The sequence below is a fragment of the Castor canadensis genome, chromosome X, assembly GCF_047511655.1.
Source record: "Castor canadensis chromosome X, mCasCan1.hap1v2, whole genome shotgun sequence".
In the NCBI taxonomy this organism is placed as follows: Eukaryota; Metazoa; Chordata; class Mammalia; order Rodentia; family Castoridae; genus Castor; species Castor canadensis.
In genome coordinates, this window is record NC_133405.1 from 91,082,579 (window position 1) to 91,154,667 (window position 72,089).

Genomic DNA, 72,089 nt, shown 5'->3' on the forward strand with positions numbered 1-72,089 from the left:
CTTTTTTCACTTAACATGATGATCCAATATTTATTGTGATGTTTTTAATTTCCAGAAATACTAATGCTTCTTGCATAGATGCAATGAGAAGGACATTGTTTACAAATGTTTCCCAAGTGTTAGATTAAAATAAAATCATTACATAAAATTATTAACTAAAGAATAGTAAAACAAATTGCCCTACTCTTTATAACCTTGGTACCTGTGGATAGGACACTGGGATCTTTTGTAATCTATCTCTACTTTAGTCTTAGGGAAATGTTGAGATGATTAAGAATCAAAGACACATTACTGTTTTCCCGTTTCAGCATTCTAATTTGTGGTTATCTACTTACTTTTTTGTTAGAAGATTTTATCATCATGGTCTTTCCCAGATCCCAGGGCCCACTTAAAAGACAAATATTGATCTGTGTGTATGTGTGTGTGTGTGTCCATCTGTATGTCTGTGTCTAAGATTTTAGCCATGAATGAATGCCTTATAAATTAGTCAGATTTTGTTTAAATGAAAACTCAATATCTGCTAAACTTCTACTCACTTATTATCCCCCTAATGCTCAATACATTCTTTTATACCTTTTAAAATTTATTCTATTTGCATAATATTTTCTACTTTTAAAACATTAGCATTTTAATATACATTAATTCTTTAGAATAGGCTCAATTATTTCTTGGTGCTGAAGATTAAACCCAGGACCCAGAAGATGCTATGTGAGTGCTCTACTATTGAGCTACATCGCTAGCCCATAGGCCCTATTTTTGTCACTATTACAAATTTTAGACAGTAAGTGAACTCAATAGTTTATACTTTGTGTATGGCAATGTTATATAGACAAATATGATATGTACACACATATCAAAGAACAAACATTAAAAGCCAAATTTTATGTTTACTTTGTCCTATTAACAGAAAGTAGCTCTAGGCTGTAATGATACTGTGACATTTTTGATGATATCTGTATGCAGTTTTTCTGTAATTCTAAACAGTTTTTACCAGCTCAGCTTTCTTGCAACAATGAGTTATTGGATTTCATGGACTTTGTTTTGCCACTCCAGTGTCATTTATGTAAGTTCAGGTTCTCCACAAACTCCTTGAACTTAGCATAGGTAAAATGAATATATTTTTATCCCATTGAATGTTATATTCATTATGACTCTCAGTGGACCAAAATGTGGACATCGCATTGGCAGACTCTCACTTCATTTACCCTCAGTTATTTATCACCATGTTCTATCACTTAAATATAACCATCACTGAACTGTGTCCATGCTTCCCCATGCTTAATGATGCATTCTTGAGTCAGTGTAACTATTTTCATTTAACTGGTTCCCTATAATACATTCCTAACCTGTGTCACTGATACCTAACTCCTTTCAATCTTCCCCCACCCCACAAAACAGAATGACCTTTCTGAAACATGTCTTATTTTTTACTCGTTAATCCAAACCCTTTCAATTTCTTCATTAGTCTTGGAATAAAGTCCAAATTTCTTATGGTTTCAGCTTCCTCTCCCCTGCCCTATGAATCAAATCCTGCTATACTGAACTTTAAAAAATATTCTAGGAATGAAATCTGTTCACTTCTGGGCCACAGACTCATTACTTCCTCTACCTCAAATATTCCTTAGTCACCTCCCACTCAGTGTTTACATCTCAGTTAGGAATTACCATATTCCAGGGAAAGCTTTTACTGGCCTCAGCAAGTCTATATTTGTTGTTTCTGCCATTGGTAGTTAATTTATTTTGTGAATTTGTAGGGTGTTTTTGGATGAGATTGATTTATTTTTCTAATAGGGTTTTGTGCTTTTTACCCAGGAAGGCCTTGGACTGTGATCCTCCTAGCTTCACCTCCAATATAGCTGGAGTTAAAGACAAGAGCCAACATGCCCAGTTTGTTTGTTGAGATGGGGGTCTCACTAATTTTTAGTCCAGGCTGGCCTTAGACCATGATCTTCCTGATCTCTACCTTCTGAGAGGCTGGGGTTATAGGTGTCTACCACCACACTCTGTCTGGATGAGATTAATTTTTAAATTGGTGACTTTTAAGTGAACAGTTGCCTTCCATAATGGATGAAGGCCTCATCTAATAAGGTGAAGGTCTGAACAGAACAAAAAAATCCACCTTCCCCAAGGAAGAGAAAATTTTCCAAGAGATTGCCTTTGGATTTCATCTGTATTATTGGCTGTCCTGCGTCTCTGCCTCTGGCCTTAACACTAGAAGTGCACCATTGGGTCTCTTGAGTCTTGAGCTTGCTGGCCCACACTGTCAATTTTGTTCTCTCCAGCCTCCATAACTGCATGAGACAATTTCTTATAACAAATCTCTTTCTTTCTCTCCATGTCTCTGTCACACTATTTTCTGTCTCTGTCAGTTTCTCTCTTTCTTTCCACCCTCCATCCACAATTGCTTCTGTTTTTCCAGAAAGCCTTGAGTAATACACCATTTTACAATAGCTCTTATCATACTTTATCACATAATTATCTGTCTTTCTCACTAAAACACAAGGTCTCTGAGAGGAAGGATTATGCTAATCTTCTTGACAGCTATAAACTCAGTGTCTCTGACAATTCCTATTATGGATGCTGAATGTTACCTTCAAGTAGCATATCAGTATTCTAATACCCCCTTCATAACTAGACTAATCTTTGGAAAACAGACATGGTTAATTATCCTAAATTAAAACTATCTTTATGTAAAACTGTAGGATTTCCTTTATAAAAATGTTCTATGAACACTGAAAGTTCTGTAACATTTTAAAAAAATATGTCAAATAGAAATAAATGTGTTTTTTTTAAAAGAAAAGGTAAATTTTAGTCAGATTTTGATGTTTATCAGAATGTAGAACTATATCAAATTTACAATGGTCCAATGTCATTTATCCTACATAATTCTTTCCAAAAACTTTGGCACTTCACTTTTATGAAAGGATTAAGACAGTAAGAATTATAGTAAGAAATTCCATGTGTGTGCACATGTACACATGTGTGTTTATGTGTGTGTGTGTATGAATGAATGATTTTGGCAGTACCTAGAATAAAAGAGCCAACTTTGGAAGACCTTGTACTGGAAATACTGAGGAAAAGACATGAAGTACTAATATCAGAAGTGGTTCTATTTCATTTATTTCAAAGTTGAATGCATGCATGTATTTAGGTTAAGTATTTAATGATTGTTTATGTTCCACCAGAATTTAGTAAACCTAGTAAACTTAAAAGAAAACATTAGACTTCATGTTTTAGTTCTAATATGCAAGGAGATTGGAAATCATTGCCCCATCCTTATGACAAGGAAATATGTACAAAGTAAATATCAATTAGTTGTCTTGGACCTATTGTTAACTGCAATGATGTAGTCTCTGATCAGAAGATTTACAAATTCTTTGTGTCTCATATGGAAGAATTGAAGCAGGACACATGGGTGTAATGGAGTTTATTAAGTTAGGTGAGTGAATTACAAAAGGAGCTTGGTGAGACTAAATGAAAGCTGGAAGCAGTCTTTCTCTTTTCCTGGTGCTTTTAAAATTTACACTAACCTCTGGGAAGGAAAGAATCTGGTGAATCCTAACCACCAATAATTGATGAGTGGGGAGGGGCATGGGTGATCCTTGGGCCAAATGGGGGTGGTTTGAGTTGTCCCTAAACCAGGGTGTGAATAACCTACACACATTTGCAATTGAAAAGAAGGCTCATGGAAAGAGAAGAATGTTCACCTAAAATACAATATCAAGTCATATATTGTCTAAGAGTCCTGAACTTTCCCTAATTCCAGACTGTCTCACCATCAGAAGGTTGGTTCATGGGACAAACTGCCTCCTTGAAATGTGTGCAAACGGGCTAATGGAGAAAATCAGAGCCAAGATCAGCTTTCCTAGAATAAAATCTGTCGGAACAAACAATTGGTAGAAAGACTAAAGTTATAATGTTGGAGGTAGAGAGCAGATTAGTTTAAAAATGAGAGATTTCTGGGCATTACAGTCCTAGGGGGGGGTCCCTGGCATTTTTGTCAGTTTTGCCTCTAGGAATCCCAGAAGTTTTTACAGTGAGGAACCAAGAAAATTCCCCTCATGCTATGTCAGAAAAAGGAAAGGAGTAACCATTTTGAAATATTCACAGGATGTTTTCCATAACAAAGGCCTACTCTACAAGAGAAAAGATATTACTAGAGACTTAGGCAAAGCATTAACTAGCTGAAGTGCCCAAATAGGCTTTCTGATTTACCTACTGGTGAGGGATTCTAAGAAACACTTAAAAGGTCACAGCCTGGTTGGTACACAGTCCTACTAGAACATTGATATTTAATGCTAAGATTATGGAAAATTTCCCCTTCCTCATGTTACATGCTGGTGTTGAAGTGTTGCAGGAAGTGTTGAGGGTCCTTGCCTTCACAGGCCAGAGAACTGGCTTGTGAGGCAGCTGAATGATGAGCCAAAGCCAGTATGTAAAGTAGGATTTATTAGAGAGAAAGGAAAGGCTACAGCTAGAGCACTGCAGAGGAGACCAGAAGCCGGTAACTCTCTGCTCAAGTGAAGGCTGGGGCTTTTTAAGGACGCTTTAACTCTGGGTTAGGGTATCAGTTTGGTGGGTTTTTCCTATTGGCCATGTACTTGCATGGGGGCACCCTTAGATGAGCCTGTTATTGGGGGGGAAAACAACACTGAGAGCATTTTGTTTATCAGTCCTGTGGCAGATTTGTGGGACCCTGTATCTCTTCCTGGCAAATTTGTGAGGCCCTGTATCTCTTCCTCAGGGTACAGGAATGCAGGTTTATAACTCCTTCTCAGGATGTAGATTTATAACTTATAAATTTTTATAAATGTAGATTTATAACTTCTTCTCAGGGTGCAGGGCTCATGGGGATCTCCATGGGGCATGTTAGGGTACCTTTGAGGCTTGCAGCCCACTCAGCCTGAAACCGGCCATGGCTAACATGACCCAAGCCACCACTTGCTGGAACTAAGGGAGGTGGGACGGTTTCTGGGAACAGGGACTGTTTCTGGTTAATCTTGCTAAACGGTATGTGAGTCAATGAGTTAAGACACCTGGTGTTTATCAAGTTCCTGATAAATAATCTTCAAGTAATCTTGCCCCACCACCAGGATGTGGGTGATATCAGAAATATGTGACCCCAGGGGCCATAAAAATTGCTGTGTGACCATGACTAATGTTTAAAAAATATATAAAAGCAGCCTGAACTTTACATTTGGGGTCCTCGTTGAAACCCGCTGCGTCGGGCGTATACCCAGACCCCAGCTGGCTGGAAATAAACCTCGCTTTGTGGCTTACATTATCATGAATGTCTTTTGTTCCTCTGAGGGGTGGTCGACCTCAGACCCCAACATCATCTCACATTAAAGCCTTTTCTCCAGTTTCTTTTTTGGTGTTTTTTTCTTCCAGTTTTATGAAGGTAAAATTGACAAATAAAATTAGTATTCAATGTATGCAGTGTGATTATTATATATATATATACACACACACCAATGATTACCATGATTAAATTAACACATCCAACCATTGTGTGTGTGTATATATATACATATATATGTATGTTTATGAGACAGAGAGATGAGTTCACAAAATGAATATTTGAACACAAAATCTCAGGTGTAACATGCAGTAATATTAATTACTATCCTCTTGCTATCCCCCAAAACTGTTCATCTTATAACTGAAAGTTTGTAACTTTTGACCACCATGTCACCATTCCCCAAAGTCCCAACTCCTAGAAATCATTGCTTTACTCTCTTCTTCTATGCCTTTGACTTTTTTTATTAATACATTCGATTGTATAAAATAATGGGTTTTATTGGGACATTTTCATACATACGTATAATGTACTTTGATTATATTATCTCCCCAACATACTCAATACATTCATTTTCTTCTTTCCTCATAGTCTTCCTTCTAATTTCATGTCATTCTTTTTTTTTCTAGATTCCACCACATATGAGAGAAAAAGTGCTGTATTTGTCTGCAGTCTGGCTTATTTTACTGAACAAAGATTTCCAGTTCTATTCATTTTCCTACAAATGACATGATTGATTTCATTCTTTTTTATGGCTGAATAATACTCCATTGTCAATATATAACACATATTTTTTATCCATTCATCCATTGACAGGCACCTAGATGGATTCTATAATTTGGATCTTGAGAGGCATGCTATGATAAACATGGTGTGCAGGAATCTCTATTGTATGCTGACTTTGATTATTTTGGGTATATACCCAGGAGTGGTATAGCTGGATTCTGTGCTGCTTCTACTTTTAGTTTTATGAGTAATCTCTATGCTGATTTCCATAGTTGTGGCACTGATATACATCCACATCAACAGTGTGTAAGGGATTTTCCCCTGTCCCTGGTACTCACGAGCATTTGTTTTCTTGATGATATCCATTTTGACTGGGGTGAAATGGAATCATAATGTAGTTTTGGTTTGTGTTTCCCTGATGGTTAATGATGTTGAATATTTTTTCATATACTTATTGGCTATTTGTATTCTTTTCAGAAGTGTCTGTTCATTTGCCCATTTATCAATTGATTCCCTGTTTTTTGGTGTTAATTTTTTTGAGATATTTATATATTCTGGATATTAATCTCTTGTCAGATGAATAGCTGGTAAATATATTCTCTCTGTTATTTGTTTGCTTTGCTGAGCAGATGCTTTTTAATAGGATGTAATACCATTTGTTTATTTGTTTAATGTCATTTTGCTTTTCAACTGTTTTTCTTTTGGGTGGGAATGGGGTTTGAACTGAGGGCTTCACACTTGCCAAGTAGGAACTCTACTGCTTCAGCCACACCTCCAGTCCATTTTGCTCTAGTTATTTTTGGAGATGGTGTCTCATGAACTATTTGTCTGGACTGGCTTCAAACCACTATCCTTCTGAGCTCAGCCTTCCAAGTAACTAGGATTATAGGTGTGAGCCACTGGCACCTGGCTCATCTATTTGTATTGAATACTGTCTGTTTTTCTTTTTTTTGTCTTCCCTAGTCATCTTAGAATTTCGGTGGTTTATTCTAATAATAATGTTTGATTCTTTCCTAATTCTCATTTGTTCATCTACTCTTCTAGTGAGATGTATTCTTTCCTGTACTCTTATGACTGTGTTTATCTTTCTACTTCTTCTCTGTATAATATTTCTTTAAGTATGTTCTGAAATGCTGGCTTAGTGGTCATGAATTCCCTTAGTTTATGCTTTTCTTGGAAGATTTTTATTTCTCCTTCATTATTGAAGGATAACTTTGCTAGCTATAGTAATTTAGGTTGGCAGCTATTTTCTTTTAGAGCTTGAAATACATCATTTCATGTCCTCACAGTCTTTAGAGTTTTGGCTGAGAAATCTGCTGTTATTCTTATGGGACTTCTGTCAATGCTATTGCTTTGTTCTGTACTCTTAACAGTTTAACTATTATATGCTATGGAGAAGCTCTCTTCTGGTCATGTCTATTTGGGGTTTACCCTATACCTGGATATCCATATGTTTCCCAATATTTGAAAAGATTTCTGCTATTATTATCCCAAGCAGGTGTTACTCCATAATGCACATATACCACATTTATTTTGTCCATTCATATGCTGATGGACACTTAGGCTGATTCCAAATTGTCTTTGTAAATAGGGTGACAATAAAGATGGGTGTGGAAGTGTCTCTATTGTATCCTGATTCACATTCTTTGCTCAAGACTGCTATAGCAGAATCATATGGCAGTTCTATTTTTAGTTTTTTGAGAAACCTCCACACTAATTTCCATAGTGGCTACACTAATTTGCATTTCACCCACAGTGTGCAAGGGTTCCTTTTTTTCCACTTGCATTCTTGCCAATCTTTGTTTTCATGATGACAGACATTCTGATTGGGGTAAGATGGAATCTTAATTTTCCTTTGATTTATCTTTCTTTAATGGCTAAGTAAGTATGTTGAACATTTCTTCATGTATTCATTAGTCATTTGTACATCTTTTGAGAACCACCCATTTATTAATTGAGTCAATTCATACTCTTATTTCTTGACCAATTGGAATTCTCTTTCAGAATCTAATTACCTAAGCCTATATTTTGAATTTTATTAAAGGCATTTTTGCATCTATTGAGATGATCATGTGATTTTTGTCCCTGATTGTATTTATGTGGTGTATTATGTTTATTGATTTGTGTATGTTGAACCATCCTTTCATCCCTGGAATGAAACCAACTTGATCATAGTGTATGATGTTTTTAATGTGTTGTTGAATTCAGTTTGCAAGTGTTTCATTGAGATTTTTTTACATCTATGTTTATCATGGAATTGGTCTATAATTTTCTGATTTTCTTGTGCTCTTATCCAGTATGGCTTCCTAGAATGAGTTCAGCAGCATTCCTTCCTTCTATGTATTTCTTCTTTTTAAAATTTTTTGGATAGTACTTGAGTTGTAACTCAGGACTTCATGCTTGCTAAGCTGGTGTTCTACCACTTGAACCATACCTCTAGCTTTTTCCAGTTTTATTTTATGGAATAGTTTCAAAAGTATTGGTGTTAGTTCTTTTTTAAAGGTCTGGTAGAACACATCAGTGAATATGTCTGGTCCTGGGCTTTCTTTGTTAGGAGTTCTTTATTACTAGTTCAGTTTCATTGCTTGTTGTTGATTTGTTTAATCATTTATATCCTCTTTGTTCAATTTTGTTAGGTTACATGTGTCTAAAAATTTATCTATTTCTTCTAGATTTTCCAGTTCATTAGAATGTAATTTTTTTGCCATATTCTCTAGGGATCTTTTGAATGTCCTTGGTACCTGTGATATCTGCTTTTCATCTCTAATTTTATTAATTTGTGTCTTTTTTCTTTCTTTTAGTTTGGCTAAGGATTTATAAATATTATCTTTTCAAAGAACCAACTTTTAGTTCTTTCTGTCTCCATTTAATTAATTTCTGCCTTCATATTTATCATTTCTTTCCTTCTAGAGATTTTAGGTTTCACTTGTTCTTGTTTTCCTAAGAGCTTGAGTTATATCAGTAGGTTTTTTATTTGATCTCTCTGATTTTTAAATATAGGTACACCAAAGCTATAAACTTTCCTTATAGCATTGCCTTTACTGTGTCCCAAAAGTTCTGGTAGTTGTGTCTTTATTTTCATTTGATTCTAGGATTTTTAAAATTTCTTCCTGTATTTATTTGATGGCCTACTATCAGTCAAGAGTGTATTTTTCATTGTCCATGTGTTTGACTTTCTATAATTTGTAGTTTATTCCATTGCGATATAAAAATATAGGAAATTGTTTCAATTTTCTTAGATTTGTTAATACTTGTTTTATGTCCTAAAATATGTTCTATTTTGGATAATGGGCAACTGAGAAGAAAGCATATTCTTCAGCTGTTGGGTGGAATATTCTATAGATGTCTGTAAGTACATTTGATCTATAGTGTCATTTAAATCTGAAGTTTCTTTGTTGATTTTTTTCCCTAGATAATATAATTATTGGTCACCTTGGAACATTAAATTCACCATTCTGTTGGGTTATAGGTGTGCTTTTATGTCTAGCTGTGTTTACTTTAGGAAATTGGGTGCACCAATGCATTCTAAATGTTCAGGCAGGACAGGGTAGTGGCAAGGTTGAGTTGCAATTTCTCACCACTGGACTGGGGCTATAGCTCTGTAGACACAAACTTGCTCATGTGCTCAGAGAGAAGAAAATTAGCTGGGGTCTCTTATAGTTTCTACTGCTCAGGCTGGAGATGTTTGTGGGCTGAGGGCCAGTTGTCTGCTTCTGGTATGCTTTCAGCTTAGAAATTTTCCTTCTTTGGGAACTACTGCTGGCCACAAGGTGCTTTGTAGCCTGTTGGCCATGCAGGTTCTCACTCAACAAGCACCCAAGTTTGTGCTTCCAGGCACAGCAAATGTCCAAACCTAGGGGTGTCCCTTGAATGCATTGGAGAGTAGAGGGAGCAAACAGAGCACTAAATTTTGTACTTGCAGTGGAAAACTGAGGAACTCAGGCACTATGACTAAAAGACTCAGTGCTTTTTGACCCCATCCAGCAGAGCACCATGCTGTAAGAGGAAGGAGCTTTGGGGAAATTGCATGATCCATGTGTCCTGGGCTCAGAGTTTTCAACCCCACCTGGCAGCAAACACACATAGCTGGGAGGCAGCCCCTGGAGGTCTTTGTGCTCTGTTTCCACTATAATCTTCAGGTAATGGGACTCACTTCTTTCCAGGGACAGCAGAGCCACCAACCACCATGCTCTTCATTGCCCAAACTCCCCAGTGCTTAAACTTCTCAACAGGTCCCCATTAGACTCTCTCTTTTTCTCCATGACCACCTGTCATGGCCCTTTCCCACCCAGACACTGTCACCATTTCCCATGACTCCTTGAGAGCTTGTTTGGAGGTTCTAGCAGGGGAGCGCAGCTACTTGTATACCCTTGACCAAAGAACAGTCCTCTATTGGGAATGATCATCCTCTTTGACCAAGCATGCAGCTTTGGGAGGGACACACATGAAGTGGTGAGGGGGGAATGGGACACCCACCTAGCCAGCCAGATCAGCCGAATCAACCGTGACAATCAATGGGGTGACAGATGTCGCAGCCAGATTGCCCTCACATCTCCCCATGACTCCTTGAGCTTTGATTGTTCCTTGGTTTCAAGCCCACAGTGAAGCTCGGACTCAAATCAAAGACCCTCTCTCAAGATGGCACCTTGCTGTAGCTCTCCAAGATAAGGGGAGGATCAAAATGTTTTTCTGAAGCTAGCCTGCCATGCACATGATGTCACACTAAATCCCTGAAGTGTGTTTTAGGCTTGCAGAAAGTGTGGGCTTATCTTGTGACTAGAATTGCCAGTCTGTCACCAGGCTTTCATTTGTGTTTGTGTCTTTGGCTTTCTCTACCTCTTGTGGAGCCAGGGTTGGAGCTGTAGACTTTTTCCTAGTTTTCTCTGTCACATTTCTGTTTCTCTGCTTTTCAGCTGTCATGTCCACTCTTTCATGTTTCAGATGCTCTTCTTTTCTTTCTGTCTTCAGAATATAGTTTCTTGTGATTGATGATGGAGGCAACAATGAATATCTACATATTTTGATCAGCATTTCTTTCTGTGACTTGGTTTAGGACAGAACTATTGGAAGTAGCTCTCACCTGCTTTGCTCACAAGTGCAAAGTGGCACAGAATGCAGTGTTACCATGTGTAGTTTACTTAGGATAGATTGGTTCAACACACTCCCTGTGCTGGGATGACACAAAGTTCTGCTGTACATTTGGTTTCAGGCATCCTTTATGAAGTTCAGTCAGTGGACATCACAACTGACTGCACTGGTGGAAGAGTACAGTGGACCCCCAGCAATTCACTGCTCATTTGGACTGCTAAGACTCAGCTCTCAAGTGTAATCATGCATGCCTGCTCAGTCACTTGAACTTCAGCTGGTCACCTATACTGCCAGTCTTAGGGAAAGTTAGTTCTATTGTCTTCTGCATTTCTAATTGGAATACTGTTGCATATATTTTTCAGTGGGTTTGTTTCAGTGGCATTTCACCACAGTCAAACTGGATTCAATATAGATGCTGGGTTAGATACCATGATGATATTTGCTGTGAGCTCTGGGAGAAAGGAAAATGTAGAAGCTTATGTTTCCCAAAGCAGCAAGCTCAGGTGTGACCTTCTCAAGATATCTACTCCTCTTTCAGAATAAAGATTATACACTAGGAAATACAGAACTCTTCTTCAGTGCCAGCCTGCTATACAGATACAAGATCATCTAAATTCAGATTGCCCTTCTGCTTGGCACCTGTTTCTGTGCTAATTGTTTCCAGATACAATATTCGTGTGCAATTTCAGTACTCTACTCTCATCAATAGATAGATCATCTAAAAAAAAAACAACAAGGAAACTTAGGAATTAATCCTAATTCTATAGAAACCTATAGAATCTTCCACTTAACAGTAGTGGAAACACATTCTACTAAGCAATTCATTGAACTTTCTCCAAAAGAGAACACATTTTAAGCCACAAAGTGTCTTTTAAAAAATTATTTATGTACATTATTGTTGTACTGGGGGTATATTGTGATATCTACAAAAGTTCTTACAGTATATCATAGTTAACTTATCAAATCATAACGGAATAAGATTACACATCAATAGTAGGAAAAACTACAGAAACCACACAAACATATGCATGTTCAACAATACACTTTTGAAAGATGAATGGGTCATTGAAGAAACCAGAAGAGAAATTTTAAAGTTTGTAGAAGAAAATGAAAATGAAAATACAATAGAACAGGACCTGTGGGATATGCCAAAGACAGTTCTAAGAAGGAAGTATATAGCTATGCATGCCTACATTAAAAAAAATCAGGGATCTCAAATAAATAATCCAATGATGCACCTCAAGCTCTTAGAGAAAGAAGAACAAGCTAAATCCCAAATTAGTAGATGGAAAGAAATATTAAAATTTGGGCAAAACTTGATGAAATGGAGACTAAAAAAACAATACAAAAAAATCAATGAAACAAAGAATTGGCCCTTTGAAAAGATAAACAAAATGGAAAAATCCTGAGCCAAATTCAACAAAAGTAAGAGTGAAGACTCAAATTAAATTAAAGATGAAAATGTGATATTACAACATATATCAATGAAATTCAGAGGATTATTGGGGAATATTTTGAAAACTTATATATCAATAAATTGGAAATTTTAAAAGAAATGGCTAAATTCCTAGACATATATGACCTACCAAGGTTGAACCAAGAGAATATAAAAACTGCAACAGATCTGTAATGAGCAATGAAATTGAAGAAGTAATAAAAAGGCTCCCAAAAGAGAAAAGTCTATGATTGGACAGATTCATGGTTGAATTCTTCCAGACGTTTAATGTAAAGCTAACACCAATGTTCTCCAAACTATTCCATAAAATAGAAAGGGAAGGACCACTATCAAACTCATTGCATGAATCCAGTATCACCTTGATACCTAAGCTGGATAAAGGCGCCACAAAAATAAAACTGTAGATTAAATTCACACTCTTCATCATTCTCCCTCTTCCAAACTTGCCCTTCTTAAAACAATTTCAGTGGGTTTCATTGTTCTATTTTCATACAAGTATACAAAGTAAATTGACCACATTTACCTTCCTTTACCCTCTCCATTCACCTTTTCCCCTCTCACTGGTACTCAAGCCCCAAACAGGATCTGTTTTACCTTCCTGTCCTTCATATATACATATAATAATTAAGCGTTTTGCTGTGGTATTTCATATACATATATATATGAAATATATATATGTATATGAAATACACACACACACACACACACACACATATATATATATATATAGTGCCTTAGTCAGATTAACCACATCCATTACTTGCTCTTTCTCTATCTTCCCTCTCTGCTATTATTCAACAGCTTTTGGTGCATTTTATTATGCCATCTTCATGCACAGATGCAACATATTTCAGTATTATTCACTATCATTCTCTTGTCCTCACCAGCCTCCTCCTAGATCCCTCAAACGGTCCCACTATTACAATCACGTTGTTTTTCTCTCTGATCTATCTATCATCTATCTACCTATCATCTATCTATGATCATGCATGTATTTATGTAGACATTTATCTTTTAGGTCTAGCTTCCACATATGAGGGAAAACATGTGACCTTTTCCCTTCTGAGCTTTGCTTACTTTTCTTAACATGATGATCTCCAATTCCATCCATTTACCTGCAAATGACATAATTCCATTCTTCTTTATGGCTAAATAATACTCCCTTACATATGTATATACCACATTTTCCTTATTCATTCATCATTTGTAGGGCATTTGAGCTGTTTCCAAGTTGACTGTTGTGGACAGTGCTATAATAAACATGGGTGTGCAAGTGTCTCTCTTGTATCCTGGCTTACATTCCTTTGGATATATGCCCAGGAATGGTATTGCTGGATTTTATGGTAGATCTATTTTGAGTTTTTTTTTTTTGAGGCACTTCCATACATTTATATTCCCACCAACAAAGGATAAGGGTTTCTTCCCCTCCACCCCCTGCAGGGGGCATCTTGGAATGCATGGGTGACACACTCCACCTGATTTGTGTTGCCCTCTGCTTCCAATTTCACTGCTTAGGCCTTTTGGTCACACAGAACACATATCTTGCACTTTTCACTCCCATAATTCAGTGTCTGTGAAGAATCTAGATCCCATCAGCATGCTGTGTCCATTCTGAGTCTCTGTCTCACCAGGCCTCTGTGCAGATTTAAGTCTTTAGTAGGTATTGACTTTTTAGCAGCTGGTAATGCTGGCTTGCCCCTGGAACCCCTTGTTTTACTTTATGCTCATGTTTTTAGCTCCCCTTTCTCATCTATGGGAGAGGGGAGCTGGTTGCTTTATCTGGTGTCCTGCCAAGTCTTTCATGGGTCCTAAAACTCATCCTTTGTCTTTTCTGAAAATAGTCTTTCCTTAGTTATTTGACTTTTCTTATTCACAGGGTCAAAATAGTGAGGGCTTCATACCTGCCATCTTACCTCTGAATCTACAATCAGTTTTTAGAACAAACCCATCTATGTAGAAAATCACGGGATGATTTGTAGGTAGAAGTGAAAAGTAAACGGAACCTGATGATAGCTGGTTATTGAGTCTACAAGCTTCAAATTTACCTAAAGAAATCTTAATTTTAATGTAAATTTAAATGTTAATCTAAACAGCTCTTTAGACAAAGGATACACCCTCATATAGAGTAAACTCACAAAATCCCCATATTTTGCTTAAAAGGAGCCATTGGTTAAGAAAGTGTTCAACAAAATAAAATACTTAATTTCATAGTTATATTTAAACTCTTAATCATTCAACTGAATTAATCTATTACTTTTGTGGAAGCAATACTGTTGATATTAGTAACAAGAAATATTTTCTCTTTGCATAAGTTTATATCAGAATGAGTTTGAACTGATAGCTAACAAGTAAATAGAATAAATCCCAAACCAATTATTTATTCAAATAACTGATAACCAAAAAGAGGAATGCAAATAGGAAAGAGTTAGAAAGTAAAAGGAATTTGGCAAACAAAAATCCACCTGTTTAACAAAAACATCACCTCTAGCATTTCTAGTAGAGGTACTGCCTGCCCAGTGTCATATGTTAAACAGCTGCAGTTTCTTGATTATTCAAAGGTAGCATAATCATTTGTTCCTTAAATAGGAACTTTCATGAATAGCTTATTGAGATTTTATCTGTCTCTTACTTTCAACCAGTCAAGTTGGCCTCCCCATAAGAGGCAAGGATATAAAAATAAGACAAGAAGACCCTATGGAACTTAAATTTATTAATCTCATAATATATACCTCTTAACACTAACACAAGGCATAACACCTTATTTCTGGATTTAAAAATTCAATTGGGGTGGCCTTGGAGCATAAAAAAAACCTTCCAAATGATTTAAACCTAGCCTACCAAGTCAAAGTAATATGATTTTTGATTGACTCTGAAAAATAGACCAAGTTACCCTAAGGATTAGAGTGCAACCTTATTGTAAAGTTCGTATAGACAGTAGGGTTTACAAATATACGGATATTCCAATGGTTTAACCGCTATTAATGGTTCATTTGTTGAATGATTAAATTCCTATGTGATCTGATTTCAGACTGGAGCAATCCATGTTAGTTTCTATCTATTTTTAATTTCTCCTGATAGGAAAGGACAAATGCATCAAGGCCAACTTCCTAAGGTGCCTGTAATTTAGCAGGTATCATAATAACCTAGTACATCTTACCCATGTCCTGCCCAAGAACAGGGCTTGTTAAGTTGTCAGAGCCTGGTAATTGCATGAGACCTAAAATTTTACTCTTCTTAACAAATATGTTTATAAGCAATCCCTTTTCACTAATTATTCCAGTCTTCCTTGCTATAGTATTCCTAACTAAGTAAATGAAAGATATTATGGTATATAGAACTTTGAATAGGCCCAAATATTACTGAGCCCTATGGTCTACTTCAATCCATTCTTATACAATAAAACTACTTATTAAAGAACCCATATACCAAATAACTGTCTATTCTCACATTCACTATTGCATCTACCTTGCATTAACTACATGAATTCCTCTACCTATACCCCAACCTTGAAGTAACATAAATGTAGGAATCATATTTATTATTGCTGCATCCAGTCTATCTGTTTACTCTATCCTCTGATCAGGTAAGCATCAAATTTAAAATATGCTTTCGTGAGAACACTCTAGGCTGTAGATAATCTCTTGTAAAGTTACCCTAGTTATCATTCTCCTCTCTGTTAATAAATGGATCCTTTATCTTCACAACATTTATTTACACTCAAGTATAAAAATATAACTAATTGCACCAACATTACCCTAGCAATAATATGATTTAACTCAACATTAGCAGAAACTAAATGATCCCCATTTGATCTTACACATGGTGAATCTGAACTTGTATCAGAATTTAATGTAGAATATGCTGCAAGCCCATTTGCACTGTTCTTCATACAATAATAAATGCCTTCAAATCCACTCTACTCCTAGAAGCATTTCATAAATTTTAAGCTATAGACATCTATGCATCTAAATTCATTATTAAAGATCTATGTTTAAGGGGGTGGGGTAGGTAAGGGAGGGGGCGGGGGGAAGGGGGCAGAAATGACCCAAACATTATATGCACATATGAATAAAAGAAAAAAAAGATCTATGTTTAACTACCTTAGTCTTACAAATCCAAGCATTATTCCTGAATCCAATATGGCAAACTTATACATTTATTCTGAAAAACTTTCTACTTCTTACTCTGACACTATGTATATGAAATATTTCTCTACCCATCATTACATCAAACATTGCCCCACAAATAAAGAAATATATCTGATAAAAGAATTACCCCCCAAAAGTTCACAGTACAGGGGTTTGAACTCAGGTCTTGAGCTTGCTAAGCAAATATTTTACCACTTGACTCAGACACCCAACTGTTTTTCCTTTAGTTTATTTTTCGGGTAGGATCTTGTTTTTGCACAGGTCTAGCCTCAGACTGTGATCCTCCTGCTTCTGCCTCCTGTGCAGATAGGAATGCACCACGACTTTTGGACTTAAATTTTCTTAATTGACTGTCTTTATTTATTTATTCATTTTGGCAGTACTGGGGTTTGAACTTAGGGCTTCGCACTTTTGAGACAGGTGCTCTACCACTTCAGCCATGCCTCCAGCCCTTTTTGCTCTAGTTATTTTGGAGATAAGGTTTCACTTTTTGCCCAAGCCAGCCTGGGCTGTGATGCTCCTATTTTAAGCTTCTTTCTGTCAGTGAGATGACAGGCATGTGCCACTATGCTTAGCTTCTTTTTTTTTTTCCTGTTCAGAAGAGGCCTTGCAATTTTTCTTTTTTTTGGCCTGGACTGGCCTCAAACCATGATCCTTCCTGTCTCAGCCTCCCAAGTAGCTAGGATTCTATCCATGAGCCAAAGTGTCTGGCTTTTAATTTTATTTTTATTGACATGTATTAATTGTATAAAGGGATTTCAATGTGATATTTCCACACATACATAATTACTTTGATCAAATTCACCTCTTCTTTTAGTGTCTTTCTTGTCCTCTCCTTTTTAAAATTCATTTATTCATACGTGCATACATTGTTCGGGGCATTTCTCCCCCTGCCAATCCCTCTCTAATGCCACCCCACCGCTTCCAGGCAGAACCTGTTCTGTTGTTTTCTCCAATTTTGTTGAAGAAAAGACAGAAGCAATAATAAGAAAAAGAGATTTTTGTAGTTGAGATAAGGATAGATATAAAGAGAAATTCCTAGTATTGCTTCCATGCACAAGTGTATTACAACCAGAATTGTTTCATCTCTACCTGACCTATTCACTAGTTCCTGATCACTTTCCCATATTGACCTCTGTCGTTTTAAGGTTACTGTATTATTTCCTCTGCAGCGGGGACATCAAACACTTTCATGTTTTGGGTTTCCTACCTATCCCCATACCACCCGTATCTCTCTCCCCTTAGCATGTAATCCAAGTCCAATAACATTGCTATATTTTCCCTAGATCTAAAGTCTGCAAATGAGGGAGAACATACAATTTTTGGTCTTCTGGGCCTGGCTAACCTCGTCAGAATAATGTTCTCCAGTTCCATCCATTTACTTGAGAATGATAAGATTTCATTCTTCTGCATGGCTGAGTAAAACTCCATTGTGTATAAGTACCACATTTTCTTAATCCATTGATCAGTAGTGGGGCATTTTGGTTGTTTCCATAACTTGGCTATTGTGAATAGTGCTGCAATAAATATAGTTGTACAGGTGCCTCTGGAGTAACCTATGTTGCATTCCTTTGGGTATATCCCCAGGAGTGGGATTACTGGATCATATGGCAGATCTATGTTTAGATTTTTAAGAAGCCTCCATATATTTTTCCAGAGTGGTTACACTAGCTTGCATTCCCACCAGCAGTGTATGAGGGTTCCTTTTTCTCCACATCCTCACCAACACCTGTTGTTGGTGTTAGTGTGGTTTTGATTTGCATTTCCTTCATGGCTAGAGATGGTGAGCATTTTTTCATGTGTTTTTTGGCCATTTTAATTTCTTCTTTTGAGAAAGTTCTGTTTAGTTCAGTTGTCCATTTCGTAATTGGCTCATTAATTTTGGGAGAGTTTAGTTTTCTGAGTTCCCTGTATATTCTGGTTATCAGTTTTTTGTTTGATGTATAGCTGGCAAATATTTTATCCCACTCTGGGTGGTCTCTTCAGTTTAGTGACCATTTGTTTTGTTGTGCAGAAGCTTTTTAATTTTATGAAGTCCCATTTGTCTATACTTTCTCTTAGTTGCTGAGCTGCTGGGGTTCTATTGAGGAAGTTCTTGCCATATCTATTAGTTCCAGAGTGTTTCCTGCTCTTTCTCGTATCAACATTCGAGTTCCGGGTCTGAAATTAAGGTCCTTGAATCATTTTGAGTTGATACTAGTACAGGGTTAGGCAGTGTTTCTTCCCTTGCTATTTCGTGGAAAAGTTTAAGGAGAGTTGGTATTAGTTCTTCTTTAAAGGTCTAATAGAATTCAGCACAGAATCCATCAGGTCCTGAACTTTTCTTTTTTGGGAGACTCTTTATTGCTGCTTCAATTTCATTTTGGGTTATAGATCTATTCAGGTGATTAATATCCTCTTGGTTCAATTTTGGATGGTCATAAGTATCTAGAAATCTGTCCATTTGTTCAGGATTTTCAAATTTATTAGAATATAGGTTCTCAAAGTTGTCTCTGATGATTTCCTGGATTTCCGTGGTGTTTGTTGTTATCTCCCCTTTTGCATTTCTTATTTTACTAATTTGGATTTTTTTCTCTTCTCATATTATTCAGGTTTGCCAGGGGACTGTCAATCTTGTTTATTTTTTCAAAGAATCAGCTTTTTGTTTCATTGATTCTTTGTATTTTTTTTTGTTTCTATTTCATTAATTTTGACCCTTATTTTTATTATTTCTCTCCTGCTTGTTTTGGGGTTTGCTTTTCTGGCTTTTCAAGTGGTTTGAGATGTAGCATTACGTCATTGATTTGATCTCTTTCTGTCCTTTTAATATATGCACTCATGGCTATAAACTTTCCCATTAGGACTGCCTTTGCTATGTCCCATAGGTGCTTTTAGGTCATATTTTCATTTTCATTAACTTCCATGAGCCATTTAATTTCCTTTTTTATTTCATCAATGACCCATTGATCAGCTTCCAATTGTTTGCATGTTTTCTACTGTTGTTTTTGTTGTTGAGTTCTAGTTTTAATGCATTGTGATCAGATAGAATGCATAGGATTATTTCTATTTTCTTATATTTGCTGAGCCTTGCTTTGTGATCTAAGATATGATCAATTTTGGAGAAGGCTCCATAGGTTGCTGAGAAGAATGTATATTGTGCAGAACTTGGATGAAATGTTCTGTAGATATCAGCTAGGTCCATTTGATCTATTGTGTGATTTAGTTCTAGAGTTTCTTTATTGATTTTTTGTATGGATGACCTATCTATTGGTGATAGTGGGGTATTAAAGTCTCCCACTACCAATGTATTAGGTCCTTCAGAGTATGTTTGATGAAACTGGGTGCACTGATGTTGCGTACATAATAGGTTGATTATTGTTATTTCCTTTGGGTGTATTTCACCTTTATTACTATGGAGTGTCCTTCTTTATCTCATTTGATTCATGTAAGTTTGAAGTCTTCTTTGTCCGAGATAAGTATTGTTACTCCTGCCTGTTTTCGGGGGTCACTGGCTTGATAAATCTTCTTCCAGCCTTTCACCCTAAGCCAGTGCTTGTTTCTGTTGATGAGATTGTTCTCCTGTAAACAACAGATTGTTGGATCTTCTTTTTAATCCAGTTTGCCAAACGGTGTGTTTGATGGGGAAGTTAAGTCCATTAACATTCAGTGTTAGTATTCGTAGATATGTGGTGATTCTTGTCATTTAGTTGTCTTTGTTGTTTAAGGGTTTGATTGTGTGCAGCTGAATCAGTGTTACTCTCTGATTCCTTGCCTTTTCTTCTGCTGTGGTTTGGTGTTTCTGTCCTCTCATGGTTTTGTTTGCTTTCATTTTCTGTGTGCAGAGTTACTTGAAGAATCTTTTGTAGTGGTGGCTTGGTGGTCATATATTGTTTTAGTTTCTGCTTGTCATGGAAGACTTTTATTGCTCCAACTATTTTGAATGATAGTTTTGCTGGGTAGAGTATCCTAGAGTTGAAGTTATTTTCATTCAGTGCCTTGAATATCTCACTCCATGCTGTTCTTTCTTAAGGTTTCTGTTGAGAAATCTGCTGTGATTTTGATGGGTTTACCTTTGTATGTTATTTGTTTTTTCTTTCTTGCAGCCTTCAATATTCTTTCTCTATTCTCTGTGCTAGTCGTTTTAATGATAATATGTCGTGGGGTAGTACTATTTTGGTCAAGTCTCTTTGGTGTTCTGGAAGCTTCCTGTACCTGAATAGGCATAGATTTCTCAAGATTTGGGAATTTTTCTGTTATTATTTTGTTGAATATATTACAAATCCCTTTTGCTTGTACCTCTTCCCCTTCTTTAATGCCCATGATTCTCAGGGTTGGTCTTTTGATGGAGTTGGTGAGTTCTTGCATATTCCTTTCACAGTTCTTGAGTTGTTTGACTAATAGCTCTTCAGTTTTTCCTTTAATTTCCATGTCATCTTCAAGTTCTGAGATTCTGTCTTCTGCTTGTTCTAGTCTGCTGGAGTGGCCTTCCATTGTGTTTTGTATTTCTGTTTTGTTCTTTTTTCTCTGTTTTACCATATCTTGGGTCACTTCCTCTTTAATATTGTCAATTTTCATTTTTAATTCATTTACCTTTCTATTTATAGTGTTCTCTATTTCACTTTGGTGTTTATTTAGGGCTCCTATGATTTCATTTATTCGTTTCTGTGTCTTCTTATATTCTTTATTTTTCGTGTCTTGGAATTTCTTGAGTGCCTCCTGTAGGTTTTGTTTGACCATGTCTAGTAACACCTCCGTGAAATTCTCATTGATTACCTGCAGGATTTCTTCTTCCAGAGTGTTCTTTTGGGCTTTGTTGGGTTCCTTGGCATTGTTTATCTTTGTTTTGTTGGAGTCTGGAACTGGGTATCCATTTTCTTCATTCCCCTCTAAATCCTGTATTAAATTATTTTGTGGTGGGAGAATGGTTTCCATTCCTTTTTCATGTTCCCATCATTCCACTTGGTACTATGTGACTATGTTCTTGATAGGCTATTTTTGGTTTCAGTCACCTGTTTTCTTTCCCTTGGTTTAATTTTGTTTTTTGGGTGTGTTGGGTTTTTAGATTAGTGTATGTGTGCTATTTCTGTCCCTGGTTTTTGTGTAATTTAGTATTAACTAACTCAAAATAGTAAAACTAGCCAAACCAAACAAAAACCAAATACAAAGAAAAAAACCAAAGAAATCAACAGGGAGAGATGGGCAAACACACACACACATAAACAAACAAGAAACAAAACAAACAAACACACACACACAACAATTCCAGCTTCAGGAACAATAGAATTTCAGTCTTAGTAGTTCTGGTGTTTGTCCTTCAGCATTCAGTCTTGGTGTTGATATTTAAGCAGAGGCTCTGTCTTAGTCTTGCCATGTGATTGGGGAGTCTTGCCAATTTTTTTTCTGTCAGCAGCAGCTGCTTAGTCAGCTCCTCTGTCAGGGATGTATGGCTTGTCCTCGGGTTCCGGAGATCAGCTCTGTAGCCCACCAGCTGTCCTGCTTTGGAGTTGGGTTTTTGTTGGGTTCGTTTACTTGGGGCTTGTTTCTTTGCCTTGCCCCCTTTCTGTGGGGCAAGTTCAGTGATCTGTCAGCCTGTCTGCTGCTGTCAGCATGTTGTGATGGTTTACTGATTGTTAGTCAATTTTGCAGTGTCATTTTACTTTGGATGTTGTTCACTGGCTCAGGAGATGAGCTCTATGGAACACTACCTGCCCTCTTTCAGGCAGCAGCTTATCACCTGCCTGCTCTCAGCCCTTCTGCCTTTCCAGCCTTTGTTTATTGAAAGTTCACACAGAGATTGGCTCCTTGCTCCTCCCTCTTCTCCAGTGCACTTACAGCACCCCACCCCCTCTGCTGCATGTTCATTATCAGTTCCTTGTTTATTGTTCAGTTTTTCTTCTTTTTGCGGGGCAGGGGTCAGTCTGTCTGGGGGGCTATGCTGGTTTATCCCAGGGGTGACTGTGGGAATACCATGTGACACTTGGTGCTCAGCTGTTCATCTGCTGGATGTCAATAGACATCCAAGCAGGTTTGGAGCCAGCTTCTGGTGGTATGGGAACCCTCTTGTTTCTTCAGTGTAACGTGCATGGAGAAGCTTTGTATGGACTGGAGGTTCAGGGTGTTGAAGTTTTGATTCTTGTTGTTGCTTTGTTTATGCCAATTGTGACTCCAGTGTCTCAGCAAGATTTTTGATTTACATAGCTCGTGCTGTCTGCCTCTGCACTCTAGTCACCATCTTGGATCCCTCCCCTTTTTTTTTGTTTTTAGTGGGTTTCATTATGCTATTTTTATGCATACATATAATGTACTTCAATCATGTTCACCTCATCACCCTCTCTTTTCCCCTCCCTTCCTACTTTTCCTCCCTCCCCAAATAATATCTCTTTTGCATTTATATTATACTTTTCAGGTTAAGAGTTCACATATGAGAAAACACATGCAATATTTTTCTTTCTGAGCATGGCTTATCTTGCTAAACATAATGATCTCTAGTTCCATCCCTTTTCCCACAACTGGCATAATTTCTTCTTTATGGCTGAATAGTACCCTATTGCATATATATATATATATACATATATATACACCATGTTTTATTTATTCATTCATCATTTGATGGGTACCTAGGCTGATAGTTTGACCATTGTTAATAGTGCCACAATAAACATGGGTTTGAAGAGTTACTTCAATATAGAGTGGAGTGAGCTTTTTTCTCACTCCTTTGTTGGAACAACCTTTCTCCCACTCCTGGTTATTGTCAAACCTAACTGGGGCTAACTGGGGGCAAGTGGAGATTCAGAAAAGATGCAGGATAGACAGACAGAAAGTGGAATCAGGTGTGTTGATCACTCAGGTGGAGACACACAACCCTTATTGTTTCTTTTATCTATTATTCTCATCATTTACTCTGCTTCTTTTCTCTCTTTATTTTTTAAGGCCTTACTCCTTTATAGTTCTTTAAAATCTTGCTTTTAAAGTCTTCTTTAATACTTGCTTAAAACCTCTTTCCTTAGACTTGCTATGTCCCATGTTTTCTCTTTAGCTTTCTTAAAGCCTCAGTGCTCAGTCTTGCAAACAACAGCAGCTGCACCTAAAAACTGCATATTCATAACTCTTAAAGTCCTGGTTCTTAGACTTGCACTGTCCCATATTCTCTTTAGCTTAGCTTTTCTAAAACTTATGTATAAAGTTCTCAGTTCAGACTTTCTATCAGCCACTCTTTAGCAAGTCCCCTTTAGTAATTTCCCTTCAGCAATTCTTTCCCTTCAAAAGCCTCCAACACCAAAAAACCAAAAGGCCCAGAAGCCCAAAAGCCTAAGGTCAAAAGCCTTCCCCATCAAAAAGCCAAAAAGCAAAAGCCTCAAAGCAAAGGCAAAACGCCCCAAGAGAAAAGCCTGGCATCCTCCTTCAGTGAGTCTTTTGTATCCAGTGGTAAACAGGGTGGAGCAGCAGTTCAGGGAGGGGTGGGACATTGTAACAGGTGAAACCTGCATTCCTGCTTCTCTGAATGTAAACAACTTAGAAGCAGCTGTTTTGCATTTCCTCTTCTGTGGCAATGGCTGTGCCTATCTCGGCCTACAGATAATCTTAAGAAAAATAGTTGAGTTGTATCCCACCTTGCTTATGTCCAGTTCTCATAGGCTTCTCATAATCTGCTCTCCACAAGAGGTTTCTTTTTTATTCCTAAAATTATAGGATTTGATTCTAGTCTCAAGAATTCAAAAATATTATGATAATTCACACACAAAATTTTATAGTAAGGTCAGCAAAATAAAATTTCAGGTCCATACACTGAAAAATGCTGTTTTCTACCCTTCCCATAGTAATTGGCCACTTTCCAATATTTATAATAATTTTCTGTACAACAGTATCAGGTACTATAATTGTTACACTTATTTCCCACAGACTATGTATATGAATTGACCTGGAAATAATTATATTATCTATCATTCCTCTCCTCACCAATGAAGCAAGCTCAGGATCCAGAGAAGCTGCCACTAAATATTTTCTAACACAAGCAACTGCATAGATGACATTATTAATAGCTATTATACTAAACACACTTAACTCAGGACAATGAATATTTACCTACAATCAAGACTTGTTAGTGTCATCTATAACGTTACTGGCACTACTCATCAAATTAGGCTTAGCCTCATTTCACTTCTGAGTATCCAACGTCATGTGAGGTATCCCAGTTATGTCTGGAATAATCTTGTTAACTTGACAAAATATTAACACCAATATCAATCCTGTATCAAATCTCTCCATCAATTTATCTCAACCTTATTTTCACTATAGCATTTATCTATTTTCATAGGCAGTGCAGAAGAACTTAACGAAACTCAACTACAAAAAAATCTGAGCCTACTCATCAATCACTCACATAAGATAAATAATAGCGATTATCATCTAGAACCCACCAGTAACACGCTTAAATTTACCACTTTACATCTTACTATTACAATATTTATAGTTAACCTTAATACAAATGCTAATACTCTATTATCATCTCATTTATAAAACAAACTTCCATTGATAACCCTTATTATCACCTTATTATCACTTGGTGACTTACCACCTCAACAGGATTTTTACCTAATTATTCATGAAATGACAAAAATAGTAATATTGTATTACTAATTATCATGGCCACAATAGCACTCTTAAAACTATAATTCTATGTGACTAGTCTATTCCACATCTTTAACATGATTCCAAACTTCCATGAAAACAAAATAACAAAGCTAAAACATAAAATGAATATTGTGTTTATCTCCTTTATTAATCTTAAAATCCCTAACAGTTTTCAATATTACATGCCTAAACTAGGAATTTAGGTTACTAAGACCAAGAGCCTTCATAGCCCCATGTAAATACCTCAATTTAATTCCTGCGATAAAGACTGCATGACTGTATCTTATGCATATTGAATGTAATCAAATACTTTTTTATTTATTGTTGTGCTGGTGGGGCTACAGTGTGGGATTTACAAACATTCTTGCAATATATCAAACATATCACAGTTAAATTCACCCCCTCCATCATTCTCCTTTATCCACCCCCCATTCCTGGTATAGTTTCAACAGGTATCATTTTTCCATTTACATACATATGTACACAGTATTTGCACTATATTCACCCTCCCACATCCTTTGCCCCCTTCCAACTCCTCTCCTTGGTACCAAATGCCCCAGACTAGACCTGTTGAATCCTCCTATCCTCTGATCTCGCAAAGGAAAGGAAAAATGACATTTTTGTTTGTTTATTTGGAGCATGAACCAGAAAGGCACTCCCTAAACCTTTTAATTGGAGCTGAATTAGATCAATCAGTTTTTTTAGGAGCTCACAAGTCTACACTGTTATTATAACTGCCCATGCATTTGTTATAATTTTCTTCATAGTTGTACCAATTATGATTGGAGGCATTGGTAATAGACTTATTCCTTTAGGAATTTGCACCCCAATATAGAATTTCCTTGCGTAAATTATCTTTTCATTCTATCCCAATCATTATTATTACTCTTAACCTTCTCAATAGTTGAAGCAGGAGTTAGCACTGAATGAACCTAGCCCATGTCAGAGCATACATTGACCTTAGCAATTTTTCACTTCATTTATCAGGTGCATCACCAATCTAGGTTCTATCAATTTTATCACTACTAGTATTATTGCTATATATACCAAACACCACTGTTTGTTTGACCTGTCCTTATTACAACTGTCTTACTTCTTCTTTCAGTATTATCAGCAATTGGCATAAATAACTGCACAAAGTGGTTTCACTTTAAAATTTGCACACATGAATATAATGCACTTTGATCAAACACACCCCTTCTATAACTCTTTCTTAAACACCTTCCCTACTCCCAACTTTTAAACAGTTTTTAGTGAATTTCATTATGCCATTTTCATAATATATATATATATATATATATATATATATATATATATATTACTTTGATCATATCCACCCCATCTCTCTCTACTTTCCCTTTCCACCTTCCCACTGTTTATCTCCTACAACAGTTTCACTTGCACAGTCATGTCATATTATTATTATCATTTATTATTAGATTCCACATATGAGGGAAAACATGGAATATTTTGTTTTCCTCAAAATGATCTCTAGTTCTATCCATTTTCCTACAAACAACATCATTTTATTCTGCTTTGACTGAATAATGCTCCCTTGTGTATATGTACCACATATTCTTTACCCATTTATTAGCTGTTGGGCACCTAAGTTGATTCAAAAGCTTGGCTATTGTGAATACTGCTGTGATAAACATGGTTGTCTCTCTTGTATATTGATGTATCTTTCAGAAACATGCCCAAGACGGGTATAGCAGAATGATAAGGTATCTATTTTCAGGTTTTGGAGGAGGCTCTGTAATGATTTCCATAGTGGCTGTACTAATGTACATTCCCAGCCAATGGTATATAATGGATCTTCCCCACACATTCTTGCTGGCATTTGTAGTTTTGTTTTCTTTTTAATGATACCCATTCTGATTGGGAGAGATTGACTCTCAGTGTCATTTTTACTTCCATTTCCTTTATCACTAAGGATGTTAAACATTTCTTAGTATTTTATTTGCTGTTTGTACTTCTTTTGAGAACTGGCTATTCATTTGCCCATTTATTGATTAGTTTGATATTTTGGTGTTTATTTTCTGGAGTCCTTTATACATTGTTGATATTAACCCTTTGTCCAATGAATAGCTTGCAAAGATTTTCTTCCATTCTGTGAGTTGTGTCTTCACTCTGGTAACTGTTCCTTTGATGTGCAGAAGGTTTTCACTTTGAAGAATTTCCATTTATCAATTCTTGGTCTTATTTTCTGAATGATTGGAATCCTATTCAGAAAGCTGATGCTTATGCCAAGATCTTCAAAGAGTTTTGCCTACATTTTCCTGTCATTTCATGTCTTACATTTTGAATTGATTTGTGTATAGGGTGAGAAATGGAGATCTTGTTTCAGTTTTTTATATGCAGAAACCCAGTTTGCCCAACACCATTTGTTGAAGAGGCTATCTTTTCTACAACATATGTTTTTGGATTCTTTGTAAAAAATCTGGTGGCTGTAGATGTGTGGGTTAATTTCTAGGTCTTCTATTCTATTAAGTTGGTCTATGTGTCTATTTTGTGCTGTTTTTGTTACTATGACTAATATAATTTGAAATCAGGTATTATGATACTTTCAGCATTGTTTTGTTTGGTCAGGATTGCTTTGATTACTTGGGATGCTGCCATATGAATTTTAGGATAAATTTTTCTATTTATGTAGAGAATGACATTAGAATATTTAAGAAGAATTAATTGAATATGTAGATTGCTTTAGGTAGTATAGTTATTTTACAATATTAATTCTTCCAATCCATGACAAGTCTTTCCAACTCCTAGTCTTTTCTTTTTATGGTAGTATTGGGGTTTTGAACTCAGGAACTTTCACTTGCTAGGCAGACGTTCTTCCACCTGAGCCATGCCCCAACCCTCTTCTACTATCTTCTTAAATCTCTTTCTTCAGTATTTATAGTTTTCATTGTAGAGAACTTTTACTTCCTTAGTTAAGTTTATTCCTAGGTTTTTTGAGGCTATTGTAAAGGGCATTATTTTCTTGAGTTCTGCTTCAGTCTGCTCATTTTTTGGTATATAGAAAAGCTACTGATTTTTTTTATGCTGAATTTGTATCCTGATTCTTTGCAGAAGTTTATCAGATCTAAGAGGATTTTTGGTGGAGTCTTCAGGATTTTCCAAATATAGGATCATATCACCTGCAAATAGGGATAATCTGACTTCTTCTTTTCCTATTTGTATCCTTTTTATTTTGTTTTCTTTTGTCTTTTCCTCTGGATAGGAATTCAAGGCCTATATTGAATAAAAGTGGAGAATGGATGCCCTGTCTCATTCCAACTTTACAGGAAATGGTTTCAGGTTCCCCCACTCAGTAAATGTCTCTAAATTTATCATATATATCCTCTATTAAGTTGAGGTATGTTCCTTCTGCTCACAATTTTTACAGAGATTTTATCAGGAAAGGATGTAGAATTTTGTCAAAGGCTTTCTCTTGCATTTATTGAGATGATCGTGTGATTTTTGCTATTTATTCTTTGTATGTGCTGTGTTACATTTATTGATTTGCATATGTTGAAATAGCCTTCCATCCTTGGAGTGAAACCAACTCGATCATGTTGTATGATCTTTTTAATGTCTTATTGAATTCAGTTTGCCAGTATTTTGTTGAAAATTTTTGCATTTACATTCATCATGGCAATGGGTCTATAATTTTCTTTTTTTTGTTGTATCCTTATCTACTTTAGGTATCAGGGTAATACTGGCTTCATTGAGTTAGATTGGTAGTGCTCCTTCTCTTTCTATTTTATGGACTAGATCGAGGAGAATTAGTGTTAATTCTTTCTTAAACATCTGGTAGAATTTGAGTCTACCAGAGAATTTGAGTTGGCACATTCTTTTTATTCAGTCTTTTATACAAAATTTTAAGTTAGTTATTTATTATAAAATTTGTAGGTAATTATATTTATTCTCAATTCTGCAAGACAGTCATGAAATTTGTTTTGAAAAAATATTTTTATTATAATTTTGAACTATTATGCATTGAAAATATGAGAGGGTTTCATTATGGTAATTCCATATAGGCATTCAGTGATTTTTGAACAAATTCACCCCTCAATTATATTCTCATTATTCTCTTTCTCCTCAACACCTTTTCAGTATTTGGTGGGTTTTATTATGCTGTGTTTAAATATATACATATATATTATTTATTTATATATATATATTTATTGTGCTATATGAAATATTCTGTAGCTGTCTGTGAAGTCCATTTGATCTATTGCATTTTATATATATATATTTCAATTCTCTTCCCCCTCCAGACTATCCTCCTTTCTCATTCATGTCTTATTATTATTATGTCATTACTATTATCAATATCATTGTCATAAACATTTTAGTTTTCACAAATGAGGAAGAACACGGGATATTTGCTTTCCAAGCTTGGCTTAGCTTATTCAACATTATGACTTCCAGTTTCATCCATTTTCCATCAAGTGACATAATTTCATTTTTCTTTATGGCTGAGTAATTTTGGTATTATTGATAATATTGATTGCTCCTTTGGATCCTTTGTATTTGCATCCATGTGCTGGACTTGGCTGGGTGGTGGCCCTCAGGGCTAACACTGGTTAAAGTGAAGCTCATGCAACATCATACCCTTATGGTCTCAGGCTGGGTGTGAGGGCCTTTAGTCATCCTAGTTAGCCAAAAGATTTCTCAGTGGTGAGATGTATTTGCATCTGCGTGCTGTGCTGGTCTGTGTGGTGGCCCTCAGGGCTGAAACTGCTTCACCCCACTGGATCATTTTTTACCAGGCTTTTTACCCTGAGCAGTGGGGCGTGGATGCTGATTGGCTTCTGTCTGCTGGCACAGGCAAGGTTTGCTGACATGCTCTTAGCCTTCTGTGCAGTTGTTTTGTTCACAGGGTGGCCCACATGCATGGCTCTTAAGACTTGCTTTATGAACTAAAACATGATCTATTTTGGAGAAAGTTCTATGCAATGCTGAGAAGAATATTTATTGTGCTATATGAAATATTCTGTAGATGTCTGTGGAGCCGTTTGATCTATAGCATTGTTTAGTTCTGAACTTTCTTTGTTGATCTTTGGTCTGGATGACCTATCTATTGGTGAGTGTTGGATATTGAGTCACACACTATTGTTGTGTTGGAGTATATCTGGGCTTGTGTAGTGTTTGTTTAGTGAAACTGAGTGTGCCAATGTTTGGCATGGATAGGTTAACAATTCTTATCTCCTCCTAATAGCTTCCTTCATTAATTTTGTTTTGAAATCTGTTTTACCAGATATGTGTATTAACTCCCGTCTGCTTTTAGTGTCCATTTTCTTGTAAAATCTTTTTTCCATCCTTTCACCCTAAGCTAATGTTTGTCTTTGTAATTGAAATGCATTTCTTCTAGACAACTAATGGACACATTTTTTTTTAATCCAACTTGCCATTTTATGTCTTTTGATTGGGGAATTGAGTTCATTAAAATTCAGATTCTGGTCAAGTGATACAGGTTGAGGAATCAAGGGCCTGAAAAGACCAGATGAAGTTCTGGGAGTAGCTGAGGTGTCAGGGATGAGAACAAAGAGGTCCTGGGAAAGACCTCAAGAAACACTAGAAACTCAGACCATGAAAGCCCCAACTCTGGGTCCCCCAGCCTCTCCTGAGGTCTCTCTTGGTGGTCACTTTGGCTTGGCTAGTGTAGCACTGAAGATGGTAATCTTCCTTTTTAGCCCCTAGACATCCTAGACCTTTTGTGCACCTTCAGTTAGCTTCTCAACACTGTGATAAGAGTCATCCTGGGCACTGGGGTAGAAAGAAGTCAACAAATCTCCTGCCCTAAAGAATCCTAGTTGGGCAGCAGGACAAAAAGAATGCAAGTGACATCAGGACCATATAGCAAGTGGCACAAATGAGGTAAACAGTGGGAACTCTGGGCTCCAGAGTAGATAGCACATGTCTACACAGGAAGCACAGTCAAGCTCCAGGAAAGAGCACTTCTGGGATATAAGTTTTCAAGGGTAAAGAGAAATCAAATGCACAAAAGATAAATACAGTGAGAAATGTTTGGGGGAAATGACAGTGTTTCAGAATGGCTATATCTCTGAGTACAGATGAAGGAATACTTTTATCTCAAGAGAGTGGGGTGCCGGCAGAATGATTCAAGTGGTAGCATTCCTACCTAGCTAGTACAAGTCTCGGTACCACAAAAAATAAAACAAAGCAGAAGGGACTGGCAGAGTGGTTCAAGTGGTGGAGAGCCTACCTGGCAAACATGAGGCCCTGAGTTCCAACCTTAGTACTGTCAAAAAAAGGAGAGTGGGAAGTCCCAGGAGGAATTGAACTAAGTGCTTTGATAAGGGTTGTGTTTGTAAAAAGCAAGCAGAATACTTTAGTCCATGATCCAGTTTCCAGGTCCATTCAACAAGGACCTCTAAAAATGCAACACAAATGTGAGTCTAAAGTAATTTTGTAATATGCTAATATACTAGAAGCAGATATGATAACAGGGAGGCAGCTGTTCTAGCCAAAAGGCTGCTCTCGGGGAGTATATTACCCATGAAGTTATCATTTCTCAATCTCTTAATTATACCTCCAAAATAACCAAAAACAGGCATGCAGAAATTCTATTTTTACTCCTCTATTTTATTTCATGTGTTGAAAAAAAATAAGGGTAGATAATTCTTTTTTTTTCTTTTTTCTTTTTTTTTCATTTATTCATATGTGCATACAATGTTTGGGTCATTTCTCCCCCCTACCCCCCACCCTCCCCCTTCCCCCCACCCCCTCGCTTCCAAGCAGAAACTGTTCTGCCCTTATCTCTAATTTTGTTGAAGAGAGAGTATAAACAATAATAAGAAGGACAAAGCGTTTTTGCTAGTTGAAATAAGGATAGCTATACAGGGAGATTCCTAGCATTGCTTCCATGTACATATGTGTTACATTCTAAGTTGATTCTTCTAGAACTGACCTTTTCTCTAGTTCCTGATCCCTTTTTCCTATTGGCCTCTGTCACATTAAAGTTTCTGCATTAGTTCCTTTGCATTGAGGATATCAAATACTATCATGTGTTTTGGGTTTCTTACCTATCCTCATACCTCCCTTGTGTGCTCTTGCCTTATCATGTGACCAAAGTCCAATCACCTTGCTGTATTTGCCCTTGATCTAAAGTCCACATATGAGGAAAAACACGATTATTGGTCTTCTGAGCCTGGCTAACCTCGCTCAGGATGATGTTCTCCAGTTCCATCCATTTACTTGCGAATGATAAGATTTTATTCTTCTTCATGGCAGAGTAGAATTCCATTGTGTATAAATACCACATTTTCTTAATGGGGCATCTTGGCTGTTTTCATAACTTGGCTATTGTGAATACTGCTGCAATAAACATGGGTGTGCAAGTGCCTCTGGAGTAACCTGTGTCGCATTCTTTTGGGTATATCCCCAAGAGAGGGATTGCTGGATCATATGGCAGGTCTATGTTTAGATTTTTAAGAAGCCTCCAAATTTTTTTCCAGAGTGGTTGCACCAGCTTGCATTCCCACCAGCATTGTACAAGAGTTCCTTTTTCTCCACATCCTCGCCAACATCTGTTGGTGGTGGTGTTTCTAGTGATGGCTATTCTAACAGGGGTGAGGTGGAATCTTAGTGTGGTTTTGATTTGCATTTCCTTTATGGATAGAGATGGTGAGCATTTTTTCATGTGTTCTTTGGCCATTTGAATTTTTTCTTTTGAGAAAGTTCTGTTTAGTTCAGTTGCCCATTTCTTTATTGGTTCATTAATTTTGGGAGAGTTTAGTTTTTTGAGTTCCCTGTATATTCTGGTTATCAGTCCTTTGTCTGATGTGTAGCTGGCAAATATTATCTCCCACTCTGTGGGTGGTGTCTTCAGTTTAGAGACCATTTATTTTGTTGTGCAGAAGCTTTTTAGTTTTATGAAGTCCCATTTGTCTATACTTTCTCTTAGTTGCTGAGTTGCTGGGGTTCTATTGAGGAAGGAAAGGTAGATAATTCTTTAAAAAATCACTGTTTTTATTGAAAAGTAAGTAGTATTTCTTGTTCTTTTGTGATGTTTGCTTTATTCCTGATCCTCATTGCCTGTCTAGTGGAATTTATGCTTTCTTGTACTTTTCTGATTGCATTTTTATCTTCTTCTGTATGTCAGAATCCTTTAAATATCTTTTGCTTAACTTATAAGTATTGGTTTAGTAGTCATGAATTCCTTTAGTTTTTCTTTGTCTTGGAAGGTTTTTATTTCTCCTTCAATTATGAAGGACAGCTTTGTTGGATACATTTATGTAGATGGACAGTTATTTTCCTTTGGGGCTTGGAATATATCACTCCATGCATTCCTTGCTTTTAACATTTCTGTTGAAACGTCTGCCATTATTTTAATGGGTTTGCCTTTATATGTGACTTTATATGTTTATATGTTCTCTCAATATTCTTTATTTTGTATATTTAGTGTTCTAATTATATGTCTAGGAGTTTTTCTTTTATAGTCTTGAGAGTTTGGTGTTCTAAAGTCTCCTGTACCTGGATGATCTTGTCTTAAGGTTGGGGTATTTTGCTATTATTTTATTGAGTGTGTTATCTATGCCTTTAACTTGTACCTTTCTTTCTTCTATACCCATGATTCATAGATTTGATCTTTTGATGGTATCCCAGAAGTTTTGCATGTTCTGTTCATATTTTCATTTTATTTTTCTTGGTCTTTGTCTGATTGATCTAATTTCTCTTCTTTATCTTTGATCCTTGATACTCTGCTTCCAATTTGTTCCATTCTATTACCAAGACTTTCAATTGAATTTTTTAAAAATTTGTGTTGTTGAGCTTTTCATTTCTAGGATTTCAATCTAAGTTTTTGAGGATTTCTCTATCTTTATTCAATTTGTCTTTCACATCCTGCATTGCTTTTCCTCATTTCATTAACCTGTTTATTTTAATTCTCTTTGAGTTTATTCATCGGTTTATTTGTATCTTCTTTGAATTCATTTGAGTATCCTCTTTAATTCCATTGATCATTCTTCTCATTGGTCATTTGAGTACACTGAAATTTCATCCAGATCACTAGCATTGAAGTCATCTATGGTGTAACTGACAGTTATTGACAGTTGGAGAAGACATGTTGCCTTGTTTTTTTCATATCATTTTTGGGTTTAAGGTTGTGGGAGGTATGGGCTAATTTTGTATCTGGATTTGTCAATATCTTGCCAGAACCATTTGGCTTACCTTGTGATGGTACCTTCAGCTTCCACTCCCCTTCTTGGCTTGGAACTGTTTGTTGCTTTTTTCTGTTGCCTCAGTTTCTCTATGGTTTTCTGCCTTCCTGCCACCACTTTCATGATTCTTGATGTTTCTCTCTGTCTCTTCAGAATATAGTCTCTCTTGTTTCACCTGACTCTTATTTATAGAGCCATCTTGCCCTGTCTCCATAGATTATAATCTTAATACTACTTTCTTTGATTATGCTACATGAGACCCTATTTTATATCAGCACATATTTTGATTCTTTGATCACCCAGAAGTCTATATCTTAATTTTAGTTGTTTGCAATATAATTTCTCATATTGCAACTTACTATTCAGGAATAAAAAAATCGTCCAGTTACATAAGAATTGTGTGAGCCATAATATCAATTGAATTCTTAGGGTTTATTATATGAGCCACCAAATATTTATAGTAGCAATAGATGTACATACTTGATCATACTTCACATGAGCAACTATAATTATTGGTATCCCTACTGTAATAAAAGATTTTACTTGACTAGCAACCCTTCATTGACAAAGTATCAAATGATCTCCACTCATACTATGATCCTTAGAATTTTTCTTCCTATTTACAGTTGGAGGCTTAGCAGGAATTGTTTTGGCTAACTCTTCATTAGGTATTATTCTTCATGATACATATTATGTTGTTGCCCACTTCTACTACATTGTATCTTTAGGATTTGTTCATTGATCCCCATTGTTCTCGATATACTTTAGTCCCAACATGAGCAACAAATGTTTCTGGGAAAAGTGGTTAACTGTCTGCAAGAAACTGAAACTAGATCCATGTCTATCACCCTGTACTAGTATCAACTCAAAATGGATCAAGGACCTAAATATCAGACCTGAAACTCTGAGGTTACTATAGGAAGGAGCAGGAAACACTCTGGAACTAATATGTATAGGCAAGGACTTCCTCAATAGAACCCCAGCAGCCCAGCAACTAAGAGAAAGGAAGGACAAATGGGACTTCATAAAATTAAAAAGCTTCTGTACAACAAAAGAAATGGTCTCTAAACTGAAGAGACCACCCACAGAGTCGGAGAAAATAGTTTTCAGCTATACATCAGACAAGGGACTGATAACCAGAATATACAGGGAACTTAAGAAATTAAACTCTTCTAAAATCAATGAACCAATTAAAAAATGGGCAACTGAACTAAACAGAACTTTCTCAAAAGAAGAAATTCAAATGGCAAAAAAGCACATGAAAAAATGCTCACCATCTCTAGCCATAAAGGAAATGTAAATCAAAACCACAGTAAGATTCCACCTCACCCCTGTTAGAATAGCCATCATCAAAAACACTACCAACAACATGTGTTGGTGAGGATGTGGAGAAAAAGGAACCCTGGTACACTGCTGGTGGGAATGCAAGCTGGTGAAACCACTCTGGAAAAAAATTTGGGGACTTCTTAAAAATCTTAACATAGACCTGCCATATGATCCAGCAATCCCTCTCTTGGGGATATACCCAAAAGAATGTGACACAGGTTACTCCAGAGGCACCTGCACACCCATGTTTATTGCAGCAGTATTCACAATAGCCAAGTTATGGAAACAACCAAGATGTCCCAATGGATCAAGAAAATGTGGTACTTGTACACAATGGAATTTTACTCAGACATGAAAAAGAATGAAATCTTATCATTTGCAGGTAAGTGGATGGAACTGAAGAACATCATTCTGAGCGAGGTTAGCCAGGCTCAGAAGACCAAAAATCATATGTTATCCCTCATATGTGGATTTTAGATCTAGGGCAAATGTAGCAATGTTGTTGGACTTGGGTCACATGACAAGGGGAGAGCACATACAGGAGATATAGGAATAGGTAGAAAACCCAAAACATGAAAGTGTTTGATGTCCCCACTCCAGAGGAGCTAATACAGAAATCTTAAAGCAACAGAGGTTATCATGAGAAGGGGATCAGTAACTAGTGTAAAGATCAGTAACCAGTGTAAAGATCAATTAGAGATGAATTAACATGGATCATAACACATGTGTACACAAAAGCAATGCTAGGAATATTTTCTATAGCTATCCTCAACTCAACTAGCAAAAATGCTTTGTCTTCCTTATTAGCCTTCTGTCTTTTCTTCAACAAAATTAGTGATAAAGGCAGAACAGGACCTGCCTGGAACTGGGGGGGGGGGAGATGGGAAGGGAGGGGGACAGGGGAGAGAAGTGACCCAAACAATGTATGCACATGTGAATTAATGAATAATTTTTTAAAAAGAAAATAAAGTAATTCTGCCTTCAGAAATACCAATTCATATGTTAATTTCATTTGAAGACACACTACACTCATGGGCCATACTATGTTTAGGTTTAAAAATTCATGCAATTCCAGGTCATCTAAATCAAGCTACCATTACATCTTTCATGACCAGGATGATACTATGGTCAATTTTCTGAAATTTCTGGGTGTAATTACAGCTTTGTACCCATCACCTCAGAATAGTTGCCACTAAAAGTTTCTGAAAATTAATCAACTCTATGTTGTAGTATCATTATGAAGCTACCACAGCATTAACCTTTTAAATTAAAGAATGAGAATCAATCTTCTCCATAATGAAATGCTGCAGCTAGATACATCCACATGATTTGTTATTATTATATCAATAATTTATCCTTTTCATCTAAAAATAAAAATATGCAAGTGTCTTATTAACTCCCTCCCAAATATATTGAAACATGAAAACATGGGAATCTATTCATCCTTTTCACTACCTCTACAAAAATACAAGTATTCTTCTCTTAATTTTTACATTTCCCAGCATTTTCTTCCTAATCAGTTAGTTAATAATTGACTAATCTCTTTTCAGTGATGACTAATCCAACTTGTACTTAAATAATAATAATACATAACACCAAAGACATAGATGATAATTGATAATGGTCTCTGTTTATATTAGCTCTACAAAACAATTAGGTTTATTACCACAGTCATTTACCCCAACTATTCAACTATTCATGAATCTGGGCATAGCCATTCCACTGTGAACTGGTACTGTAATTATAATACTTCAACATAAAAGTAGCTTGCTTCCTCCTCCAGGTACACCAATTCTACTGATTCCTATACCAATCATTATTGAAACTGCTAGCCTCATTATCCAAATTATAGCCTTAACTGTCTGATTAACAGCCAGTATTTCAGCAGACTATCTACTTAATTCATTTAACCAAAGGGGCAACACTAGCTTTACCATCAAGTAGTCTACAACTGCTGTAGTCACATTCATTATTACATTTTACTAACTATCCTTGAATTAGCCATAGCTTTAACTACAGCCTATGTGCTTACACTATTAGTTAGCCTCTATGTCCATAACAATACTTTTATCAACCCACCAATCTTACGTAAATCACACAGCTAATCCAAACCCTTGACCAATTACAAGAGACATATCTGTACCATTATTGACATCTGACCTTAAAATATGATTTTAACTCTATAGTATTTTTTATCTCTAGTTACAATGCATTATAATTTTCATAGTAAAACTGTCTTCACTCCCAAAAGCACATATAAAAGCTCCCATCACTGGGTTCATAGTCTTTGTAGCTGTATTATTAGATCTAGGAGGTTACGGCATAATATAAATTAACATATAACTTAGCTGCTTAACAGAATTTATATAATATTCATTTATCTTGTTATATTTATATTTATTATACAAATATGTTTATTATATATTTATATTTATGATGTATTTACTACAACTAAAATAGAAATGGCTGAGTGCATGGCTGAAGTGGTAGTGTGTGTGCCTAGCAAGTCTGTACCTTGCAAGTGTGTGCCTTGCAGCCCTGACTTCAAACCCCAGCATCACCAAAACAAACAACAAAAAAACTATTTAAGCACCAAACACTAGTACATCCAATTTTATAAAATAAATACTATTGAACATAAAAGTACGGATAAAGCCCAACACAGTAATAATGAGTGATTTCAATATCCTACTCTCACAAATAGGTCATCCACACAAAAAAATTACAAAGAAACTTAAGAATTTAATGATACTAGATGAAACGAACTTTCTAGACATCTATAGATTATTCCATCTAACAGCTGCCAGGTACATATTCTTCTCAGAAGGCCATGGCACATTCTCCAAAACAGATCATATTTTAAGACACAAATCAAGTCTTCACTAACATAGGGAGATGTGAGGTGGATAAAGGAGAATGATGAAGGAGCTGAATCTAACCAAGGGACATTGTATATATGGAAACATCATGATGAAACCTCCTGTACAACTAAAGGATACTAATAAAATGCTTGGCAAAAATGCCAGAAAAGAAATAGAAACAATCTCCTGTATTTTACCAGACCACAATGGAATAAAAGTGGAAAAAATGGAATAAAAATGGAAATAGAGCATGAGAAAAGTACAGAATATATCCAAACACATAAAACCTGAATAATACACTGCTTAAAGATCAGTGCATCATTGAAAATATTTAACAATTCCTCAAATCAAATGAAATTGAAAACACAACTTGTGACTAAAATTGGCTCATTGAAAATGTAAACTATATTAACAAACCCTTAGTGAAACTAATGAAAAGAAAGATGAAGAAGACCCAAATTAATAATATTAGAGATGAAAAAGGATCACAACAAATACCAATGAAATTCGGAGGATCATAGGGAATATTTGAAAACTTATATTCTAATAACCTGGAAAATGTTCTAAAAAGTGAAATGAAAAAATTTCCAAATACATGAAGCTTACCTAAATTGACCCAAAAGTATAATGCCCACTTAAACAGATCTATAAAAAATAATGAGATTTAAGCAGTAATAAAGAGTCTCACAAAAGAGAATAGCCCAGGATCAGATGAATTCTGCTGAATGCTACCAGACCATTAAGGGAGAACTAACACCAATGCTCCTCAAAGTATTTCATAAAATAGAAAAGGAAGAAATGCTACCAAAGTCATTCTATGAAGCCAGTATTACCATGATACCAAAACTGGACCAGGACTCAACAAAAAGCAAATTGTAGACTAATTTCCTTGATGAACATAGATACAAAAATTTCAATAAAATACTTGTAAACCAATTTCAACAATACATTAAAATATCATGCACTATGATCAAATTGGTTTCATTCCAGGCATGCAAGGATTGTTCCACATATGTAAATCAATAAACATAGTGCAGCACACCAACAGGTAAAGGACATCTAAATAGATGCAGGATAATCCTTTGACAAAATTCAACATCCCTTCATGAAAAAAAGCTGTAAAGAAACTAGAAATAAAAGCGACATACCTGAATATAATAAAGTCTACACATGACAAAACTATAGCTAACATCGTATTAAATGGGGAAAAACTGAAACCATTTTCTCTAAAGTCAGAAATGAAATAAGGGTGTCCATTCCCTCTTCTCTAATTAATTAGAGTGCTTGAAAATCTAGCTAGAGCAATAAGGCAAGAGAAAGAAAGGAAATATAAATAGGTACTGGGTAATTGTAAATGCTCTGAAGAAGGACCAAGACTGAGAATGAAAACACTTAGAACAGCCATGGTTAAAATACTGAAAAGTAGTTTGGGAATTGTCAGACATTTAGTTATTTCCATTGTAGACTGTATTTTTCGGAGAATAATTATGACTGATAGTATTAAAACAGCAGCACTAATGCTCTTTGTTACAATTAGGAACAGGTGGACATAAGCTTGTAAAAGTCTAGCATCGTTAACTTTAGATCTCTTTAAGTTATGAACCCAATGTCTGTGATCCCAAATAGCCTTATTTTTTTATGTATAGTTACATTTTATACATATACAGTAACACTTATTTGACTAAAACTAGTATAGGCCAGGTTTTAAGTAACAGGATTGCTCAAATGGCAAGGTTTTTCTGAATGTTACTGATTATAAACAGCACACCTACCAAAAGTTTCATTAAGCATTTTATATGTCAAAGGTTTAGATGTAATGCTTTTGAATAAACAACTTTAGCTGGTCAGTTAAATGCAACACTTTTGGAAAAAAGAGAGCTTTAGCTCATCATTTCATGTAAACTGACACTTTTAACTTTGCAAATGTTTATACCATATTTAGATAAAGTCTAGACACAGAGCACAGTTATAAGGTGGTCATTTAAGAGACCTTTGCATGAGGAAATATGTAAATGAACTCTGATTTAGTAGTACTAAAGCTTGAAAAGATCAACAGAAAACACAAGTAATTACTTTGATAAAAATCTTTCCCTATAACAATTTTTTTAGATGTCACTCGGAGCAGAACAATATTAAAATAGCCTTCTTATTTTATAGACATAGAGAACTAGCTTTTAGTCTGACATGACCCTAAAAACATTCTTTTAGGCAACTCTAAGATTATAGTCAACTTTAACTTTATCACACACCGAAGCCTTTTATTACACACTTTTAAAACTTACTCAGACCTTCATACAACATACTAAACCCTCTGATGGTTTGTCCTTAGCCCTCCTCTCCATATTTGAAACAATCTTTAGGACAAACCCTTCTTTACAAAATCCTTTCCCATCTAAAAACATTCCTTTTTACCTTTAACTTTTTCCCAAAATACACACTCAGTACTTATCTATATCCTTTCTACTTGTTCACTTTGTAACTTGTATTTTAAAATAACTTTTATAAGAATTTTAAATTTAAATAAAATTGTTTTTTTAATTAGCCTTATTTTTAAAGACACCTTTTGTTAATAAATTTAATTATAAAAGAATTGAATGTAAATTGCACCTATGACAAAATGAAACAGATTAAGGTTACTGTCCATAAAATAATGTCTGTAATTAGTTAGACCTGATTAACATAGCCTTTAAAAATCTGATTTTTCTTAAAAGTAGCAGCAGAAGAGGTGGGGGAGAGAAGAGGACAGAAGTTATTGTTTTTCTTTACAATAATTTTATAATAAAAACCCTCCTAAAGATGCTTAAATATATGCACATGTAAAAAAGGTTTTAAATTAAGCATAACATAAATGTCAATTTAAGGGCACATAGATTCAAGAGCTCAAGAACATGTAAAAATTAACTAAGTGGCCACAAGAACATTGATTACTTATTTTTTTTAATTTTCTTTTTAGGAGCAGATTGAGAAGTCTCCCATTCTGTTCTTTTAGGACTTATTTTGGACAGCTTAACAGCTGAGGCAAGAATCAATTTTAGTAATAGTGTTTTGAATCAGTTTCAGTTTTTAATAAGACTTGCTATAGCTATTAGATTTTTGTCTCTAATAAGTTAATCATACAATAGACATACACAAAACACACACAATTAAACACAAAACAATTACATTAATGTACACAAAATTTGCACAATGAAACACAAAACAATTACATTAATTTTGAGTGCACTCTTAGACGATCAAAGACTTTAAATTTACCTCTAGTTTTAAACATACATACATAGCGATCTCTTTCTTTATATCTAGTTTGTCCCATATTTATTATCCCGACTATATTCAGAATTTTTCTCTCCCCTTACCTTATTTTCCTTGTGGATGCGTCCTTCAGAGAGCGTTCCCTCATGTTGTCCAATAAGTTCTCTTGTAGTAGGCCCCAAGGTTGGGCACTACTTGCCCCAGCTTGTGTGGGTATACTGTGTGAGCCTGACTAAGAGCGATGGGAAAGAGAAATAAAACACACACAAACATACAGACATACAACATAAAGCAGAAAGCTGGTATCGGGAGGGCTGCACGTTCCTGGTGGGAAACGTGAGCACCTACCTGAGCCAGACTGTTTATTTTATTAGGTCAGTACAAGGAAAAGACTCAGGTAAAAATCAAGCTTTAACAATTCTTGATGCAAGGTGAAAGGAATGAGGTTTGGTGGGCTAATTTTCCTTAGGCTACTGAAGCTTAATTACAATACATCCGTTCTGGAATCAACAAGGCACACAGGACACCTTATCTAAGGTATTGATTAATCTGGCATCAGGGAGTCTCCTAACAGTTCTGGTACTTTATCTAGTTTTGCATCAGGGGACTGGTATGTGGACACAGCAGGTTGTATTCTTCAAGGAGATGTGAGAACAAAGGTCAAGACACCAGGTACTGGGGAAATCATGGTAGAATAGGCTGTGCAAACTTCTACATGGAGAGGCTGTGCAAACTCCATTATTCCCAGTCCAGGGTCATGCCTGGTCCCCAACAAATTATCTCAATGGAAGAACTAAAATTTTGAAACTACTACAGGAAAATACATGAAGTTCTACATATGCACAACAACTTTATGAATAAGTTGGCAATTGCTCAGAAAATTAGAGCAAATTTGAAAATTTGGATTTCATCAAATAAAAAACTTTTGAATATCAAAGGAAATAATTGCCTGAATGGAAAAGCAACCACAGTATGAGAGGAAATCTTTGCAATCAGTTAATCAGACAAGGGATGAATATCCAGAATATATAAAGAGCTTAAAAAATTCAACAGCAAAAGAACATATAATTACATTAATAAATGAGTAAACAAACTGAACACACAGTTCTCAAAAGAAGAAATACAAAGTGCAAATAAATACGTAAGGAAATGTTAAACATCCTTATCCATAAAGGAAATGCAAATCAAAATGATACTGGAATATCATCTCACCCAGTCAGAATGGCTATCACCAAGATGGCAAACAACAATAAATGCTGTTGAGGATATAAATAATTCTTATATGCTATTGGTTGGAGTGTAAATTAGTGCAGCCACCATGGAAATCAGTATGAAGATTCCTCAAATGATAAAAATAGATCTATCATGTGATCCAGTGATACAGCTCCCAGAATACCACCTGAAGGGATATAAGTCAATATACATAGAGAAATCTTCATACCCATCTTTACAGCAGCACTATTCACAACAGCAATGCTATGGAATCAGCCTAGATATCCTACACCTAATGAATGCATAAAGAAAATGTGGTACATATACACCATGGGGCAATAAAGAATGAAATTATGTTATTTTCAGGAAATGGATGGAAATGAAGATCATCAAGTTCGGTGAGATAAGCCAAGCTCAGAAAGACAAATATTGCATGTATTTATTCATATGTGGAATATAGACCCCAAAATGAATAATATGATATGATTGTAAAATGGTAACTGTTTGGGTGAGGAACCGGCAGGGTAGGGGAGGGAGAAAGGAGAGGGTGACGGGAGATAATTTTAAAAGATCCATTACATATATGAAAATAGCATAATGAAACTAAAAACTGTTCAAAAGGAAGGGAAGAGGGAGTGGATTAAGAAAGACTAATATATATGAGAGACTAAGAGGCAGATAGGAGATACACCCTAGAATCATGAGTTCTCATGAGTCCAAAAGAAAACTTGATATTCGTGGTAACAAGGATCTGGTAACCTGGCTTTTTCATCATGTAAGATACTGACAATACATAGGGATTACATAATACACAACAACTGACCTTTAAATTAACTTTTTATAGCACGTAACGGCCCCAGAAACCCAAATGCTGCAACTGCTAGACTGGCCTACTGAATAGCCATTTCTCCTTTTATTTTCCCCTTCATTTTTTCCTCTTTCCAAAGAGCAAAAACTCAATATAGAGAACATAGAATGGGTTTTGTAAGCACTTAGGTTGTCCTGGACGCACCAAAATTCATGGACAAAGCACCTCTGACAGATACCTGCCTGTGCCAACTTGGACCAACCTCCAATAACACCTAGAGAAGTTGCAACCTTTCCAGATGAATGTGTTGCACCATCTGCTCTGGAGGAAATCACAGTCCATCGCAGCTTGTAGGCAAATTGCATCCCTCCTGGACACAGCTGGTGGCCTAACAAATGGAGGGAAAATTTCACCTTCTCCTTGTGAGGGTGTGGTGGACTGCTAGGCTGATTCAGCCTGTGTAGGGGAGGGGTGACCCAGCCTTGGAAAAACAAAAACACATTCAAACACCTTGGGGAAACTGATTATGAGTTAAAACTAAGAGCCTTTTAAAAGAACAGCAGTTGCCCAAAAAGCTCAATTCCAGCTCCCAGGGTTGCCCTGCATTCTGAAGGGGCTGGCAACTGCTTACATACCAGTTCCTCATGGGACCCTTTTAGAGAACCCTACAAAAATAAGCTAGCCCTGACTGCCCCCACCCAAGAAAAGCCTGTGTTTGAAGACCAAGGTAGGATCCTCCAAAAACTGTTTGGTAGAGAGGGGCACCATTGGTTGCCACCCAGCCCAACATGTTAACCTTAAGAAGGGGCAGGGACACAGAGAAAGCCCCTGTCAAAAGGGACAGCACCCAGAGGGAAGCACCCAGAGCACTCATTGAACTCAGAGGAAACCCACTCCTTTCCATTCTGTTGAAATTTTAATTTGCTTAGCACTCCCTTTTTCCACATTCTTTTCTCTCCCCTGATTTTTCTCTTTTCTTACTTTACTTTCTTCCTTCCCACTCCTTATCTTCCCCTCCTTCCCCTTTTCTTCCCTTGACAGTCCCTATCTCCTCCACACTAACCACTCACTCAGTAGTCTATTATACCAACTTTACACATTTCCCCCATCCTTCCTATCACTACCTGACAGTAGCACCTTCCCCCATAAGGACTGAACTACATCTTTATACACATTAGGGTCTTATTACCCTATAGCCCCTATTCCTCACATGACTTCTCCTCATCTCATCCTAGGACTCCACTCTAAAGCCCATGGACTCCAGAGTTAAAGCTCACTCATTTCTTTGGTGGTTTGAGACTTGTCTAGAAGGGGATAGATCAAGAGTGGTTTTTGGTTCCTGCAATCCTGTGAAGCAGTTACCTAAGTATCTATCTCTATGCAAACAATGTTTATCTCCCCAATACCTGATGTTTATAGATACTATCACAAAGGGTTTTAAAAATATATTATGTAAATAACTGGTTTGGCATTGAATCTGTAAATATGTTATTGCTATGTTTTACCTCCAGGTTAGGGAACAGAAACACTACAATAACCTAGATAAAAAGTAAGTTAGTCAGAGCATAGAAATTAAGCAAAGGAAAAAATAACAGGTAATTAAAACTTTCAACTAACTAATCAACAACACATGAGCAGATCTCAAAATAGAAACATAGGGAATAAAAGACAGCAGGGGTATATGACTCCACAAAAGTTTAACAATCAGACAATATGTGATTTGGTGGACAGTGAAGGGGCTGAGTTCCCAGTGGCTGAGGTCAGAAGAGTGATGCTAAGAATGTTTGATTAAAAAGGAGCTTAAAGATGACATACAAAAACAACTCAATGAATGAATCCCAAAAGAACACTGATTAAAAAAATTAGAAGACACAGAAACAATTAAATGTACTCAAAGAGGATTTCAACAAACTCTGAAACAAAACCAAGGAAATTTTTTTTAAATGATATAAATGAAATAAAGAAGACAGCACAACACATAAAAAGCAACTTTAAAAAGATATGGAAAGTCTCAAAAAAAAAAGGAATCAAACAGAAAGCATACAAACAAAAACTTGCTTAAGTGAAATAAAAAATACAGTTGAAAGCTACTTCAGCAGACTGGAACAAGTGGAAGACAGAATTTTAGGGCTCAAAGACAAAATGCATATTAAAGATAAAACAGAAGAATACTTAGACAAAAGACTGAAGAACTGTGAAAGGAATATGCAAGAACTCTGCACCTCCGTCAAAGGGCCAAACCTATGACTCATCAGCACTGAAGGAAAAGATGTGCAAGCTAAAGGCATAAGTAATATATTCAACAAAATAGTAGCAGAAAACTTCCCAAATCATGAGAAAGAAATGCCCATCCAGGCACAAGAAGCCTCCTGGACACCAAACAGATATGACCAAAATAGAACCTCTCCACAACATATTATAGATAAAACAATGAACACAAAGAACAAGGAGAGAATATTGAAGGCTGTAAGACAGAAAAATTAAATAATATATAAAGGTAAACCTATCAAAATAACAGCAGATTTCTCAACAGAAACCTTAAAAGCAAGAAGGGCATGGAGTGAGGTATTTAGAGGACTAAAGGAAAACAATTTCAATCCTAGGATACTCTACCCAGGAAAGCTATCATTCGAAATGAAAGGACTAAAAACTTTCCATGATAAACAGAAACTAAAACAATACACGACCACTAAACCAGCAATCCAGAAGATTCTGAAAGTAATACTGCACACAGAAGACAAAAATAAACATACAACCTTGATACGATGGGAATTATTAAATCTCAAGAGAAGACCAGACAAGTAATAATAGAGTGACATAGAATTAGTTGCACACACACAGATCCTTATACAACAAAATCAACTAAATGGCAGGAATCAACACATACCTCTCAATATTAGCAGTAAATGTTAATGGCCTCAACTCCCCCATCAAAAGACATTGATTGGGAAACTGGACTAAAAAGGCAGACCAATGACTTGTGGTTTATAAGAAACCCACTTTACAGACAGAAAAAACATGGCTTAGGCTGAAAAGGTGGAAAAAGAATTACCAAGTTTATGGCCATCTAAAAGAAGCAGCAATGGCTATACTTATATCAGATAAAGTAAACTTCAAACCTAAATTGATCAGAAGAGATCAAGGAGGTCACTTCATACTAATAAAAGGAGCAATACATCAAGAGGAAATAACCATTTTTAACAGGTGCCAAGTGTCTGTGCACCTGATATGATTAAACATGCACCATTAGACTTAAAATCACAGATAGATCCCAACACAGTGGTAGTGGGAGACTGCAATACCCCTCTATCATTAATAGATAAGTCTTCTAGACCAAAAAAAATGAACAAAGAAACTTTAGAATTGAATGACACCATAGAACAAATGGACCTAATAGACATCTACAGAGTATTGCATTCTACAATAGTTAAACATATTTTCTTCTCAGCAGCTCATGAAATTTTCTCCAAAATAGATGATATTTTAGGCCACAAAGTAAGTCTTAACAAATATAAGAAAATTGAAATAGTCCCCTGCATACTTTCTGATCACAACACAATAAATCTAGAACTCAACAACAAAAGAAACAGCAGAAAATCCTGAAGCAGATAGAGACTGAACAACACATTGCTTCATGATCAGTGGGTCATCAAAGAAATAAGAGAGGAAATAAAAAAGTTCCTGGAATTTAATCAAAATAAAAGCAAAATATATCAGAACCTATGGCACACAGCAAAGGCAGTGCTAAAGGGAAAGTTCATATCCATGAATGCATGTGTTAAAAACACAAAAGTTCTCAGATAAATGACATAATGCTGCATCTCAAACTCCTAGAAAAGAAGAACAAGCTAAACCCAAAACTAGCAGAAGGAGAGAAATAATAAAAATAAGGTCTGAAATCAATGAAATAGAGACCAAAAAAGCCATACAAAGAATCCATGAAACAAAAAACTAGTTCTTTGAAAAATTGAATAAGATTGACAACCCCCTGGCAAATCTGACTAAAATGAGGAGGGAAAAGATCCAAATTAATAAAATAGGAAATGAAAAAGGGAAGATGACAACAAACACCAACGAAATCCAGGGAATCATTAGGGACTATTTTGAAAACCTATATTTAAATAAATTGGAAAATCCAGAAGAAATGGACAAATTCTTACACACATATGACCATCCAAAAGTGAACCAAGAAGATATTAATCACCTTAACAGATTTATAAGAAGCAATGAAATTGAAGCCAATATAACGAGGCTTCCAAAAAAGAAAAGTCCAGGCCCGACAGATTCACTGCTGAATTCTACCAGACCTTTAAAGAAAACTAATACCAACATTTCTCAAACTTTTCCATGAAATAGAAACAGGAAGAACACTGCCAAACTTATTCTATGAAGCCAGTATTACACTCATCCCCAAACTGGGCAAGGACATAACAAAAAAAGAGGAATACAGGCCAAGCTCTTTAATGAACATAGATGTGAAAACCCAAAAACCCTCAACAAAATACTGGCACACCACATTCAACAGCATATCAAAAAGATCATACACCATGATCAAGGTGGTTTCAGTCCAGAGATGGTTCAACATACCCAAATTATTAAATGCAATACAGTATATTAATTGAAGCAAATACAAAAACCACATGATCATCTCAATAGATGTGGAAAAAGCCTTCAACAAAATTCGACATTCTCTCATGATAAAAGCTCTGATGAAACTAGGAACACAAGGAATATACCTCAACATAATAAAGGCAACATATGACTAGCCTATAGTCAACATCATACTAATGAGAAAAAACTGAAACCATTTCCTCTAAAGTCCAGAACAAGACAAGGCTGTCCACTCTCTCCACTCTTACTCAGCATAGACTTGGAATTCCTAATACAAATTGGAAAGGAAGAAGTCAAATTGTTGTTGTTGGCAGGAGACATGATCTTATACCTGAAAAACCTGAAATCTCCACCAAAAAACTCCTAGACACCATAAACAGCAGGGTACAAACTCAACTTACAAAATTAAGTAGTCTTTCTATGTACCAAAAATTAACAGATTGAGAAATAATATAGCAAAATAATTCCATTTATAATAGTCTCAAAAATAAGTTTACCTAGAAACAAACTTAAAAAAGAAGTGAAAGACCTTGATAATGGAAATTATAAAGCATTAAAGTAAGAAATCAAAGAGGGCTACAGAAGATGGTAAGATCTCCCATGCTCATGGATTGGCATGGGAGATATTGTGAAAATGGCTATTGTGTTCTTCATGACAGCCATTCTAACAGGAGTGAGGTGGAATTTTCAGGTAGTTTTGATTTGCATTTCGTTTATGGCCAGGAATGTTGGATTTTTCATGGGGATTGCATTAAACATGTAGATTGCTTTTGGTATGCTTTTCAGTATGAAGATCTGACTTAGAAGAATGGAGAGGAACTGGACAAGTACTCTTCCCAGCAGATTGAGGAGAGCATAACAATGGTCATCTTGCAGTTCACTGAGATTGGAGCTGCAGACATGATGCTCACAGAACTGAGATGCACTTTCCGGGTCTTAGAGATCAACCTGGACTCCATGAGAAATCTGAAGACCAGGTTGGAGAACAGCCTACAGAACATACAGGGCTGCTACACTGTACAGTTGGAGCAGCTCAATGTTGTTCTGCTGCACCTGGAGTCATTGTTGACACAGACCAAGACAGAAGGGCAGCACCAGACCCAGAAGCATGAGGCCCTGCTGAACAATAAACTGGAAGCTGAGATGGCCACCTATCGCTGCCTACTGGAAGACGCAGAGGACTTCAATCTTAATGACTCCCTGGACAGCAGCAAATCTGTGCAAACCATCCACAGACCACTGCCCACAGGATGGTGGGCAGAAAAGTGGTGTCTGAAATCAATGACACCAAAATACTGAGGCATTTAGGTGGAGAAACAGAGGTCCCTTGGGAAACAGATGGCCACTAAAAGTGCAGTCATTAGACATCAAAAAAAATTTAATAACTAAAAACTTCATGAGGGAGGATTCAAGACAGTTCCTAACTCCAGACAGACCTCCCACAACCTGAAGGAATGTGGAAACTGCAATCTCTGGAAAGCCATGTTCCAGGCCTCACCAGCAGGGAGAAGCAGAACCCTGCCTGAACCTAAAAGGATTGAAGCAATAGAATACTTGGAGAAACATTTGCAGGTTTGTACTTCCCAGATGCTGATGCTGAGCACCACATCTGAGCACGGGAGCCCAGCAGCAGCTACCCCAGTGGGGCTGGGAGAGCTGAAACCTTTAACTCAAGAACCATGTGGAGAAGGTCAGTGCCCAAACAACAAAAATGCCATGAATCATGGGTATAAAAGGAGAAGAGATACAAACTAAGGGTATCAATATCCTACTCAATAAAATAATAACTGAAAACTTCCCCAACCTTGAGAAAGAGAGGGTCATTCAGGTGCAGGAAGCGCACAGAACACCAAACTGTCAGGACCAAAATAGAAACACCCTCAGACATATCATAATCAAAACACTCAACATACAGAACAACGAAAGAATACTGAGAGCTATAAAAGAGAAAAGACAAGCTACATATAAAGGCCAACCCATCAGAATAACAGCAGATTTCTCAACAAAAACTCTCAATGCAAGAAGTTCATCAAAAGGCATAATTCAGGCCCTTAAAGAAAGCAACTGTCAAACTAGACTAGTCTATCCAGCAAAACTATTCTTCCTAATTGAAGGAGAAATTAAAACCTTCTACAACAACAACAACAAAAAAGCTACTGGAAATCACGACAGCCAAGCCAGCACTGCAGAAAATACTTACAGGACTCATATACACAGAAGAAGATTCCCTGATTCCTGGAAGAATTTCAACAGAAATCATTTTTTGCATTTACTTACATTTGTATACCTTATTTGTGCCACCTCCCCCTAGTTCAATCCTTCCTCTCCAGCCTCCAGGCAGAACCTGTTGTACCCTCCTGTTCTCCAATTTTGTAGAAGAAAAAACATAAACGATAATAAGAAAAACATGGTGTCATTGCTAGTTTGAGATAAAGATAGCTATACAGTGAAATTCCTTGTGTTGTTTCCATGCATATTTGTATTACAACCCAAATTGGTTCACCTGTACCAGTCCTCTTCACTACTCCCTAGTTCCTTTTCCATAGTGGCCTCACCCAGTTTAAGATTACTATATTTGTTCTTATACAGTGAGCACATCAACCACATTCAAGTTTTGGGTTTCCTTCTCTTGCCCTATCCCTCCCGTGCGCAGCCTCCTCTTAGTGTGACCCATGTCCAATAATGTTGCTGCATTTGTTTAGGTCTAAATCCACATATGAGGGAAAGGACATGATTCTTGGCCTTCTGAACCTGACTAACTTCACTTAAGATGATATCTCCAGTTAAATCCATTTATGTGTAAATGACAAAATTTCATTCTTCTTTATGGATGAGTAAAATTCCCTTGTGTATAAGTACAACATTTTCTTAATCCATTCATCAGTAGTGGGCATCTTGGCTGTTGACATAGCTTGGCTATTGTGAATAGTGCTATAATAAACATGGGTGTGCAGGTGCCTTTGTTGTAACCAGATTCACATTCCTTCAAGTATATCCCTAGGAGTGGTATTGCTGGATCATTTGGCAGATCTATTTTTAGTTTTTTAAGAAGCCTCCATATTGTTTTCCATAGTAGTTGTACCAGCTTACATTCCCACCAGTAATGTATGAGGGTTCCTTTTCCCTACATCCTCACCAACATTTGTTATTGGTGGTGTTCTTTATGGTAGCTAATCTAACAGAAGTGAGGTGAATCTTAGTATGGTGTTGATTTGCATTTCCTTTATGGTCAGGGATGGTGAACATTTTTACATGTGTTTTTTTTTTTAGCCATTTGGACTTCTTCCTTTGAAAAAGCTCTATTCAGTTGCCCATTTCTTTATTGGGTCATTGATGTTTTTTTTGAAAGTTTAGTTTTTTGAGCTCCCTGTATATTTTGGTTAACAGTCCCTTCCTTGTCTGACGTATAACTAACAAAGATTTTCTCCCATTCTGTGGGTGTTTTTTCAGTTTAGAGACCATTTACTTTGTTGTACAGAAGCTTTTTAATTTCATGTAGTCCCATTTGTCCATCCTTTCTCTTAGTTGCTGAGCTGCTGGGGTTCTATTGAGGAATTCTTTGCATTACCTATTGCTTTCAACATATTCCCTGCTCTTTTCTGTACTGGCTTCAAGGTTTCAGGCCTGATATTAAGGTCATTAATCTACTTTGAGTTGATACTAGTACAGGGTGACAAGCATGGATCTAGTTTCAGTTTTCTGCAGGCAGATAACCACTTTTCCCAGCAACATTTGTTGAAGAAGCTGTCTATTCTCCATCGCATGATTTTGGCATCTTTGTAAAAAATGAGGTGAGTGTACCTATGTGGATTCATATCTGGGTCCTCTATTCTGTTCTACTGATCTTCATGTGTGTTTTTGTGTCAGTACCCTGCTGTTTTTATTGCTATTGTGATACTCCCAGCATTGCTTTTTTTGTTCAGTATTGTCTTGGCTATTCACAGTCTTTTTTGTTTCCAAATGAATTTTAGGGTAGATTTTTAAATCTCTGTGATGAGTGTCCTTGAGATTTTGATGGGAATTGAATTGAACATGTAGATTGTTTTTGGTAGTATAGCCATTTTTACTATGTTGGTTCTTCCAATCCATGATCATGGGAGATCTGTGCACCTTCTGTAGTCTTATTTGATTTCTTTCTTCAATGGTTTGTAGTTCTTCATGCAGAAGTCATTTATATCCTTTGTCAAGTTTATTCTTAGCTATGTGATTTTATGAGGCTGCTGTAAATGGAATTGTTTTCTTATATTCTTGCTCAATCTGCTCATTGTTGGTATATAGAATGCTACTGATTTTTGTAAGTTGATTTTGTATTCTGCTATTTTGCTGAAACTGTCCATGGTCTAGGAGCTTTTCACTGAAGTTTTTCAGGTCTTTAAGGTAGAAGATCATGCCATCTGCAAATAGGGATAGTTTTTGACTACTCCTTTACCTATATGTATTCTTTTTATTTCTTCTTCTTGCCTTATTGCTCTGGCTAGAAATTTCAAGAGTATATTGAAAAGGAGTGGGGAGAGTGGGAACCCTCCTGAATTTACAGGAAATGGTTGCAGTTTTTCCCCATGTGTTGTTCAACCCCCAAGTATGATGTTGGCTATAGGCTTGTAATATCTAGCCTTTATAATGTTGAAGTACATTCCTGTGTTCCTAGTTCCATCAGAGCTTTTATCATGAAATGGTGTTGAATCTTATTGAAGACTTTTTATGGGACTATTTAGATGATCAAGTGTTTTTTATCTTTGCTTTTGCTAATGTGCTATATTACACTTATTTATTTGCATATGTTGAAGCATCCTTGCATCCCTGGGATGAAGCCCACTTGGTCACAGTGTGTGATCTTTCCTATCTGTTGTTGGATTCAGTTTGCCATTATTTTACTGAGGATTTTTGCATCAATGTTCTTTAAGGAGGTTGGCCTGTGGTTCTCCTTTTTGAAAGTGTCCTTGTTCAAACTGAGGATGAATGTAATACTGTCTTCATAAAATGAGTTAAGCAGTGTTCCTTCCTTTCTATTTTGTAGAAAAGTTTAAGGAGTGTTAGTATTAGTTCTTCTTTATAGGTCTGGTAGAAATCAGTGGAGAATCAATCAGGTTCTGAACTTTTCTTTTCTTTGGAAATTCTTTATTGCTGCTTCAATTTCATCGTGTGTTATAGATCTGTTTAATTGATTAATATGACATTTTTCAGTTGTGGATGGTCATATATATGTAGAAATTGGTCCATTTCTTCTAGACTCTCCAATTTATTTCAGTATATGTTCTCAAAGTAGACCTTGATGATTTCCAGGATTTCCTAGGTGCCTGTTGTTATCTCCCCTTCTTCATTTCTGATTTAACTAATTTGGGTCTTTCCTCACCTTGTTTTAGTCAGATTTGCCGGGGTTTTGTCGATCTTGTTTTTCAAAGAACCAGCTTTTTGTTACTGATTCTTTGTATGGTTTATTTGGTCTCTATTTTGCTGATTTCAACCCTTATTTTAATTATTTCTCTCCTGTTTGCTTTGGGTTTAGCTTGTTCTTGATTTTCTAGGGGTTTAAGATGTAGCATTAGGTCATGTATTTGAGATCTTTCTGTGTTTTTAATATATGCATTCTTGCCTATAAACTTTCCTGTTAGGACTGCCTTTGCTGTGTCCCATAGTTTCTGATATTTGTGTTTTCACCGTCATTAAATTCCAGGAACTTTTTTATTTCCTCCTGTATTTCTTCTATGACCCACTGATCATTGAGCAATGTGTTGTTCAACCTCCAATTGTTTGCTTATTTTCTGTTGCTACTTTTGTTGTCGAGTTCCAGTTTTCTTGTATTGTGATCGGATAGTATGCAAGGGTTATTTCAATTGTCTTACATTTGTTGAGATTTGCTTTGTGCCTTAAGATATAGTGTGCTTTGGAGAAAGTTCCATGGGCTGCTGAGAAGAATGTATATTGTGTTGTTGCAGGGTGAAATATTCTGTAGACATCTGTTAGGTCCATTTGGTCTATGGGGTCATTTAGTTGCAGGATTTCATTGTTGATTGTTTTGTCTGGATGTCATATCTATTGGTTATAGAGGGGTATTAAAGTCTTCCACTACCACTGTGTTGGGGTCTATATGTGATTTTAAATCCTTTAGTGTATGTTTAATGAAGTTGGATGCACTGACATTGGGTGCATATAAGTTGATAATTGTTTTTCCTCTTGATGTATTTTCCCTTTTATTAGTATAAATTGACCTCCTTTGTCTCTTTTGACTAATGTAAATTTGAAATCTACTTTGTCTAATGTAAGTATTGCTACTCCTGCCTACTTTCAGGGGCAATTAGCTTGGTAAAACTTCTATCAGCCTTTCACCCTAAGCCAGTATTTATTTCTGTCAATAAGGTGGGTCTCTTGTGAACAACAGATTGTTGGATCATCCTTTTTAATCCAGTTTGCCAAATGGTGTCTTTTGATGGGGGAGTTGACTCCATTGACATTCAGTGTTAATACTGATAAGTATGTGGTAATTTCTGCCATTTAGTTGTTTTTGTTGTTGAAGGACTTGATTGTGTGGAGTCTAATCACTGATACTATTCGATTGCTTGTCTTTTCTTCTTCTGTGGTTTAATATTTCCTGTCCTCTCATGGTTTTGTTTCCTTTCATCTTCTGTGTGCAGAATTCCTTGCAGAATCTTCTGTAGTGGTGGCTTGATTGTATATTGTTTTAGTTTCTGTTTATCTTGGAAGACTTTTATTCCTCCATCAATTTTGAATTAGAGTTTTGCTGTGTAGAGTATCCTAGCATGGAAATTGTTCTTTTTCAGTGCTCAAAATATGTTGATCCATGCCCTTCTTGCTTTTCAGGTTTCTGTTGAGAAATCTGCTGTTATTTTTATGGGTTTACCTGTATATGTTATTTGTTTTTAACTCTCTTACAGCCTTCAATATTCTTTCTCTGTTCTCTGTTAGTTGTTTTAACAATAATATGCTGGAGAAAGGTTCTATTTTGGTCAAGTCTATTTGGTGTCCTGGAGGCTTCCTTTATGTGAATGGGCAGCTCTTTCTCAAGATTTGGAAAATTTTCTGGTATTATTTTGTTGACTGTATTAGGTATCCCTTTGGCTTGTACCTCTTCTTCTTGAATTCCCGTGATTCTCAACTTTGTAGACCAATATCTTTAATGAATATAGGTACAAGGAGTCTCAACAAAATACTGGCAAACAGAATTTTGTGGAGAATGGAGTACACAAGCACAGCAGTATCAAATAAACTGTGGGCTTGAGTTTGGCACAGCCCCAGCTGCAGAAGGGAGCAAGCGCAGTTATGCCCAATAAGCTGTAGGCTTGAGTTGGCACAGCCCCAGATGCAGAAGTGGGCAAGATGCAATACACCTGTTTTTCCTCAGATGTTTACGTTCAGAGAGAAGCAGTCACAAGTTACTCCTGTTCTCGAGAATTACAATGTCATACCCACTCTGCCAAGAACTGCTGCTCCACCTTGTTTTGCCACTGCATATAATAAACTCCCTGTAGGTGGAGCTGGCTGTTGTGTGTCTCCATCCAAGCACCCAGCATACCTGGCCCCAGCTTTATGCAGGTCTGGTCTTTTATCTGTTGTCTTTTCTGCATCTCCCATTGCCAATTTCATTGGACAGTGCTTCCCCAAGGCATGGCTAACAGTCCCACTATGTGTCAGGAATTTGTTGCTGCAGCAATAGAACCTATATGCTGTAAGTATCCAGAAACTTATGTCCTTCATTACATGGACGATATTCTGATAAGTTATCCCAGTGAGTCTACTGCTTATATTGGTTATACTAGTAGTGAAGAGTTATTTAACTTTTCTTTCAGTTGCATAGTCTGGTGCAAACTCACCTTTATCCTTGTTTTCTGAGCTATTTGTGCTCACATTCTAATCTCCCCAGCCCACTTGCTGATAGTAATGTCTGGGCAGATAACCTAGTCTCTGGGCTTGCTTTGGGCTTGCCAACACAAACTGCAGCACCTGTAGAAGCTGCCTAACTATGTCATGCTTTGTACCATCAAATGCTTCAGCCTTGCATAGGCAATTTCACCTTACCAGGGAGCAGGCATGACAAATCATTAAATCATGTCAACAGTGTGTCACATGCTTGCCACAGGTGCCTGAGGGGGTTAACCCCAGGGCCTGCAGCCTGGAATCTTGTGGCAGATGGATGTCACTCACGTTCCCTCCTTTGGCCAGCAGTGCTATGTTCATGTGTCAGTGGACACTTATTCAGGTTATATCTATGCCTCTGCACACACTGGTGAGGTCACTAAGCATGTTATCACTCATTGTTTGGCTGCCTATCAGACTATGAACATCACACAACTGGTATTTCTTGTAGTCCTCAAAGGCAGACCATAGTGGAACATGCACATGCCATTCTCAAAATGCATATAAAAATTAAAAGGGGGAGATGAGGAACTTCCCCCAGTTAGCCAATTGCATAAAGCTTTATATACCCTTAATTTTTTGAACAACCCGGAAAAGGATTTAACACCCACTGAAAGGCATTGGCAGCTGCAGGACCTGACTGCTAGTCCTCAGGTTCTTTGGGAAAATGTGTTGGCTGTCAAATGGCGTGGTCCTAGTTCTGTCCCGATGTGGGATTGAGGGCATGCTTATGTTTTTCCTGAAGGTGCAGAACACCCAGTGTGGGTACCAGTGCAGAACATCCAGTGTGGGTACCATTGTGGTTTGTCAAGCCTCATGGAGCACCTGGTCCTGAAAATGAGGAGGCTGAGACTGGAAGACTTGCACCAGGAGAGGGAACTGGTGAGGCTGACTCCTTCACTGACCAGAGGGCAGCCAAGGAAATGGCCACTGGTGAGACAGATGTGGGACAGTGAGCCACCCACTTGGGCTCAAATTAAAAAACTAATATACATGGTGATGATGGTAACTGGTAGCCTGGGGATGGCTGGGAATCCCACAGCCACATTGTTGGAGGCATTGGTCATAATTACAATACAGGTGGGTTTGTCCAGGGTGATGCAAACTGGACTTTCATGCCCAACCTGCCAATGGCGCATTCTATCACTTGGTAGAGCCACCCTGTATCTATCTTTACTGATGATATGGTGTACATGGGAGGTCATTCCTCAGGACATTTGGTGCCTCAATATAGTGACTATAACTTTACAGGTAGACTTATGGCTATTAAAGCAACAAATATTGGCCATGCAAAAGGCTTATGATAATGTTGTTTCTCCAGCTACTATTGCAAAATCTATCCTGGTTGAATTCAAAGGTTTCAATCCATTTAACTTGCTAAAGAACTCCCTCTGGTATTGTTCACCTGTTTTCTTGTTTTTTCAGTCAGATGCCACACGGTGCAAAGACAACTCCTTGGATTAGGGGGCAGGCTTCATCAAGCACATTTAAGAAATTTTAAAAGGGGGAGATGTGGAGAGTGGAGTGCATAAGCACAGCTGTATCAAATAAACTGTAGGCTTGAGTTTGGCACAGCCCCAGCTGCAGAAGTGAGCAAGATGCAGTACAGCTGTCTTTCCTAAGATGTTTACATTCAGAGAGAAGCAGTCACAGGTTCCTCCTGTTCCTGAGAATTACATTGTCACACCCCCTCCCCTGAGAACTGCTGCTCCACCTCATTTTGCCACTGTATATAATAATCTTGCTGGAGGTGGAGCTGGCTGTTGTGTGTCTCCATCAAAATGCCCAGCCTATCTGGCCCCAGCTTTATGCATGTTTGGTCTTCTGTCTGTTGTCTTTTCTGCATCCCCCATTGCCCTCAGTTAGGTTTCTAGGACAAGCTCATGCAGGAAGTGAGAGGTGTGCCTAAACAGGGACCTGGGAGTGAAGTCAAGCCTGGATGGGAACCTAATCATGGGGGAACTTGAAGCCTGAGATGAGACACTATCTGAGAAGCACTCACGTAACATGTAATAAGAAACAAGTAAGATGGGGAGAATGAGTTGAATAGAGCCAGGTATAAAAACATGGGACAGGGTGAGTCTAAGGACTGAGAGCTCTATATACCAGCCTTAAAAGCTATGCTAAAGCTTAGAGGAAGCAGTCAGGTTGCTTCAGCTTATGCAGTTTTTAGATTTTGTACAGGATACTGGCCCGTGGTTCCTGAGGAGGGCACTGTAAATTTAGAAATATGGAACAAGGTAGGAGATAGGCTGAGGGCACACTATATGGCTGAGGGCCTGGAATACATGCCCATTTTTACTTTTGTTTTGTGGTATATGATTAAAGATTGTTTGGGGCCTACACTCTCACATAAAGAAAGATGTGGAACTCACCCCTTATAATCAGTCATGCAGTATCCCTTGAAGGAACAAAATGCTGCAGAATGCAAGAGAATTTAACACATAATATCATACAACATGACCAAATTGGTTTCATTCCAGAGATGCAAGGATGGCTCAACATACATAAATCTATAAATGTAATACGGCATATAATCAGAAACAAGGACAAAAGTCACATGATCCTCTTAATAGATGCAGAAAAGGCCTTTGACAAAATTGACACCCTTTCATAATAAAACCTTTGAAGAAACTAGGAATAGAAGGATTGTTCCTCAAAATAATAAGGGGTATGTATGACAAACCTACAGCCAGCATTATACCAAATGGAGAACAACTGAAACCATTTTTGCTAAAGTCAGGAACAAGACAGGGATGCCTGCTTTCCCCACTCCTATTCAATATAATTTTGGAATTCCTAGCCACAGCAATAAGGCAAGAGCAAGAAATAAAAGGGATATGCATAGGGAAGAAGGAGTCAAACTTCCTTATATGCATAGGGAAGAAGAAGATGATATGATCCCATATATAAAGACCCTAAAAATTGTACCAAAAAACTATTAGAAATCATAAACACGTTCAGCAAAGTAGCAGGATACAAAATTAATATACAGAAATCAGTAGCCTTTGTATAGACCAACAATGACCAGACTGAGAAAGAAATCAGGGAAACAATCCTAGTATAATAGCCTCAAAAATATTAAAGTACCTTGGAATAGATTTAATGAAGGTAATCAAAGACATTTTCAGTGCAAACCATAAACCAATGAAGAGAGAAATCAAAGAGGACATTAGAAGATGGAATGGTCTCTCATGCTCGTGGATTGGTAGAACCAACATTGTAAAAATGGCCATACTACCTAAAGCAATCTACATGTTCAACACAATCCCTATCAAAATTCCTATGACATTCTTCACAGAAATAGAAAAATCAATTCTAAAAAACATGGAAACACAAAAGACCTCGAATAAACAAAGCAGTTCTGAGCAGAAAGTCCAATGCTGCAGCTATCACAATACCTGACTTCAAGCTATACTACAGTGCCATAACAATAAGAACAGTATGGTATTGGCACAAAAATAAACAGAAATACCAAAGGGTTAGAACAGAAGATTCAGACATAAACTTACACAGCTACAGCCAACTGATCTTTGACAAAGAAGCTCAAAACACATGATGGAGAATTGACAGCCTCTTCAACAAATGAAAACTGGATATCCACCTATACAAGACTGAAACTAGGTCCCTGCCTCTCACCCTGTACCAAAATCAACTCAAAGTGGATCAAAGACCTTAATATAAGGCCTGAAACTTAGAAACAACTACAGGAAGTAGTAGGAAATACCCTGGAATAGATAGGCATAGAGAATGACTTCCTAAGTAGAACTCAAAAGAATGTTATCTAAAAAAACTCATCTAAAAATGAATGAACAAATAAGACTGCATCAAACTTAAAAGCTCCTGCACAGCAAAAGAAACCATCATTTCTTTTGCCCACAAGAGAGTGTGGGCACTCTCTTGAGTCTTTGTCATCTATTCATCCAATAAGGGACTAATATCCAGAATCTACAAGGAACTAAAAAAACTCAACCCCCAAAGAATCAACATCCCAATGAAGAAATGGGCACATGAATTACAAAGGGAATTCTCAAAGGAACAGGTACATGTGGCCAGTAAATACATGAAGAAGTATTCTACTTCCATAGCTATGAAAGAGATGCAAATCAAAACTACATTAAGATTTCATCTCAGCCCAGGTAGAATGGCCATATTCAAGGCAATAACAACAAATGCTGGAAAGGTTGTGGCAAAACAGGAGCCCTTATTCACTGTTGGTGGGAATGCAAATTAGTGTAACTATTATGGAAAACATTATGGGGATTCCTCAAAAAGGTAAAAATAGTACTGCCATATGATCCAGTGAAACTGTTCCTGGGCATCGACCAAAAGAAATGTAAGTCAGGATACAATAGAGTTACCTGTATAGTGATGCTCATTTTAGTACTATTCACAATAGCCAAGGTAGTGAAACAACCCAGATGCCCTATAACTTGGGGGATACTTTTGGAAATGGATCAAGAAAATGTCATGTATATACACAATGGAGTTTTACTCAGCCATAAGGAATGTGGTTGGAAAGTAAATGGATACAATTGGAGGGCATCGTGTTAAATGAAGTAAGCCAGGCTCAGAAAGACAAAAGCTGCACTATTTCTCTCATACATGAAGATAGAACCAAAAGATAAACATATACACAAAATCAAAAATGATCACACACAAACTCATATATAGAATATGTTTGTAATCGTGGAACTACTGTATGGAACTCGGGAAAGGAGGGAAAGGAAAAGAGAGTCATAGAGCATCAACAATATTGTAAAGCATAACATCTGTGAAGGTAGAGGATATAAGGCTAGATATTGAAAGCTGTTGAAAATGGGGGATGGGAAGTGACAGGGTAAGGGAGAGCAATGGAAGGGGTTGAACAGACCAAAGTAAAGTATCTTCACAGCAGGGATACATCCTTTTGAACATGGACTTAAATATTAACAAGAAAAGACAGAAGTATAAAATAAGTAGAGTAGGGGGATACTTTTGGGAAGGAGGAGGATGAAGGAAGGCGATTAAAATGAAAGTATATGGTTAATGGACTTCATGTACTTACATGAAATAGCACTAAGAAACCTCTTCCAATTACTTTAAGTGGAGTGAGGAAAGGGTCAAGAGGAGGAGATGGTGGGGGTGATCTAACCAATGTACAATATAAGTCTGTTTGGAATTGTCACACTTCATGCCCCCTGTACAATGAATATATCCTTAAAAAACTGCATGACAATAAAATAGAAAATCTAGAAGAGATGAATAAATTATTAATTGCATGTGACCTACACAAATTAATATACAAATTATAAAAACCCTAACTTGTCCAATAATGACACAAATTGGAAAGGAAGAAGTCAAACTATCCCTATTTTCATGTCATATGAACCTATATTTGAAAGACACTAAACATGCCACCAAAAATACTTTATCTGATAAACACTTCCAAGAAAGTATCAGGATACAAAATCACTATACCCCACCTCATATAAAAAAATGCAACACATTTCTTACCATAAGACATGAAACTTAAAAATACTATGGGAAGACACAGGAAACACCTTATGATATAGGCAAGGGCAAAAACTGTTGGATTAGAACATTAATAGCTGAGAAAATAAGATTGACCAATGACATTGGATCAAATTCAAAAGCTTTTGCACAGCAAAGGAAATACTAGAATGCAGAGACAGCCTACAGAGGGGAGAATATCCTGGTATTCATTCAACAATGTATTAATAGCAAGAATATATAAAGGGCTAAAAACCCCCCTAAATCCCAAAAGTACCAGTAATCCAATTAAAATGGGCAAATGAATGAAGTCAGTTCTCAAAAGAAGTACAAATGGCTAATACATACACGAGGAAATGTTCAGCATCCCTAGCCATGAAAAGGCTACAAATCAAATTGACATTGAGATTCTATCTCACCCCAGTAAAAATGGCTATCATCACAAAACAAACAACAAATGCTGATAAGGATGCTGGGGAAAACGAACACTTTTCAGTGGGGTAGGAATGTAAATTAGTGCAACCCCTATGGAAATCAGTATGGGGGTTCATCAAAACACTAAAAATAGAACTATCATATCATCCTGCTATACCACTCTTGGGTATATAACCAAAACAATGTAATTTAGTGTCCTTCAGTTCCATCCATTTGGGGCAAATGACAGGGTTCCATTTTTCTTTATGGCTGAATAATATTACATCGTGTATATGCACCATAATTTTTATCCATTCAATGATTATGGGCACATAGGTTGATCCCATAGCTTAGTTATTATACATACTGTCACAACAAACATGGGAGTACTGGTATCAAATTCATTTGATATGCTATTTTCATTTCCTTTGGATATATATCCAGATGTGGGATAGCTACATAATAAGATATATCCATTTTAATTTTCTTAGGAACCTCCACAGTCTTTTCTATAATGGATATAATAATTTGCATTCTTACTAAAAGTGTAGGGATGTAAAAAAAGAGTTCCTTTGACTTTAAAGTATTGCCAGCTTCTATTATTTTTTCTTTTTTTAAATTGTCATTCTAAAATAGCTATTTTAGAATGGTGAAATGGTGTTTCATTGTAGCTTTGATTTACATTTCCCTGTACTAAAGATATAGAGCATATTTTTCATATATTTTTTGAAAAATATATGATTCTTTGATCATTTACACATTTAAACTGGATTACATATTTTTTAACCTGTAAAGTTTTTCCTTGTACATTATGGATATTAATAATCTGCCGCATAAATAGTAGGCAAATATTTTCTCCCATTGTGTAGGTTGTCTCTTCACACTGTTGATTGTTTCCCTTGCTTTTCAGAAGCTTTTTAGTTTCATGTAATCCTATTCATCAACTTTTGTTTTCCTATCCTTTGCTTTTGGGGCCATATCTAAAAAAAATTAAAAAAGCATTACCTGTAACATTTTTGTGAAATGTTTCCCCTATGTTTTCGTCTAGTAGTTTCAGAGTTTTGTGTCTAATTAGATTTTTTTATAAATTTTGTGGTAATAAATTTTGAGATGGCTTCTATAAAGAGTGAGAATCAAGTTTTCATCTTCCGGATATCTAGTTTTCCCAGCACTATTTACTGAATTGCCTGTCCTTTCTCCAATATGCGTTTTTTTGTGTGTGTGTGTGACTTTGTCAAGAATCAATTGACTATACATGCATGTGTTTACTTCTGGAATGTGTATTCCATTTCCTAACTCCATGTGTCTGCTATTGTAATAGTAACTTCCTGTTTTGATTTCTTTTTTGTTTTTTTTTTCTTTGTTCTTTTATTATTCTTATGTGCATACAAGGATTGGTTCATTTCTCCCCACTGCCCCCACCCCCTCCCTTACCTCCCACTCCGCCCCCTCCCTCTCCCCCCCCAATACCCAGCAGAAACTATTTTGCCCTTATTTCTAATCTTATTGTAGAGAGAGTATAAGCAATAATAGGAAGGAACGAGAGTTTTTGCTGGTTGAGATAAGGATAGCTATACAGGGCATTGACTCACATTGATTTCCTGTGCGTGGGTGTTACCTTCTAGGTTAATTCTTTTTGATCTAACCTTTTCTCTAGTTCCTGGTCCCCTTTTCCTATTGGCCTCAGTTGCTTTGAGGTATCTGCTTTAGTTTCTCTGCGTTAAGGGCAACAAATGCTAGCTAGTTTTTTAGGTGTCTTACCTATCCTCATCCCTCCCTTGTGTGCTCTCGCTTTTATCATGTGCTCATAGTCCAATCCCCTTGTTGTGTTTGCCCTTGATCTAATGTCCACATATGAGGGAGAACATACGATTTTTGGTATTTTGAGCCAGGCTAACCTCACTCAGAATGATGTTCTCCAATTCCATCCATTTACCAGCGAATGATAACATTTCGTTCTTCTTCATGGCTGCATAAAATTCCATTGTGTATAGATACCACATTTTCTTAATCCATTCGTCAGTGGTGGGACATCTTGGCTGTTTCCATAACTTGGCTATTGTGAATAGTGCCGCAATAAACATGGATGTGCAGGTGCCTCTGGAGTAACAGTCTTTTGGGTATATCCCCAAGAGTGGTATTGCTGGATCAAATGGTAGATCGATGTCCAGCTTTTTAAGTAGCCTCCAAATTTTTTTCCAGAGTGGTTGTACTAGTCTACATTCCCACCAACAGTGTAAGAGGGTTCCTTTTTCCCCGCATCCTCACCAACACCTGTTGTTGGTGGTGTTGCTGATGATGGCTATTCTAACAGGGGTGAGGTGGAATCTTAGCGTGGTTTTAATTTGCATTTCCTTTATTGCTAGAGATGGTGAGCATTTTTTCATGTGTTTTCTGGCCATTTGAATTTCTTCTTTTGAGAAAGTTCTGTTTAGTTCACGTGCCCATTTCTTTATTGGTTCATTAGTTTTGGGAGAATTTAGTTTTTTAAGTTCCCTGTATATTCTGGTTATCAGTCCTTTGTCTGATGTATAGTTGGCAAATATTTTCTCCCACTCTGTGGGTGTTCTCTTCAGTTTAGAGACCATTTCTTTTGATGAACAGAAGCTTTTTAGTTTTATGAGGTCCCATTTATCTATGCTATGTCTTAGTTGCTGTGCTGCTGGGGTTTCATTGAGAAAGTTCTTACCTATACCTACTAACTCCAGAGTATTTCCTACTCTTTCTTGTATTAACTTAAGAGTTTGTGGTCTGATATTAAGATCCTTGATCCATTTTGAGTTAATCTTGGTATAGGGTGATATACATGGATCTAGTTTCAGTTTTTTGCAGACTGCTAACCAGTTTTCCCAGCAGTTTTTGTTGAAGAGGCTGCTATTTCTCCATCATATATTTTTGCTCCTTTGTCAAAGATAAGTTGGTTATAGTTGTGTGGCTTCATATCTGGATCTTCTATTCTGTTCCACTGGTTTTCATGTCTGTTTTTGTGCCAGTACCATGCTGTTTTTATTGTTATTGCTTTGTAGTATAGTTTGAAGTCAGGTATTGTGATACCTCCTGCATAGTTCTTTTGACTGAGTATTGCCTTGGCTATTCATGGCCTCTTGTGTTTCCATATAAATTTAACAGTAGATTTTTCAATCTCTTTAATGAATGTCATTGGAATTTTGATGGGAATTGCATTAAACATGTAGATTACTTTTGGGAATATCGACATTTTTACTATGTTGATTCTACCAATCCATGAGCATGGGAGATCTCTCCACTTTCTATAGTCTTCTTCAATCTCTTTCTTCAGAAGTGTATAGTTTTCCTTGTAGAGGTCTTTCACATCTTTTGTTAGGTTTACACCTAGGTATTTGGGTTTTTTTGAGGCTATTGTAAATGGAATTGTTTACATACATTCTTTTTCTGTTTGCTCATTGTTAGTGTATAGAAATGCTAATGATTTTTCTATGTTGATTTTATATCCTGCTACCTTGCTATAGCTATTGATGATGTCTAGAAGCTTCTGAGTAGAGTTTTTTGGGTCTTTAAGGTATAGGATCATGTCGTCTGCAAATAGGGATATTTTGAAAGTTTCTTTACCTATTTGTATTCCTTTTATTCCTTCTTCTTGCCTAATTGCTCTGGCTAGGAATTCCAGTACTATGTTGAATAGGAGTGGAGATAGTGGGCATCCCTGTCTCGTTCCTGATTTTAGAGGGAATGGTTTTAATTTTTCTCCGTTAAGTATATTGCTGGCTGTAGGTTTGTCATATATAGCTTTTATAATGTTGAGGAACTTTCCTTCTATTCCTAGTTTTCTTAGAGCTTTTATCATGAAATGATGTTGGATCTTATCAAAGGCTTTTTCTGCATCTATTGAGATGATCAAGTGGTTTTTGTCTTTGCTTCTGTTAATGTGGTTTATTACGTTTATTGATTTTCGTATGTTGAACCACCCCTGCATCCCTGGGATGAAGCCTACTTGGTCGTGGTGAATAATCTTTTTGATGTGTTGCTGAATTCAGTTTGCCATTATTTTGTTGAGGATTCTTGCATCAATGTTCATTAAGGAGATTGGCCTATAGTTCTCCTTTTTGGAGGTGTCTTTGCCTGGTTTTGGGATAAGTGTAATAGTGGCTTCATAAAATGTGTTTGGCAGTTTTCCTTCCCTTTCTATTTCATGGAACAGTTTAAGGAGGGTTGGTATCAGTTCTTCTTTAAAGGTCTGATAGAATTCAGCAGAGAATCCATCAGGTCCTGGACTTTTCTTTTTGGGGAGAGTCTTGATTGCTGCTTCAATTTCATTTTGTGTTATAGGTCTATTCAGGTGACTAATTTCCTCTTGGTTCAGTTTTGGATGATCATATGTATCTAGAAATCTGTCCATTTCTTTAAGATTTTCAAATTTATTTGAATATAGGTTCTCAAAGTAGTCTCTGATGATTTCCTGGACTTCCATGGTGTTTGTTGTTATCTCCCCTTTTGCATTCCTGATTCTACTAATTTGGGTTTTTTCTCTCCTCATTTTAGTCAGGTTTGCCAGGGGTCTATCGATCTTGTTTATTTTTTCAAAGAACCAACTTTTTGTTTCATTAATTCTTTGTATGGTTTTTTTGGTTTCTATTTCGTTGATTTCAGCTCTTATTTTTATTATTTCTCTCCTTCTATTTGTTTTGGGATTTGCTTGTTCTTGTTTTTCTAGGAGTTTGAGATGTATCATTAGGTCATTGATTTGGGATCTTTCAATCTTTTTAATATATGCACTCATGGCTATAAACTTTCCTCTCAAGACTGCCTTAGCTGTGTCCCATAGGTTCCGGTACGTTATGTTTTCATTTTCATGGACTTCCAGGAACTTTTTAATTTCCTCTTTTATTGCATCGATGATCCACTCTTCATTAAGTAATGAGTTATTTAGTTTCCAGCTGTTTGCATGTTTTTTGTCTTTACTTTTGTTGTTGAGTTCTACTTTTACTGCATTGTGGTCAGATAGTATGCACGGTATTATTTCTATTTTCTTATATTTGCTGAGGCTTGCTTTGTGCCCTAAACTATGCTCTATTTTGGAGAAGGTTCCATGGGCTGCTGAGAAGAATGTATATTGTATAGAGGTTGGATGAAATGTTCTGTAGACATCTACTAGGTCCACTTGATCTATTGCATATTTTAGATCTTGGATTTCTTTATTGAGTTTTTGTTTGGATGACCTATCTATTGATGATAATGGAGTGTTAAAGTCTCCCACAACCACTGTGTTGGCGTTTATATATGCTTTTAGGTCTTTCAGGGTATGTTTGATGAAATTGGGTGCGTTGACATTGGGTGTGTACAGATTGATGATTATTATTTCCTTTTGGTCTATTTCCCCTTTTATTAGTATGGAATGTCCTTCTTTATCTCGTTTGATCAATGTAAGTTTGAAGTCTACTTTATCAGAGATAAGAATTGCTACTCCTGCCTGTTTTCGGGGGCCATTGGCTTGGTAAATCTTCTTCCAGCCTTTCATCCTAAGCATATGCTTATTTCTGTCGGTGAGATGAGTCTCCTGTAAGCAACAAATTGTTGGATCTTCTTTTTTAATCCATTTTGTCGAACGGTGTCTTTTGATGGGTGAATTAAGTCCATTAACATTAAGTGTTAGTACTGATAGGTATGTGGTGATTCCTGCCATTTAATTGTCTTAGTTATTTGAAGGTTTGATTGTGTGTACCTAACTTGATGTTACTCTCTACTGTCTTGCTTTTTCTTATCCTGTGGTTTGGTGCTGCCTGCCTTTTCATGGTTAAGTTGGGTGTCACTTTCTGTGTGCAGGATCCCTTGCAGAATCTTTTGTAATGGTGGCTTTGTGGTCACATATTGTTTTAGTTTCTGCTTATCATGGAAGACTTTTATTGCTCCATCTATTTTGAATGATAGCTTTGCTGGATAGATTATCCTGGGGTTGAAGTTATTTTCATTCAGTGCCCTGAAGATCTCACCCCACGCTCTTCTTGCTTTTAATGTTTCTGTTGAGAAGTCTGCTGTGATTTTGATGGGTTTACCTTTGTATGTTACTTGTTTTTTCTCTCTTACAGCCTTCAATATTCTTTCCTTAGTTTCTGAACTTGTTGTTTTAATGATGATATGTTGTGGAGTAGTTCTATTTTGATCTGGTCTGTTTGGTGTCCTGGAGGCCTCTTGCATCTGTATGGGAGTATCTTTCTCTAGATTTTGGAAATTTTCCATTATTATTTTGTTGAATATATTACGCATTCCCTTTGCTTGCACCTCTTCTCCTTCTTCGATGCCCATGATTCTCAAGTTTGGTCTTTTGATGGAGTCAGTGAGTTCTTGCATTTTCTTTTCACAGGTCTTGAGTTGTTTAATTAATAGTTCTTCGGTTTTTCCTTTAATTACCATTTCATCTTCAAGTTCTGAGATTCTGTCTTCTGTTTGTTCTATTCTGCTGGATTGGCCTTCCATTTTGTTTTGCAGTTCTGTTTCATTCTTTTTTCTGAGGTTTTCCATATCCTTGCAGTTTTCTTCTTTATTGTTGTCTATTTTTGTCCTGAGATCATTTATCCATTTATTCATTGTGTTCTCTCTTTCACTTTGGTGTTTATACAGTGCTTCTATGGTTTCCTTTATTTCTTCTTTTGCTTTTTCAAATTCTCTATTTTTATTGTCTTGGAATTTCTTGAGTGTCTCCTGTATATTTTCGTTGACCCTATCCAGTATCATCTCTATAAAATTCTCATTGAGTACTTGTAGTATGTCTTCTTTTAAATTATTCTTGTGGGCTTCGTTGGGTCCTTTGGCATAGTTTATCTTCATTTTGTTGGAGTCTGGATCTGAGTTTCTGTTCTCTTCATTCCGCTCTGGTTCCTGTACTAATTTTTTGCTGTGGGGAAACTGGTTTCCCTGTTTTTTCTGTCTTCCCGTCATTGTCCTTGGTGTTGTTCCTGTCCCTGTACTGTGTGTAATTAAATATTTTCTAGCTTGTAATAATAACAATGGTAATATTTAGAATGGAAGAGTGAGCTGAGATGGAAAGCAAGAAGTTAAAGAAAAGGGGAAAACAAATATACAGACAAGAGGGAGAAAGGAGAACAAGGTATCAGACAAGAGAGTTTCAAAGGTATAAACAGGGAGTGTTAGTGTACTAATCGACAGTAAGCTGAACAGACAATAGAGAGACAGAGAGAGGATTGAAAATCAAAGATAAAAAAATAAGTAAATGAAAGTAATATCTATATATAAAAATGAATTAAAATAAAATGGAAAATAGAAAATTAAAAAAAAAAACCCCAAAAAACTTCCAAGTTTATATGCAATGCAGTTTCAGTCTTAATAATTTGAGTGTCCATCTCAATCTCCAGTCCTGGAGTTGGTGCCTCAGATGTTGTTCTGTAGTTGTCTCATCAGAGGGTATGCATAAAGTAGAACAAAACTGCACACTCACACACAAACACACACACACACTCACACACACACACACAAAAAGCCCCACCAAGTGTCCCCAGTTCAAATGCAATACAGTTTCAGTAAGTTTTTTGGCTTGCAGGTGTAATTTGGTTGTTCTCTCATCAAAGGTAGGGAGAAAAAGAAAAAAAAGCGTCTGGAGACAGTTCTGAGAGTGGTATCTGCAACTGTGGCTTGCCTGCCTGCTGTTCTCAGCCTGTAGCTGGCGGCGTTATTTATGCAGATCTCTGGGGTGAGCTAGCACTCACCTGGTCCCACAGGCTTTGTTTGCTCAGAGTTCTCCTGTGCGGGAGCCTCTGCTACAGGCTTTCCCCTTTCCAAGCACTGGGAAAGGTGACACTGCCCCGCGTTGTCAGGCCTGCGTGTTTATTTACAGTTCATGTGGGAGCCCCTCTCCTCTGAAGTTTTCCTCCCACTGCCACTTTCAGCAGCTTTCCTGCTCCTGCTTACTGGGCGGTGCTGCTGCTCCTGCCGGCCGCCATGTTTGTTTACAGTTCGTGTGGGAAGTGGGTCTTTCCTCCTCTCACAAGCTTCCCCGCTCCTGGTTGCTGGGTGCGCACCCCGGTCCCGCCAGATGCTCTCCAGCCCACCCAGCCCTGTTTTGATTTCTATAACTGTGTAGTATTACTTGAAATCAGGTATTGTGATGCCTCCAGCTTTACTCTATTTTGTTCAAGATTGCTTTGGCTATTTGGGGCATTTTGTTATCAACAAGTTTTAGAATTGTTTTTCTGCCTTTGTGAAGAATGTCATTAGTATTTTGAGGGGGATTACATTGAAAGTATAAATTGTTTTGGGTAGTATGGGCATTTTAACAATATTATTTCTTCATATTCATGAAAATGAGAGATATTTCTATTTTTGTGTTCCTTCTTAAATTTCCCTCATCCATGCTTTGTAGTTTTCATTATGGAAATATTTTACTTCTTTAGTTAAGTTTACTTTCAGGTGTTTCTTCGTGGCTGTTATTAATGAGGCTGTTTTCTTGATTCCTTTCTCAGAAAATTCATTTTTGGAGTATAGAAAAGCTATTGATTTTTGAATGTTGATTTTGTATCTTGCTACTTTTATTGATTCCCTTCAGTCCTAAATAGTCTTTCAGTGGAGTCTTCAAACTTTGTGTGCTATCATATCTTCATAAAGGAACATATTTGCATGCATTTTTTCTCTTCTCTGCCCAATTTGCTCCAGTAAAAATTTCTAGTACTATATTGAAATAGATCTTGAAAGAAGACACTTTTTTATTGCTGATTTTAGAGGAAATGCTTTATTCAGTTTTTTCCACATTCAGTGTGATGTTGACTATGGGCTTGTAATATCTAGTATATATTATGTTGAGGTATATGCTTTTTGTTCCCAATTTGCCAAGAATTTTTTTATCATGCAGGTATGTCAAATTTTATCAAATGTTTTTTCTGCATCTGTTATAAGATAATTATATTTTATTCATTCATTCTATTTATGTGATGTATTATGTTTATTTGATTTGAGTATATATGGTATATTATGTTTTTTTTATATGAATATATTGAGCCATCCTTACATTCGTGGACTGAAACCAACTTGATCTTCATTTTGTTAGTATTTTGCTGAGGATTTTTGCATCTATTTTCTTCAGGGATATTGGTCTATTGTTTTGTTTCTTGTTTTCCTATCATATTCTGCTAACAGGTAAATGCTGACTTTATAGGATGAGTATGGAATAGCTCCATCTCTTTCAATTCTATAGAATGATGTGAGAAGTATTATTGTTAGTTCTTGAAAAGTTTGCTTAAATTTAGCTGAAAAGAGCTGGGCATGATGGCACACACAAACAAAACCAGCACTAGGAATGCTGAAACTGGAAAATCACAAGTTTGAGACCATACTGGGTAACTGTAGTGAGTTCCAGGCCAGCCTCAGCTTTATAAAGACACCTTGTCTCAAAAAACAAAAACCAAAAAACCCTCACTTGTGCATCTGCAAGATAGTGTGGGTTAATATATTCAAAGTACTGAAGGAAGAATATATTACATCCAGTAACAATTTTCCTGGGAAAGCTGTCCTTCAGAAACGAAGAATAAAAACCTTTCAGACAAGTAAAAGCTTAGAGAGTTCATCATCTCTAGATCCTGAGGTTTTCTTTGTTGAAAGACTTCATTAATGATTCAATCTTCATTATTTTTTTAACCTATTCAGGTTATTTGTATCTTCTTGGCTTAATGTGGTTTGTCATATGTGTCCAGAAATTTGCCCATTTCTTTTATGTTTTCCAATTCGTTAGCACATAGATTTTCAACATGGTCCCTAATGATACT

General features: G+C 36.6%; 1 pseudogene; it reads left to right on the top strand.

Moving 5' to 3' along the window:
• Window positions 1–43,845: 43,845 nt before the first annotated feature.
• Window positions 43,846–52,949, top strand: LOC141419476 (keratin, type I cytoskeletal 18 pseudogene; annotated as a pseudogene).
• Window positions 52,950–72,089: the final 19,140 nt, after the last annotated feature.